The 72089-nt window shown below is 44.7% G+C and overlaps 1 protein-coding gene across 1 annotated transcript; it reads right to left on the bottom strand.

Annotated features, from left to right (window-relative positions):
* Positions 1-11946: 11946 nt before the first annotated feature.
* LOC132836854 (docking protein 2-like) lies at positions 11947-56387 on the bottom strand. Its single transcript, XM_060856391.1, has 5 exons — positions 56259-56387; positions 40536-40835; positions 37968-38085; positions 19356-19528; positions 11947-15817 (listed from the first exon to the last, which is right to left on the bottom strand). Exons 1-5 carry the CDS (start codon positions 56316-56318, stop codon positions 14750-14752), a joined length of 1719 nt encoding a protein of 572 aa, XP_060712374.1. The 5' UTR covers positions 56319-56387; the 3' UTR covers positions 11947-14749.
* Between the last annotated feature and the right edge of the window lie 15702 nt (positions 56388-72089).

A 72089-nucleotide genomic window follows, 5' to 3' on the forward strand; every position in this document is an offset into this window, starting at 1 on the left:
CATTTAAAAGGCATCAGGATGGGTATATGAATAGGAAGGGTTTAGAGGGATATGGGGCCGGGTTATGGCAACTGGGACTAGATTGGGTTGGGATATCTGGTCAGCACGGACAAGTTGGACAGAGGAGTCTGTTTCTGTGCTGTACAACTCAGTGACTTTGTGACTGTATGGTTCTAATGAAGAACTCAGGAGTAACCTTTTTATACAGAGAGCCATGAAGAAGAAATTTGCTCCCAGAAGTGAGTGGGTGAGTTGACTCTATCATCATTTAAGGAGCAGGCAGAAGTAAAAGAGGGATGGAAGGTTACACTGATCTGTGGGATGGAGAGGAGCAGGAGGAAACTCATAGGAAGTGTGGACCTGCAAATGTTTGATATCTGTGTTCCTCACAAGTGGAGCTGATGGAAAGGTATGGCTTTCGGTTTGTGGCTACTTGTTGAGAGCTTTCAAGATGTTCTTCCTGATCTCTTTGTGTTTGGGAAATCATGTCTCACAAACTTGATTGAGTATTTTGAAGAAATAACAAAGAGGATTGATGAGGGCAGAGCGGTAGATGTGATGTATATGGACTTCAGTAAGGCGTTCGACATGGTTCTCTATGGGAGACTGATTAGCAAGGTTAGATCTCATGGAATACAGGGACAACTAGCCATTTGGACACAGAACTGGCTCAAAGGTGGAAGACAGAGGGTGCTGGTGGAGGGTTGTTTTTCAGACAGGAGACCTGTGACCAGTGGAGTGCCACAAGGATCGGTGCTGGGTCCACTACTTTTCCTCATTTATATAAATGATTTGGATGTGAACATAAGAGGTATAGTTAAGTTTACTGAAGACACCAAAATTGGAGATGTCATGGGACAGCAAAGAAGGTTACCTCAGATTATAACAGGATCTTGACCAGATGGGCCAATGGGCTGAGAAGTGGCAGATGGAGTTTAATTTAGATTCAAGTGAGGTGCTACATTTTGGGAAAGCAAATCTTAGCAGGACTTATACACTTAATGGTAAGGTCCTGGGGAGTGTTGCTGAACAAAGAGACCTTGGAGTGCAGGTTCATAGCTCCTTGAAACTGGAGTCGCAGGTAGATAGGATAGTGAAGAAGGTGTTTGGTATGCTTTCCTTTATTGGTCAGAGTATTGAGTACAGGAGTTGGGAGGTCATGTTGTGGCTGGACAGGACATTGGTTAGGCCACTGTTATTGCGTGCAATTCTGGTCTCCTTCCTATCAGAAGGATGTTGTGAAACTTGAAAAGGTTCAGAAAAGATTTTCAAGAATGTTGCCAGGGTTGGAGGATTTAAGATATAGGGAGAGGCTGAACAGGCTGGGGCTGTTTTCCCTGGAGCGTCGGAGGCTGAGGGGTAAGGTTTACAAAGTCATGAGAGGCATGGATAGGGTAAATAGACACAGCCTTTTCCCTGGGGTGGGGGAGCCCAGAACTAGAGGCCATAGGTTTAGGGTGAGAGGGAAAAGATATAAAAGAGACCTAAGAGGCAACATTTTCACGCAGAGGGTGATACGTGTATGGAATGAGCTGCCAGAGGATGTGGTGGAGGCTGGTACAATTACAGCATTTGAAAGGCATCTAATGGGTATAGAATAGGAAGGGTTTGGAGGGATATGGGCCAGGTGCTGGCAGGTGGGACTAGATTGGGTTGGGATGTCTGGTTGGCATGGACGGGTTGGATTGAAGGGTCTGTTTCCGTGCTGTACATCTCTATGACTCTGTGACTCTGTCTTTCAAGTTAACTGAAGGAGATTACCAGAGTGCAGTACAGCTGGCAATGAACTAACAGTCACTGACAAGAAGATGCAGTTAGACTTGAAAGAAAGGATAGCAATATCAAAGAAAGAACTGTGGGTGCTGAAGGTCTGAAAGGAAAACTGGATATTGCTGGAGGAATTCAGCAGGTCTAGCAGCATCTGTGGAGACAGAAGCAGAGTTAATGTTTCGAGTCTTGTGTAGATTCAAAGTATTAACTCTGTTCCTGTCTCTACAGATACTGCCAGACCTGTTGAGTTTCTCTAGCAATTTAAGTTTTTGTTGAAAGAAAGGATGGTCAGGTCACGAAAGCGAAATCTCCACATGTGTAATTGTGAACTGACATGCTGCGACATTCTTAGTGTTACAAAATCAAAGGAAACCAGAGCACTTTGTGATGTGAAGGGAATTAATGCCTATGAGATAGTTTGCAACAGCCTCATAGTCACGTCATTAATCTTCAGTGACTGGATCTTCCTTGCTTATTTCGTAATTGCTTTCTGGAAATAAATTAAACAAGGCCGATATGAAAGTGATTTCAAACTCACTGGCAGCTTTGAGAGTAACTGACAATGATATATTAATTTTTGAGGGCCACGTAGAAAATTCATTACGAGTTGCTACCTCAGCTTGTGGTATTTTCTCTCAGACCCTTGCCATACTTGTGTGAAACTGCTCATTAACCCTTAGCCTCCCTGTGATTGCTCACTTGTCAGTTTACACTTGTGTAAGTTCACCCTTTGACCCTTATCACAGATAACACTGATTCAGATCTCAGCCCAAGTCAAATTCCTCTGATTTCCTTGCACCAGGAGTCAATTCTTTCAGGGAAAAATTCCTTACCCTAACTTCAGCTGAGTTTTGGAAGTGTTTTTGTTCCCTGCAGTCTCACCTTGCTCCATTTCTAAATTCCAACCCCTGACCAGTCCACGCCTCGGCTCCAACTCGCCCTCAATACGTCAGTTCCTCCGAGCTCCCAACAAGCCTGCCTCCCAACAATTCCCAGCCAATGAAATGCTTTTGAAGTGTGGTCAGTTTTATCATGTAGAAAACACGTCCGCTCCCAGAAGCTCCCAGAAACAAGAATGTGACGATAATCAGATCATCCCTCTGAGGGTTATTGATTCAGAGATAATATTGATGAGCAGGATTGATGAAGAATCTGTATCTCCTGTTCCAAAGGTGTCAGGAGATCCTTTACTGCCACCTGAGAGAGCAGGTGACATTTTGGTTCAACAATTCAGTGGAAATATTTCACAAATAAGCCTTCCAGCTGAGTCACCGTGTGAGTATCAGTGAGTGTGTTTGTGACTGTGTGTTATGGACCTCAGAAATGGAATCACTGAAGTATTACAGCACATAAGAATGCCAATCACCTCCTCAAGGGAACTCATGACTGAGTGTCATTCTTTTGCCTTTGCACCATAGTCCAAGGGAATAATGATCAACAATCAGACCCTGAGAAGCACCGAGGATCAGTGGAACCTTGGTGTGCAAGTCCAGCGGCCCCTTAAGGTATCAGGGCAGGCTGATAGGCTGGTTAAGAAGGTACACGGGACACGTACCTTTGTTAGCTGAGGCAGGGAATTTAACAGCAGGGAGGTGATGCTGGAACTATACAAAATATCAATGAGACCTCAGCTGGAGTATTATGTGCCTTTCTGGAATCCACATTGTAATAGGTATGTGATCACACTGGAGAGAATTCCCAGGATATTGCCTGGCCTGGAGAGTTTTAGTTGTGATGAGAGACTGGACAGACTGAAGTTGTTTTCCTGAGAACAGAGGAGACGAAGGGAGGACATGTTTGAGATGTTTAAAACTGAAAGGAGCATAGACAAGGGAGACAGGAAGATAGCTTTCTCTTTGGCAGAGGGATCAGTGACCAAGGGCATAGATTTAAGCGAAGGGGCAGGTGTGTGAGGAAATCTTTTTCACCCAGAGGGCAGTGGGAATCTGGACCTTGCTGTCTGTAAGGGGAGTGGTGGTAGAAATCCTCATCACATTGAAGAGGTGTTTTGAGTTGCACTTGCAATACCAATACATCCAAGGCTCTGGAGTACTGTAGAGCGTTCTCAGGGCCCATACTCAGGGCCCATATGTGAGGACTCCTGGCAGCTTACAGCATTGAAAATGATCTTTCGGCCCAGTCTGCGCTGGTCAGAAACAAACACTTACAAGTCTATTCCCCTTCTCCAGCAGGGGAGAAGGGGAATAGACTTGGAAGGTGCCAGAAGTCCTCATAGATCATCTGGAGTTAAATAATCATCCAATGCCCCCTTGAATATGTGAATTTGAAACTTGTTTCTACTACAAGATAATACATTTCAGACCCCAGTCACTCACTGTATGAAAAATATTTTTCTTCCATCTTATTTTTTTCTTTGGCAAATCTTGTTAAATCTCTTTTTTGATCCTTTTATAAACAAAAATAGTTTCTCTCTCAGTACTCCATCCAGCCCACCCTTGACTCTGAAAGTTTGTCTGAGAATTTCCCTCAACCTTCTCTACCCCAAGGGGAGCGTCCTTCCCTCTCGATCCTCATCACTGGTGTCTCTTATCCTAGAAGCGTTCTTGTAAATCTGGTCTGCACTCCACATTGAGTTATTATCCGTCCCACAGTATGGGCCCTGAGAACACTCTACAGTACTTTAGCTGAAGAAACTGAAGCTCACCTCTGCCATTCAGTGAAATCCTAGCTGATCTTCGACTGACCTCACTTCTTATCGCATTACTTGCTCATAAACTATCCATTGCATTCTTAAAAAGCATTCCAACTCCCCACCACCTTTTCTGGACAAAGTTACCAAAGACTCTCAACCCTTGTGAGAAAATACTTTAAATAATGATCCCCAGTTCTGGATTCTCCCATGAAAGGAAACATCGTTTTCACATCCACCCTGTCTGCTCAGGATGCGACATGTTTCACTCAACTCACCTCTGACTCTTCTCAATCCTGCTGTGAAGGTGCCAGTGTTGGTCTGTTGGACAAAGTCACAAGTCACATGACACCAGATTACAGTCCAAGAAGTTCATTTGGTATCACAAGCTTTCAGTGCACTGCTCCTTCACCTGATGTACTTTAACCTGGTGTCATGTCTTCTGACTTCCAAACTCCAGCAGACACATGCCTTCCTCATATGAGAACCTGCCCATTCCAGGTATTCAACTGGTAAACCTTCTCTCGACTGCTCCCAATGCTTCCTGAAATCAGGTCACCAATACTGGATGCAGGACTCCAGATGTCAACTCATTAGTGCCCAGAATAACTAAAACACTGCCTCTCCACTTTTGTCGTCAGTTCCCCTCACAATAAATGATGATATTCCATTAGCTTTCCTCGTTACTTGGTGTACCTGCATGCTAGCCTTCAGTGATCCATGCACGCAGCTCACCCAGACCTCTCCAACTCAGAGATCTCTTTCATCACTCTTTCATCATTTTGCTCATCTGCTTGTCTTTTGTTCTTCCGAATAAAATGGACAATTTAACATTTTCTTACACTCTCAGGTGGCATGGTGGCTCAATGGTTAACCCTGTTGCTTCACAGCATCAAGGATCCAAATTCACTTCCACCATCAGGTGACTGTCTGTGTAAAATTCTCCCCGTGTCTGTGTGGGTTTCCTTTGGGTGTTCCAGTTTCCTCTCACAGTCCAGAGGCAAGACGCAGAGGCATATTTTAAGGTGAAAGGAGAGAAATTTTAAAAAGACATAAGGGGCAATTTTTTTACACAGAAGGCGGTTTGTGTGTGAAATGAACTTCCTGAGGAAGTGATGGATGCGGGTACTGTTACAACATTTAAAAGCGACTTAGGTAACTGCATGAATAGTAAAGGTTTGCAAGGGTATGGGCCAGGAGCAGGCAGGTGGGACTAGTTTAGTTTGGAATTGTGTTTGGCATGGACTGGGTGGACCTTGGCATCTGTTTCCATGCTGTATGACTCTCTGACTCTGTGCAGTTTGGGTGGAGTGGCCATCCCAACTTGCCATGCAGTGTCCAGCGTGAAACCTGCAAAGTCACATGGAGAACGTGCAAACTCTATACGGTCAGCCAAGGCCGGAATCAAACCCAAGTCCCTGGCCCTGTGAGGTAACAGTGTGATGTTTCTAGCTGGTGACACTCACCCAGCAACCAATTAGGAAGCTGTCACTATGCTGCATCCTCCTGAACACAGGACTGGGTCTGGTTGCAAAATCAATCAGAAGTCATCACTCGGCAAAACGGTGCAGTTCTTAACCTTCGCCCTAACCCCAAGGATTTGAAATGACTCCCCTCCTCCCCCACTGCTTGAATAAGGGAACCTTCAGATACAGTAGTTTTTTTATTAAACATTTCATCTTCATTTTCTTTGGCAGACCCTATGGTTTAAAGAAGAATAGAGCTTTCCACTTTTAAGGCCACAGTCCAAAAAATCCAATTAATCTTTATGATTGTGAATAGGACAGCAAAGAAGGTTACCTCAGATTACAACAGGATCTTGACCAGATGGGCCAATGGGCTGAGAAGTGGCAGATGGAGTTTAATTCAGATAAATGCGAGGTGCTCCATTTTGGGAAAGCAAATCTTAGCAGGACTTATACACTTAATGGTAAGGTCCTGGGGAGTGTTGCTGAACAAAGAAACCTTGGAATGCAGGTTCATAGCTCCTTGAAAGTGGAGTCGTAGGTAGATAGGATTGTGAAGAAGGCGTTTATGCTTTCCTTTATTGGTCAAAGTATTGAGTACAGGAGTTGGGAGGTCATGTTGCGGCTGTACAGGACATTGGTTAGGCCACTGTTGGAATATTGCGTGCAATTCTGGTCTCCTTCCTATTGGAAAGATGTTGTGAAACTTGAAAGCGTTCAGAAAAGATTTACAAGGATGTTGCCAGGGTTGGAGAATTTGAGCTACAGGGAGAGGCCGAACAGGCTGGGGCTGTTTTCCCTGGAGTGTTGGAGGCTGAGGGGTGACCTTATAGAGGTTTACAAAATCATGAGGGACATGGGTAGGATAAATGGACAAGGTATTTTCCCTGGGGTGGGGGAGTCCAAAACTAGAGGGCATAGGTTTAGGGTGAGAGGGGGAAGATATATAAGGGACTTAAGGGGCAACCCTCTTTTTTCACGCAGAGGGTGGTATGTATGGAATGAGCTGCCAGAGGAAGTGGTGGAGGCTGGTACAATTGCAACATTTAAGAGGTATTTGGATGGGTATATGATTAGGAAGAGTTTAGAGGGATATAAGCCGGGTGCTGGCAGGTGGGACTAGATTAGGTTGGGATATCTGGTCAGCACAAACAGGTTGGACCGAAGGGTCTGTTTCCATGTTGTACATCTCTATGACTCTATAATTGGAACCTGATCCTTGTGGTACCCTGCTGATCACACATTTCTTCCCATTCCCCATGTTTTCTGTCCATTACTTAACCAGTGTTCAATTCATGCCTGTATATTAACCCCAATCCCACGTATGCTAACATTGTTTGCTTAAGTCCCCTTCCCAAATGCTTTCTTGAGCATGTATCCCATCGACTGCGCTCCTTATCTGTTCTGCCATTTCATCTTCAAAAAACTTGATCGGGTTTGCCAAACATGATTTCCCTTTCCTAAATCCATCCTGATTCTATCCAGTCTTACCATTATTTCCTCAATATCTTGTTCTCACATCCTCTCACTTTGTACATGTCCATCAGTTGGTCTTTTTCTTCATCTCTTGAAACTTCCCACTGCCAGGGAGTCTGACTTTGTGCAAAAATGCATCCACAGGGTGCAAAATGTTCAAAACATCTCGAGCAACCTGTAACACAAATCTGACCCTGCTTATTAATTGGAATGAGGAAGCGCTCTGTGACATTATTTGAAGCAACCATTTTCCCACATCAGTTTATGTGCTCTCCCTGAAACACCAAATGATCAGTTTCTATCTGTGAAGCTTGACAGCAACATTTTGATTTTCTTCCCGCCCCATTCTAACTCACCTTGAACCTGTTTTCAGAGCTGCAGTTATTTTGACAGGTTATTTGCACATCACCACATTGCAGTTTGTTGGATCTTACTTTGCAGATATTGGCTGCCATGTTTCCTTCTTTCCAGCAGTATTTACACTTCACTTTTTTTCCACTGGTCCGAAAGCACTTTAGGACATTCTGAAGTTGCAAAGGATGCTGTGTAAATGCAGGATAATCTTTATTGAATCCAATTCATTCCAAACCCCTGGTGACACACAATATTTCACAGAGACTTCTAATGCAACCACCAAGATGGCAGACTTTGTTAGCAGGTAGAATTTACAGTGGAAAGATCAAGCAAACAGAGATATCACATTTATATTACCTCCTTTATAATCTTGTGCCCTTTTATTTACGATCAAGTCAATGTGCTGCATGATTTGCACTGCTTACATGAGTTGTCTGAAGTCGCGTTAAAATGATACGAATTGTGAATGTGTCAGACTAGTTTAACCCATCTCCAACTATCAAAATCAAACTTCTTTGTCTAAAACATTGCAGGGAATGAAATTCATCTGCTTTTACATTATTTTCCTTTCCTGTCTCGAGTTCTTATCAAGCACAGTGCAAATCTTGTGGCCTCTAGACTTTAGTTTTATTGTTGATACCATCTCATTCCATTCCCACCAGCCAGTGAATATTGGCCCGAACACTCATACACCAGTCTTGGTGAACGGTGGTCAAACTGTCCGTGAATTGAGTCTGACTCCACTGAGAAATGGACCTTCGTGGTAAGGTCCTGGGGTCCTTGCTGCTCCACCCTCACCTTTCTTAAGCTCATCATTGTTGGTTGCACCTTCAGTTGCCTGGACCCTAAGCTGTGGATATGAGTTCAACTAAAAGCTGATGTCCATAGATTTTTACTCAGCTCGGGCATGAAGGGGTATGAATGCATGAGAGGTTCTTGGGCTGGCATGGCCACACTAAGTGGGAGAACAGATGTGAGGGGCTGAATGGCCATCTCTGTTCCAATAAAAAGATCAGTTGTTCTGGACTGATGAGTTAACATGGCCAGAAATAGCCTTCCTGATCAGTAATTATCTGGGACCTGTGACCTGAACATAGCACTTTACCTCAATCTAGATCGGTTTATGGGACAGGAGTGAAATGGTGATAAGATAACATGCACCATCAAAGGCCACACACAGTGTTTTCAATATCTTTGTTTCTTTAATTTAACTGCACTGTTCAATCCATCCGTGTGAAAATGTGAGTGTACAGGTTGGGGTTAACCAGGGATCTAAAATTAGAGCAGAAAGGAAGCTCAAATCCGGATCAGCTGCTTGGTTTTTCTGTTTTCATTTTCATCTTCCTCTGCCTCATCTCTTGTCTTGCTGCTTTGTGTTTTGCATTCTAATGCAGCAAACCTTGCTGACATTTCACCCAGCAACACCTTTCTGCTGGGTAACTGGAGCCTGCTGAGTCAGCTCCTCACCAGTAGATTGACCCCACCCATCAGATCCCCCACTCCTGCCACACTGCGGCAGCAGTGTGCACGCTCTCCATGATGCACAGCTGGAACTCACCAAGCCTCCTTCAACAGCTCCTTCCATCTGGGAAATAAGGGAGGAGGTGAATGCGAAGACCACAACTTGCAAATTTCCCTCCAAGTCATTATATCCTGAGGGTTAATCCTGAACTCCCTCCCTCATAGCACTGTGCACGCAGTGGGTGATGTCGGTAGGTGACTTAGACCATAAATTGTGGCCTCACCCATCACACCCATCAGAACACATTTTCCATAAGTTTCAGATCCAGCACACACTGATTGCACATCCCCTGCCTTGTGCTTGGATGAATGAGCAACTCTCTGTGGGCCTCAGTCCCCTTCCTTGAGCAGGGTCCAGTATCCAGTGGTGTTGACCCTCAGTGTGCTGAGTCAGACAGAGACCAAACCATGTGCCAGATCCCATGTGATGTTATTTCTCCCATTCTCCAGGCATCCCCATCAGGAAATGGACCTTCCAGAAGTTGGCTTGCAATTGTGCCCTGAGTATTTCTGGTAATCAGTAATTGACAGCTCAAATTCCAGGAGGAACTTGGCTCAATGTTTACAAAGTCCTCGTTGGGTTTCAGCTGAACATGGCAGAGCACACTTTTGAAAAAATGTAGAAATCTTGAGACAGGTGCAGAGATTTATGACAACAATTTCAAAAGTGAGAGACTTGAATTAGGAGAAAATTGCAAAAACAGTTCTGAAGACAAGTCCAATTGGGACTTGAAACATGAATTCTATTCCTCTTCCCACAGATGCTGCCAGACCTGTTGTACATTTTAAACATTTTCACATTTTATTTCAAATTTTCAACATCTGCAGTACTTTGCTGTTATTATGCCAGCGGATCTGATTTTCAGGTTCTCATTGACAACAGAGAAGGTTAGGAGGAGATTTATAACTCCAAAATCATGAGAGGTTTCTTCCAAGAAATGGGCAGAAAGTGTTTTCACTGTCACGTGGGGTGGGTCAGTAACCTCATGAACTGAGATTTCAAATCAGAGAGGAAGAGGAGGATGTGTCCACCAAGTGAGTTATGATGATCTGGAATGCACTGTCTGAATGGCTAGAGGAAGCTGTTCCATAGTAACTTTCTGAAGGGAATTGGATCACTGGAGGAAGACAATGGGGAGCTGATTAAGATGTTTCATTGCATGAAGGGCTACTGTCTGAATGCAAATTGTTTTTTTTTGATTAATTTGGAAACATGGAAGATCGGAGCACAAGTCGACCATTTGGCCCCTCAAACCTGCCTGCTCTCCCAGTCATAATGATCATGGCTGATCATCAAACTCACGACCCTAATCCAGCCACCCTCCCCCGTAGGGTTCCTTCATCCCTTCAGCCACTGAACGATACCTACCTCCTTCTTGAAAACAGACCCTGTTTCAACCTTAACCACTTTCTCTGGTTGTGAATCCCACAGGCTCACCACTCTCTGGGTGCCTCATCTCTGTCGTAAATGGTTTACTTCTGCTCCTTCAACTATGGCTCCTTGTTGTGGCCTCTCCCACCATCCTTCCTCCATCTAACCTGTCCGATCTTCATTCTTCTAAACACCACTGAATACAATCCGAACCCACTCACCGTATGTCAGTCCTGCCATCCCAGGAATCTATTTTGCACTTTCTCTATAGCAAGAATGTCCTTCCTTGAAATAAGGAGACCAGAACTGCACACAGTATTCCACGTGTGGAATCCCACAGCAATGCCCTATAGAATGACAGAAACTCAGTCAATGACAGGCAGCATCAGGATAGCTAAACCTCCATCTGTGTGATACCATCCTGTAATACCAAATCCAATACACAAAGATCATGTGAGGGCTATTGCAGGGCAGTTACTGAGGGGGAGCTGGACTGTCAAAAGTGCAGTTTTTTTTGCTTTCATGTTAATAAAGACTTTGTCTGCCTTCCCATGTCAACATAAAAAATATACATGACTGTGGACCTTTCCCCAGTGTCTTTGCTGGCATTTATTCCCGAATATCAGGAAACACATAAAATCTGGTCATTATCACATGGATAGTTGCATTGCAAAGTAATTCCTTGGCTGTGAAAAGCAGTTGGTGGTGTTCTGAGGCTGAGGAAGGTGCGACAACAATGTAATCCTTTACATTCTACAAAGTTGGCCACAGCTGTTTAACAAGAACGTTGAACAGTTAGCAAAACTATACCTGAGACTTAAAAACTGAAAGAACTGCAGATGCTGTAAATTAGAAACATAAACAGAAATTGCTGCAAAAGCTCGGCAGGTCTGGCAGCAGCTGTGAAGAGAAATCAGAATTAACGTTTTGGGTCCATTCTGAGGAGAGGTCACCGGACCTGAAACGTTAACTCTGATTTCTCTTCACAGCTGCTGCCAGACCTGCCGAGCTTTTGCAGCAACTGCAGTTTGTGTTTCTATCTGAGAATTCCTTTGAGACTGTGTGGCTGTTCCGAAGTACCCAGCGTTTAACAGCAGTGTCCCAAAGACAGCCTGCCTGACCATCAGGTCGTGGAACTGCAAATGGTTGCAAATTCGAAAGGCGAATAGAAAATGTTGGAAAAACACAGCATCTGAAAAGACAGAGTTAACATTTCAGAGCAAAGGTGGTTCGACTGAAAGGTGACAGGCCTGAAATGTCAACTTTCTGTACAGACTCATAGCTTTTGCCCAGAAATAAAATACACGGTCAAGTGGAAATAACAAGTTTATTGGCAGTTAATGAGCTGAGCTGGTTCACAAGGAAGGTTATTACTGCAAGCATAGTTTCTTTTGAGTAATCTGAGACAGGAGGCTTTAGCTGCTGGTTCCCTTTCCCCTGAGCCTCCCCTTGCTGTACTCATCCTTGAACACGTTCACACTGGCCTGCTCACAGCTGTCCACACAGAACTGGCAAAAACCTGAACTGGGCAGGTTGGACTGGACTGAAGGAATCTTGGAGAAACCTGTCAATGAGTAATGGGTTACCTTCAAAGAGGAGATGGTGCTGGTATAGTCAAGTTACATTCCCTCGGAAGGGAAAGCCAGGACAAACAAATCCAGAGCTCCCTGACAATACAAGAGATTCAAGTTAAGATAAAGACAAAAAGAGAGTGCTTGCAGAAGGCAACTGGTAGGAAATACAAGCAGGAGCCAACAGGAATGCACAAGCTTCAGTGAGAGAAGAGACAGCATATTGAAGAAGCAAAGAGGAATGATGGGAAACATCTGACAACCAACAGAAAGGGGAATCCCAAAGTCTTCAACAGGGGTCTGGAATATCTGTTGCCGTGAAACGTGTTGCTTCACATTCACATTGCTGAGGTTGTGAGGAATGAATCTTAACATTTCCCATGTCATTGCATGGTTTTTGACTCACTTTAGCTTAGGATAGAAAACATACAACTTGTAACGCATGTCTGTGCCTCCATCTTAGCACAACTCCCAGAATCCTGTCTGATGCTTCGAATCACATTATGTCATCTCAGTGTTAACATTGTGTTGTACTGTATAGTACATGTTGAGCCCATAGTTTGGTTGCTCAATATGAAACACAACATCCCTTTAAGTCTCTATCCCTACTTTAATCTGTTGCTTTGTGTGGGGGAAGGTGACTTTAACACTTTTACAGTCTCTACTGCCCTGTATTTATATTATTCTTTTGGGCAAAGAGTCCTCAATAGGTGTAAACCCAATGTATATTGAGGACCCCTCAATGTAAATAAATAATGAAAGTGTGATAGAACAAGGAGTAGGGCTCATTAGGAACCAAATAGGAAGGGTTTGGAGGGATATGGGCCGGGTGCTGGCAGGTGGGACTAGATTGGGTCGGGAAATCTGATCGGTATGGACGGGTTGGACCGAAGGGTCTGTTTCCGTGCTGTACATCTCTGTGACTCTAAAAAGGGGTTTGAAGTAATTCTGCCCCAAGTCCCCCTTCACTTACATGTGGGCAGTCCTTGACACTGATCCAGCTCCCTCACAGCCAGCTCCCAGAGTGAGCAGGATCCCTGCCACTCCCATTTTTATCTGTCAGCCATGGTTTCCAGAACCAGATTACCAGCCCCACCCGGGGAACTCAGATTCTGTGAGGTCCATTTGGCTGTCCTTGTTTCAGACAAATGGGGGTCGGGGCATAGCTGAGATAGGAAATGAATATTTAGCATCCGTATTTACCAAGGATGTCGAAGTTACCTAGGGCATGGTGACAAAGGAGGAGACTCCGTTATTGAAATGGTACAAAATTGATGAGGCTGGATAGCCTGTTGGTCCCTAATGTGACAAGGCTCTGTGATTGAATCCAAGGCTATTGAAGGGAATGAGGGTGGAAATTGTCGGGCCACTGGCTGCAATCTCACAGTTTTTCCTGGACTGGAATCATGGTCTTGTTTGTAAGGATAAGCTGAGCAGTTACAGGGCCAGTCAGTTTAACTTCAATGGTGAGGAAACCTCACAAAAGAAGAATTGGTGTAGAATGAAAAAGGACGGTTGTTTGGAAGAGCCAGCCTTCCAAAGGGGAGGTCATGTCAAACCAACTTTATTGAAGTTTTCAGATTTATGAGGAGGTTAACGTGAAGGGTCAATGATGGGAATACTGGTCATGTGCTGCAAATAGATTTTCAGACAATGTTCCAGATACGGTACTACACCAACAGGCTTGTGAAGAAAATAGGGGATACAATTCTAAAAGGGCTGCATTGAGCAGAGGGACCTGAGTGGAAATGTGTATAGATCATTGAAGATGGAAAGAACAATTAATAAAGTGCACAGAGTTTTTGGCCTTATTAATCAGGGCATGGAGGACCACAGCAAGACAATGTTGACCATGTACAAGACCATGATAGACCTCAGCTGGGTCCACCTGTGGGTGTCACCTTACAGGAAGGATGTGAACGTACTGGAGAAGGTGCAGAAGAGATTGACTGGAATGATTCCAAGGTTGAGACCATTCAGTTATGAGGTGAAATTGGAGACGTTGGGACTGTTCTCTGTGGGCAGAAGAGGCCCAAGGGGAGATCTGGTAACTTCCCAAAATCAGAAGCAGGCTGGATAGTTGGATCAGGAGAAACAGTTCTCAGTCAGAAAAAGAGCAAGAATGAGAGGGCACAGATTTTCAGTGATTTGCAAAAGAGGCAAATGTGATGAGAGAAAAAAACACATGCACACGATGAGAGGTTTGTGCCTGGAATATGCTGCCTGGAAATTTGGTGAAGGCAGGTTTCAACTGAGGCATTCAAGAGGGTGTTAGCTGATTATTTCAGTGGCAACAATGTGCAAGGTGCTGGGGAAAAGTCTGGTGAAAGTCACAAAGTTGAGGTGCTGATTTGGAGAGGCCAGTTTGGCCACGGTGAACTGAAAGGCCACTTTCTGTTCTGTTCTGAAACACTGTGATTCTGGAAAGGCTCGTGTTCTGAGAATTGTCTCCTATTTTCATTCACATCACCAGGCAGCGTGCAGCATCTCTGAGTGTCTCCTCCAGCTATTAGCCTTCCTAGCTCACTTTCAAACCAGATGGCTGAGCCCCACCTGGCATTTTGCTTTCTTACTTGGTTCCCTTTTTCTCTGAGATTTTTACCAGTACATTGTCATATTCACTTTCCAACGCTCCAGTGTTGTCCTTTTGATACAGCCTCTCTCTCGATTTCTTTTTGGCGAAGGCTTGTGTTGCTGTTTTTGGCACTGCATAATCATCCATGTTTGGGTTGTATGGGTACTCATGCCCCCGTGTGTCACAGTCCAAGCCCTGCAGCTTCCATGCATGGCCTTTCACCTCTTCTGGGTTATCATAGATGGAAGGAGTGGCCACCCCTTCAGGTTCATCATAGATGTGGTCCTTGGGCAGGTTCATGGATGAAGCTGAGTTTGCTTTTCCTCGGATGTTGGACTCGTCTATGGTATCATAAAGAGGGTCTGCACATTCTTCCAGACTTTGAGGGAAAAATGTTGAGAATGTCTTCTCAGGAGCATTGTTGTCCTGTTGGATGGTAGGCAGTCCACTCAAAGGTGGGAAGCGCAATGTCTTTGCTATAGCGTCAAAGGGTATAGCATAATCAGACTCTGGTGCAGACTGATTCTCTGATTTCTTCCCAGTGTGAGTTTTGGTTGCTTTTGCATTTCCTCGTGAACTGGACTTTGCAACTACGTCCCTGACCTCTGAATAAGTTGACTGGACATCTGGGAGTTGAGCCATACTCCCTGTGGCTCCAGCTGCTGGATAACTGTGGTGACCCTTTACTGCCTGTCTGAATGGCATTGTGGAGGAAGACTTGGTGTCACAGACTGACTCCAGAGACAGAGATCTCAGAGATGGAAGAGTAGCATTTGGAAACTCAGCTTTGACATTGATTGAACTCTGGCCTTGTTCTTCCCCACAGTCTCGTTGCTGTGCCTCCTCTTCCAGCCCATGATCAGGGACTGGGAGGGGCCTGGCACTTAGAGCAGTTTCATTCTCCAAACTGCGAGACAGCTGATGATCCGACTCATTCCTTTGTTTCTGTTCTTGGATGGCAGATGTAATGATGTGGAAAATGTCATTCCCCTGTCTGGTATCAAACTCAAAATTGCCTTCTCCAGACATGCATCGCCTTCCAGCTTCAAAGGAGAATGTGACCTAGAAAAACAACAGGCAAACAACATTTTTAATGAAATTTAATGGCATACAGTAGCAAAGTAGTTCACTTGCTGACTTAGTAATCCTGAGGTCATGAACTAATCATCAATGGAAACGATTTCAAACACTGCTATAGCAACTGGAAATTCAATCTCAATTCATTAAAAAGTCTGGAGTTAAAAATGTGGCTACAGCCATGAAGACAAGACAATGATCAAGTGGTCCTCAAAATAAGCGAATTGTGGACAAGTTCCTTTTTGGAAGGGGACTCTGTCATCCTCACTTTGTTTGTCCATTGTGTTACTCCAGGCTGACCACATTGTGGTAGATCTCTCACTGGCCACTGAAATGGCCGAATAAGACTCTTTGTTGTATTTATGAAGAGCAGCTCACCACCACCTCAACGACAAGAAATGGTGGGTTCACCAGCAACACTCGCATTCTGTGAATGAATCCCTGCACAGTGGTTGCCATTAAATTATAGGAGGATCAACAATTTCTGGAATGAATCAATGATTATTTTACCCTTGTCATGTCTCTATTTGATTCCTATTTTGATAGATTTATTTTCTTCATTCAAACCGTGTGAATGACAAAGCTCAGGTTTGTTGCCCATCCATAATTTCCCATGAGTGGGTAGGGGTTAACGGCCCTGTTGAACTGCTGCACTCCACGTGGAGTAGATACACACTCCCAGTTGTGTTTGGAAGGGAGTTAAAGTTACCGAATCATTGAGGTGTACAGCCCTTTGGCCCTTCGAGTCTGCACTAGTGAAAAACAACCACCAAACTGTTTTAATTCCATTTTTCAGCACTGAGCCCGTCACCTTGTGTGCCTTGGCATTGCAGGTAAAGGTCTAAATACTTCACTGTAAATGAGGGCTTCTGCCTGTCCCTCCTTGACAGGCAATGAGTTCCAAATTCCCACCACCCTCTGGGTGAAAAGGCTTTTTTCCCCAAACCTCCTGCCCCTTACCTTAAATCTCTGCCCCCCCCCCCCCCCCCCACACTGATCCCTCTACTGAAGAGAAAGCTATCTTCTTAGTGTCCATTGTCTACTCCTCTTTTAATTCTATATATCTCAATCATGTCCTCCCTTCTTCTCTGCTGTTCTGGGGAAAACAACTCCAATTTATCCAATCTCTGTTCATAACTAAAACTCTCCAGACCAGGCAATATCCTGGAAAATCTCCTTTACCCCCTTCCTCGTGCTATCAGATAATGTAGATTCCAGAATGGCACACAATTCTCTGACTGTGGTTTTATATACAGTTTCAGGATCATCTCCCTGCTCTTAAACCTGATACCTTAACTAATAAAGGTAAATCTCCCAAATGTCTTCTTCACAACTTTATACACCCTTCTTACTACTGTTACGGACTGATGGACATGCACACCAAGGTCCCTTTGATCCTCATTGCTTCCCAGGTCCTGACTGTTCATCATGTATTGAAAAGGATTTTAACTTGAAATAACAGGGTCGTTTCAATTTCTGGCTGGTGTGTGGCTTGTAACGGATCTTGGACTTACTGTATTTTTTTAATCTAACTGACTCTTTCCTCAAGAAAATGGAAAAAGCAGGTTAACATCGCATTTCGACAGCACCTTTACCATGCTTCAAAAAACCTCTCTATAACGTCAGTGCAATCTCACATGTAGCCAAAAAAACATCAAATTCAGAAGGATTTTTTGGGATGATACATGAAATTTTGGACAGACCTGCCCAACCAGGTGAAGATAAAAACAAATCCCACTGTACTATTTTGAATAAAACCAGAGAAATGCTCCCCCAAAGTCCGATTTACATTTTCTCAAAACCAAATCCAGTGAAAATAAGTCACCTGGACATTTCTAATTGTTTGTGGGAGTTTGCTGTCTGTAAATGGAATCTTGTGGAATCTGTTTTACACTACAACTGCCTTTCATTTGCTGTGAAACACTTCATATATCCTGAGGCTGTGTAAGATATAATGGAAATGAAAGCTTTTTCATTCAAACTCCACACCAATGGTCTTTGATAAATGAATAATCCATTCAAGGATCCTGAGTTTTCCTATGTCCGAGCCTGAGATAGGCTCACTCGCTGCCGACTCACAGCTGAAAACTGTTTTATGATCCATGTTCTATTCACACATCAATCACATTGCAAGTCCACACAAAGAGGACAAATAGCTGAAGAGAACTGAGTGTGACACAGCGGGAGTGTCCCTCTCTCAAATCCAGGTGGTCCAGCTTCCAGTCATACCTTTCCACAAGGTATGCCCTAATCTGTTGGAACAGGTTGATGGAAGTAATTATATTAGGGTTGGCCAGCTGATGTTGTTCTGGGATACCAAAAGTTTGTCAGTTGTTGTTAAAAGGGAATACAAGCAGTGGGATGCTCATTCCTAGTTGTAAAATCCTACACTGTTACTGTCTGTTATTTATATTGTTCAGATACACAGGTAAGAGGCCACAGTCCTGGAACTCCAATGTGAGTGAACCTTCACCACATGGACTGCAAGATCTCACGAAGACAACTCACCATCGCCTTCTCCTGGCCTAGTTTGTGCAAATCTACCCACATTCTCTTCACAAAGAAATAGGATGAAAGTGAGAAAAGGTGATGTCAGGCTGACAGATGATCAAGGTCGTGACAGAAGTTCATCAATCAGCCTCTAGAAATGTGGAACTAAACTGAACTGTCACTGAGGAGCGCTGCAGCAATGATAGATGGAGAAATGTTTCCAGGGGATTAAAGGACAACAATGGGCATGCTCTTGGATAAATGACCAGTGACACAAATGCAGATTCCCCCTGGCAGCTGGGAAGTGAAATAAAACACTTGTCTCTCTGATGAGAGATACAAAAGGACCAGGTTGAAGCTGCTACTCAGAGATGTCCTTCAGGTCAGGAAATCTGTTGCCCTTACCTGATCTAGTCTATGTGTGACTTCAGTGCCACAGTAACATACTACCTTATGCAGGAAACCAACAATGCACTCAGTTGTAGCAAGCTGCTCGAGACAGATTCCCCCACATGGACTGCAGTTGTTTAAGGATGTAGCTCAGTACCACCATCTCAAGGGAAATTAGAGAGGACCAACATGGGCAGGGATAGGTTGCCAACGACATTCATATCCCGTGAAAAAAAAATTTAAAAATACTTTCAAATGTCACAGTGAGCAGCAGCAGCAGCAGCAGCAGCAGTTACAGTGCCTGTATCAGGAGGCTTTACCCAACAGGGGACAATGATTTAATGTCGAGCAAATGTATGAATATTTTAAGATAATTGTTTTGTTTGCACAATGTCAAATGAGCATCGAAGAGTGAGTTAGAACCTGTAATTCAACCAGGAGCTCAGCTGGCATTTATAAAACCCTCAATCTTCTAACATAATTAAAACCATTCAATTGAATTACACCCTCGTAATTCAAGTCATGAAATTTGTTATTCTCGAGATCAGCTGATTAAGACCTGGGATTGTGCCAACACTGCTTTATGATGGATTCCACGTCGGTGACTACACCACAGAAAATGAAAATAAGTTCAAGTGTTTACCTTATCTCGTCCAAAGCGCCTCAAAAATTTGTATGGCCAGGTGTACTGAACATCTCCACTTTTAAGATCCTTGAGCTCTAATCCATCTTTCTCCATTGTGAGAAGGAATGTTCCTTGAAGGTTACATCTGTCTGCAGCTTCTGTTTTCCTCACTGTGACCCTGAAGTCTTTCACTGTAACATAAAGAAATGTAAATTATTTCAGCTGGAGACCAGGAAAAACATGTTGCTACTTTGTTCACGAGGCAGTGTTCCAGGTTGGTGGGTAGAACACACTGTGATTTATCTCATGTTTAGAATGAAGGGAGGGCTATACCATGCCATTCAAGCTGCTGTCCTTTGGAGAAGGTATCAAAACCAAAGCTCTGTTTCACTGTTCTGCTGATGTAACACCTTATGTAGTTATTCTGAAGTGTGACTGTGGTTATCAAGTCTTCCATCACGTCACTGGACTAAAATCAAATTGGTCTGTCACTTCTGGATTATTGTTCAAATCTTGTTGCACCTCATCCAGTTGGAATTCTCAGTGCAGTGCAGAGGAAATGCTATTCTGTCAATTATCAATACTGTCTGTGTCGCAGTTGAGAGGTGACAGTGAAATGGCCCAGTCAAACCCATCAATTAGGCATTTTAACCAAGAGCTGGGGACTATCCCTGTGCCCTGGTGAATATTGTCCCTCAAGCAACACTTAAACAGCAGTGAAACAAGTGACTTGTTTTGTGGCAATTTGATGTGCTGTGTTTGCCATCTTATAACAGTAGCTACAGTTTAAAATTACTTCACCTTCTGGAAAGAATCTGCCCAGTCCAGAGGTTGTGAAAGGTGCTATAGAAATGCAACTTTTCTTTTTAATTCAAAGTACATGCATGTGTCTTGAGTAATGCAGAAATATCAATGTCTGTTTTTCTTTCCTGAGAAGCCACTTACAGTGAAGTCAGTAAAAACTAAACCTTTCACAGCAAGGTGACTATCATGGTGGAGCTTTCACAGGTTCTGATACCAGACAGAAAATCCCAAAAAGGAAATCAGTTAAGATGAAAAAAACATCAGGTGGAAAGAACCTGAAATAACCAAAGGAATAGACTTTCAAAATAAAAATGGAAAATGTAAGAAATGCTCGGCAGTTTTGGCAATTAATGTAGAGTATGTAAGTGAGTTCATGTTTTGGATCAGTGACCCTTCATTTCAACGGTTGAGCTTCTTCTTTCAGTGTATAATTTATTGCTCCTTCTCCAGGAATGTTTACCTGGAAGAGGTTCTGCTCTGCTCCAACAGGATCTCTGTTGGTCTCTTGTACAGTACCTCATTCACCGTCATTGTCTTCTCATTCCATGTTTGCATACCCAAGCTCATGGATGTGAAACACAAATTCGGTTTCCTTCTTCAGAAGTGCTACCAGAAAGGCCAAGCATTTCCAGTACTTTCTACTTTTTAATGCACAGTGTACTGTAGTCAGCTTTCACAATAAACCTTTGACCCAGGCTCACAGTCTGTATGGAGATTCAGTGAGTAAAATGCATGTTTCAAGCTAAGTTTCTTGGGCAGCCCATTGAGGGAGTGGGCTGGAATTGATAATGGGAAAACCGAAGACAATCTTGACAATGAAAACCAAATGGAAATGGGAAAATGTTGGTCCCAGGCTGAAGGGGAAATGTATTAAAATGAAAAGAGAGAAAAAAATCCTCTCTCGCTGTTAGAAACTCTGTTCCTTGTGGTTACAGCTGTTGTTGGGAGTGTGGAGTTACTGAATCTCAAATGAAATGGCAATGCGATGACTTCATGTCAGCAATTGTTGCCAAACCTTACCTGCCCTTGAACTGAAGGGCTTCTGAAAGCATTTCACAGACCAGTGAAGATTCAACCACATGACTGTGGTCCGGAGTTGCAGTAAGGCCAGACCAGCTGGAGTGAGCAGATTTCCAGTTGGAAATGAGTTGACTGTGTTTTCATTCCCAGTCAGTAATGTACTGTCACTTATCATGCCAACACTTTCTTTTGCTGCCTGGCAGTTGGCTTGTGGGTGACTGCTGTCTCCTGTCTGACTTTTAACAATGCAGAACAAGGTAGTTACAATTCAGACAGCAAAAAATAACAGAAAGCAGGTGAATAATTTTCTGACACTTCTAAGATAGAAATACAACACATTTTTCTCGAGGTGTGACTGCATTCTACCAGAAAACTGCAACAAAGTGGTTTTCTTACAATTGCCGATTTTCCATTCACAACATCAATTATAACTTGCTATAACCTCAGCTTATTTTGGTTGTGAAAATGAATGGTGTTGAGAGTGTATACAGCTCTATGGAGGAAGGGAAACTGGTGCACCTACTTCACTCCCATGTCCAGAAAGCAGCTCGTGAGGTGCCACATCAAAAGTTATTGTGGAAAATAGATGGTCATGGTGTAGTGGGTAACATTGCTATTGAGAGAAGATTAGCAACAAGAGAAATGGGTCATCTTCAGGATGGCAAAGAGACACAGGGATCACTGCTGAAACCTCCATTTTTATACACATACACAAGGGACCCAGTGTATGTTTGCTAACTTTGTTGCAGACACAAGACAAGTGAAAGTTAAGTAGTGCTCCTCCTGTCCCTACCCTTTCTATGGAGAGATCAAAAGGAAACCACAAAGGGTGATGGATAGATTAACTGATTGGCTAAAGCTATGGAAAATGGAGTATCATATCAGAAGATGTGAAATTGTCCATTTTTGTTTGAAGAAAAAGAGGCATATTATCAAATGGTGAGAGATTGCAAAGCCCTGATGGGTGTCCTAGTGCATGAACTGCAAAAGCTTTGTATGCAGGTACAGCAAGCAATGAAAACAAGTTCATGGAATCGAGGTGGAGTCATAGAGCATGGAAACAGACCCTTCAGTCCAACCTGTCCGCACCAACCATGTTCCCAACCCAATCTAGTTCCACATGTCTACATTTGGCCCATGTCCCTTCAAACCTTTTCTGTTCATGTCCTGATCCAAATGTCTTTTAAACATACATCTCTTCCTCTGGCAGTTCATTCCACACACAAACCACTCTCTGTGTAAAAAAGTTCTTTTTGATTCTTTCTTTATGCACCTTAAAAAATTGCCTCCAAGTTTTGAATTCCCTGCACCCCCCTCCCCTCCACCTTAAGGAAAAGACCTTTGTGATTCACCTTCTCTCTGTCCCTCATGACTTTATAAAACTCTTGAAGATCACCCTTACCGCTCTGGTGAAAAACATTCCACCCTGTCCTGCCCATTTTTATGGCTCAAGCTTTCCATTCCCAGCAAAATCTTGGTTAATCTTTTCTGAAACTTCTCCAGTTTAATAATATCTTTCCGATAACAGAACGGCACACAGTATTGCAGAAGTGGCCTCACCAATGATCTGCATAGCCTCAACTTTCATTGTTTATTATCAAACTAAAGGAACAAAGTTATTGTTCAGTAACACAGAGAATTGGCTAGACTGCATCTAACATACTTTATATATGGTCACACTCTACTTCAGAACAGGCGAAAAATACATTGCTGCTCAGAGACATCTGATGAAACTGTCACAAGCTTGAACTGGATTGCAGAGAGTGAAGGAAGAGGGACAGGGAATGCGCCATTCCAATATCATGGGATTGGAACACAACAGAATTGTAGGCTTCCTGTGAGCAGGAATTGCAGCCCATTCAGAGAATGATCTGGGATAGTGGGGCTCATACATGGCAGTAGGGGGGTAACTGTGCTGAATGTGACCTGACCGTGCATGCTGTTGACATTAGGCAACATCAACTTCACAATCATGAGAAGTTGGACAGAGCAGGTAAGTAGAAACTGTTAGCAGTGGTGGAGCAGCCAGAACATGAGGTCACAAATTTCAGATAATTCCTGAAAGAAACAAGGCTGACCTGAGGAAAACCTCTTTTCATGCAGCAAGTCATAAAGGTTGGAAAGACATTATCTAAGAGTGTGCAAGAGACAGGTCCAGTTCAGGCATTGAAAAAGGTGTTGGATTATTACCTGACAATAGAGAATGTGCTGGGCTCTGGGGAGAAGGCAGGGCAATGTCATTACACAATCAGAGAGTTAGAACAGGCACAAAAGGCCTCTTTTCTGTGCTGTGATCTATTAGTGATTTTTTTAGTTACTGGAATGTCGAGTATGGCTGTGTCTGCCAACCATTTCTGAAACATACTTTCCCAACATTGCACACTGCAGTGGTACTTTGGACACACACTGGTCTGTGATTCCCAAGTTATCCAACCTCATTGTTCATGATTTCTGTCAATGCATGTGTGATGAAGGTTCGCAATAAACTATTATTGTTTGAGAGTTTGGGTTCTGAGGTGCAGGAACAATGTCTGTCTTTCTAGTCATTTGTCTTTATTAAATGTGTTAAGAAGTGAAAGCTCATGGTACTTAGTTTCATTTTTGATTTGCTCTGAGTAGTACCAGAGTTTCTGTAGGCTTTGTTCAGGTGCATTTCAACATATATTTAAAGCATTTGAGGTGAACAGTGCACCAGTAAATAGGGTAACTCAGAAAGGAAATTAGATTAGATTAGATTACTTACAGTGTGGAAACAGGCCCTTCAGCCCAAAAAGTCCACACCGACCCGCCGAAGCATAACCCACCCATACCCCTATATTTACCCCCTACCTAACACTACGGACAATTTAGCATGGCCAATTCACCTGAAATGTTGTTGTGAAGTCAAGGGATCCAGAATACAAAGTAAAGATCATTGTGAAGCAGTCAGACAGTGTACAGGCTCATTCGGAGGGAACAAGGTTGGAATAGCAGAAGTGCTGTTAGCTCAACACTCTCCAAAACAGTCAAGGCAGAATGGATGTAAAGTCCATGTCAAATAATAAGTTGAATAGTATTAAGAGTTTGTTTGAGGGTTGCTGGAGGAGACATGAACTGAAGAAAAAAGCATCAAGTGACTGAAGCAACTCAGCGGAAAGAAAAACCCAATAACAGGCATGTCACTGAATGAGGAACATTTAAGTGGAGACGTCACTGAAATGCAAGTTGTTGTCAGGGGGTTGTTACTGATGGTGAAAGGGATGAGTCTGCATTTCTGATATTTATTTGTCTGTTTTTGTTTCAAACAGTTTTCATCTAATGTTGGATATTTTGTCTTTTTCATTTTGAATCATAAATGTGTTGTTTTGTTAAAACTAAACAAAAAGCTAAGTTAAATTTATAGTGTATCACTTCTGGTCTCACTGTAAAATCTGGCCTGTGCAGTAAAAACATTGCCTGAGATCGAGTGCATGTCAGATACATGGTTACATACAATGAGAGTCAATAAAAATGAGATGATGTGGAGATGTCAGTGTTGGACTGGGGTGTACAAAGTTAAAAATCACACAACACCAGGTTATAGTCCAACAGGTTTAATTGGAAGCACTAGCTTTCGGAGCGACGCTCCTTCATCAGGTGAAAACCTGTTGGACTATAACCTGGTGTTGTGTGATTTTTAACAACATAAATGAGGTCTTTCATGGTGGGTTGGGGATCTGGAATGTTTTCACTGTTCTCCAGATATAACTCTGATTATCAAGGGCTGTGTCTGTCACACACTCCTCACTAAACTCAAATTTGCCTTGTTTTACTCAGCCTTTGACATGACACCAAATTCTGGAGAGTTCTGTCACTGGATTTTTGTTAGGATTGTATGGTTGTCTGAAAGTTAAATATTCTGGTGATCCCTGGAACGCACTAACACAGCAGTTATTCAGAATCACTATCACGTGGAGTGGGGTTCAAATGGTCTGCAGAGGAAATTCAAAGGGATTTCTTTTCAAACAAAGTGGCTTCAGAGTGTACTTCCGAGTGAGCCAGACAAAGTTAGACTGGAGTCACATGTGGATCCACTTGGACTGGGGCAACAGATCCTCTTTCCTGAAGGGTAGTGTGAATCTGGTTACTTCCCTTGTCTGTTTCTGACAATGCTATCATCACAGGGTGAGTGAAAATAACTGCCAAGGGTCTGGTTTTATTGCTGGCTGCTTGTCATCCTGAACCCTCCTTCTGAAGATGAATTGACCAATCAGGAGATCAGAAAACACTGTTACAACTGTACCCCACTCTATCGCCCTTATATTCCATCTTGACTATTTTATCCTGTCTCCCTCAAATGGAGGCTTGAAAGGCCAGTTCCTTGCAATGGTGGATCTGTAAATCCTCCATGAGAAGCCAAAATCTGTTGTTAAGAGCAACACGGACAGTCAGTAAATTTATAGTGGGTTCATGTGAGTAGCCCTGGAAAGCATCACCTCAGAAAGCTTGGAAGCAGTGACATTGCAGCATTGAATGTCAGACTGGAAAATGAATCTGCAAGATGTGGACCTGGCACTATTCCACAAGACCTGGGTTAGGACTGGCTATTTGTGCTACATGTATTGTGTCAGACACAGTTCATACCTCCTTCCCTAACTTGCCTATGCCACCCATTTTGCTGGCTGAGAAGAAAGGGGATGGATGTGGGTATGGGATGGAGTGGAAGGGGCAGCTGAGCTGTTGGTGAGGCGCTTGTAACCACTACAGTAATGAATGAACTTGCACATGCATTCAGGGATGATGGAGTAGGCTAGATGGGCTGATTGGCTCATTCCTTCTCTCATTTCACACACAGCAGGATCCCACAAATATCAACTTTATAAGAAACATTGCTTTCTTGACAGTGCCTTGGAGATGCAACTGTGTCACAGGGTCTGTGCTGAAGTACATTGTCAAGTGTGGCAGGGGAGAGAGACACAAAGCGAGTGAGAGAGAGAGAGGAACTTAGACCCTGTGCGCTTTCATGACTGACTGGTCTTTTAATGCCGAGCAAGTGGAGACCTTTGGGAAACACCCCACCAGGAAGGGGATTGGTGTCCTATTGAAGATTTGTGCTCCTCCAGTGCCTTTTCCAGTGTTCCAAAACCCTTTCTCGCTCATGTTGGGTTGTGAGGCTCTGCTGCGATAGCAGAAACATAGCTGACAGTTTGTTGATCACACCACAATAATGACTGCATCATCTGCTTATGTGAGGTTGGTTAAGAAATAAATGTTACTCAGGACACTGGGACTGAATCCCCCTGCTGTGAATACTGACCTGGCTTCCTCCTTCAATGAAAAACAAATAATGTTTTTGCTCAGGATTCATGCTTCAAACGTTCTAACTGTATTTGCACATTTTTGAAGGCACAATGTTGCGAGCTGCCTGATCTTATCATTGTCTGACGTTGCAGTGCCTTATTATGTTGTTGATAAGATCTTAGGTGTTTCCTTTTTTGAAAAAAAGACATTATGTCTTTCCTGTGTTTTCAGCGCCAGGCATATCAAATGTAAAGATGTAGAAAAAGCACTTCCTTATGAGGTTTGCATTTAGAACAATACTTCAGTGCCTTCTGGCAAGAAAGCAAACAGCTTCAGTCCCTGCCTTGCACAACATACCACTGCCTCGTCACAACTGATGGTGATCAACGTCCTGCTGAGGCTTGTGTCAGGAGGCTGTGTGTCCAAGTTCCATGTTGCAGAAATGAGCAGATAATCTGGGCTGGCATGCCCACCATCTTGCTGAGGACACACTGGGAGTACCATCCTTCAGATGGGACATTAAATTGAGCTGAGACAGACCTCAAAGATTGCTTTGAACAGTCTCGGGGTTTGTTGAAGCACAGCTCCATTGTAATCCAAAAATCACACCAAGCATCAGCACTGGAAAAAAAATGGATAAGTAACATGTCCTTGTGATTTTTGTCTTATTTAATCACTCAAAGGACATGGGTATCGCTGACTTGCCCCGAGTGAAGATGGGGGTGAGCTGCCTTCTTGAACCGCTGCAGTCTATGTGCTGTAGGTTGACCCACAATGCCCTCAAGGAGGGAAGGGCTGAAAATGTGTTGCTGGTTAAAGCGCAGCAGGTCAGGCAGCATACTGTTCCTTGGATGCTGCCTAACCTGCTGTGCTTTAACCAGCAACATATTTTCAGCTCTGATCTCCAGCATCTGCAGACCTCACTTTTTACCTCAAGGAGGGAATTCCAAGATTTTGACCCAGTGACAGTGAAGGATTAGCAATATATTTCCAAATATGGATGGGAGGGGAACTTGCAGGTGGTGGTGTCCCCATGTATCTGCTGGCCTTGTCCTTCTGGATGGAAGTGATCGCGAATTTGGAAGGTGCTACTCAAGGATTGTTGATGAATTGCTGCAGTGTGTCTTGGAGGTGGTACACACTGCTGCTACTGAGCGTCAGTGCTGGAGGGAGGGCATATTTGTGGATGTGGTGCCAATCAAGTGGCTGCTTTGTCCTGGATGGTGTCAAGCTTCCTGAGTGTTGTTGCAGCTGCCCCCACCCAGGCAAGTGGGGAGTATTCCATTACAGTCTGGCCTTGTGCCTTGGAGCTAGTGGGACAGGCTTTGGGGAGTAGGGGCTGAGTTACTTATTGCAGTTTCAGAGACTCCCTGCAGTGTGGAAGCAGGCCGTTAGGCCCATTGAGTCCACTCTAACCCTCTGAAGAGTAACCCACCCGGATACACCACCCCACCCTATCCCTGTAACCCTGCATTTCCCATCACTAATCCATTTAACCTGCACATCCCGGGATACTATGGCCAATTTCCCAAAGCCAATCCACCTAACCTGCACATCCTTGGACTGTGTGAGGAAACCCATGGGGACATGGGGGGAATGTGCAAACTCCACACAGACAGTCGCCCGAGGCTGGAATCGAACCCAGGTCACTGATGCTAACCACTGAGTCACCGTACCGACCAAGCGTCTGACCTGCTGTTGTCGCCACGGCATTGATGTGGTTAGTCCATTTGACTTTCTGGTCAATGGTAACCCCAAGGATGTTGAGAGTGGGGGACTCAGTGATAGTAACCCAGTTGATTGTGAGTGCAGTGGTTAGATTGTCTTTGATTGAAGATGGCCATAGCCGAGCATTTGTGTGACATGTATGTTCCTTGTCAGTTGTTATCCAAAGTCTGGATATGGTCCAGAGCTTGTTGCATTTAAACATGGACTGTTTTCAGTGTCCGAAAAGTTGTAGACAGTGGCCCTGGCAGAATCTAAACAGGACATTAGTGAGCAAGTTATTATTGGTCAGGTGCTGCTTAATAGTACTGTTGATGGCACCATCTATCACCTTGCAGATGGGGCAGTAATTGGCCAGAGTTGATTTGTCCTGCTTTACAGACGTTTATAAAATCATGAGGGACATGGATAGGATAAATAGACAAAGTCTTTTCCCTAGGGTGGGGGAGTCCAGAACTAGAGGGCAAAGGTTTAGAGTGAGAGGGGAAAAATATAAAAGAGACCTAAGGGGCAACTTTTTCACGCAGAGGGTGGTATGTGTATGGAATGAGCTGCCAGAGGATGTGGTGCAGGCTGGTACAATTGCAACATTTAAGAGGCATTTGGATGGGTATATGAATAGGAAGGGTTTGGAGGGATATGGGCCGGGTGCTGGCAGGTGGGACTAGATTGGGTTGGGATATCTGGTCGACATGGACAGGTTGGACCAAAGGGTCTGTTTCTGTGCTGTATATCTCTGTGACTCTCTATGGTAAACCTGTAACTCCCATTAATTGTGACCAGCTATCAAAATAAATGCAAATAGCAAGGGATATTTTTTTCAGATTTCCTTTGACTGACTGCAAAGTTCTCCTCACTCTCTCTTTGTCCTCAGTCTAGAGAGAAACATGTAGAAGAGAAACATTGCAACTTCTGAAAGGAAACTTTTGCTTCTGCTGTACTTAGCATCGATCTGAGATGCAAGTGTAGATTTTCCCCTTTGATGTGTGGTCAGTTTTGACATTGGCTGGTCAGCCAAGGTTCAACTGCAGTCCAGCTGTGCCCTGCATGATTTGAAACTCCTGAGCATACGAGTGAGGCACCGAGCAGGAAACCAACAAAGCCACTTCACCAAAAGCCTTTCCATGACGTATGTATGTGTGTCTCAAATGTTTGCAAAAATTCACTCGTCTCCAACTCTGACTGCAAGCTAATGCAGCACTGCTTGTTCCAATTCCTCACAGCCCCCTGAAAGTGTCTGTGCCTCCAACTACCCCAACACCCCTTTCACCTGGGCTCACACAGTCGGACAGCACAGAAACAGACCCTTCGGTTCATCCACTCCATGCCGAACATAATCCCAATCTAAACCAGTCCCACCTGACTGCGCTCGGCAATATCCCTCCAAACCTTTCTTATGCATGGACTGATCCAAATGGCTTTTAAGCATTCTGATTATACCTGTATCCATCACTTCCTCTGGAAGTTCATTCCACATACAAAGCATACTCAGTGCAAAAATACAAAATGGTGCCTCGTGTCCTTTTAAAATCTCTCTTCTTTTATCTTAAAAGTAAGCCCCCTGCTCTTGAACTCATCGAGAAGCAGGAGAGTCGATGTTTTGGTTGAAAGCCCTTCTGCTCCTTAGATGCTGCCTGACCTGCTATGCTTTTTCAGCACCACTCTAATCTTGACTCTTACCTCAACATTACACCCCAACTCCTATTGTCAAAGGTTGGAGCAATGAAGACAAGTGTGCGAAAGGCTTTCTTAATCATCCTATCAATCTGACAATCACTTCTCCTCAGTTGGAAAATTAAAGGATTGAATGGAGCTGAGGCATGAGTTTTGGGTTCTTTACTCCTAAAGTCAGCTTCCTGCGCACAGCAGCCAATCAGTTCACAACAAACTCACACAACTATCAATGTGACAAGGACCAGATTGTATGGTCTCTGCAATGTGACCCGGAGACCTGGGAAAGCTGCCGTGCTCTTCTGGGAGTGTGGATGGTCACAGTAAGGTTGACGGGCAGCTTCCCTTTGTTGTGCTCAGACTCTGATGTGAAGTAGGTCTTGGGAAGCAGAACTGTTCACTGAAGTGAGCTTAGTCAATACGGAGCAGGGAGAGACTGCTCCAACACTACCATGGAGACAGTGCTTCACCACATAAGGTGTGACCTGAGCTGACCTGAAGTGATGGATGCTACCCAAGTCTCCATCCTTCCCCAAACTAATGTTGAACCAGTTCCCTTATTCCAACCAGATCCTTGCTCCTGAAACAGGTGGCATGGTGACTCAGTGGTTAGCACTGTTTCCTCCCAGCATTAAGGACCCGGGTTTGATTCCAGCCTCGGGTGACTGTCTGTGTGGAGTTTGCACATTCTCCCCATGTCTGTGCAGGTTTGCTCCGGTTTCCTCCCACAGTCCAAAGATGTGCAGGTTCGGTGAATTGGCCATCCTAAATTGCCCATAAGTCAGTGGGCAATGGGTCTGGTTAGGTTACTCTTTGGAGGGTTGGTGTGGACATGTTGGGCCAAAGGGCCTGTCCCTACATTAGGAATCTAATCTAAATCAATCAGCAGACTTGGGACTGTTTTCCCACATTTCTGTTTTGGTGAAAGATCTTCTCAGTCACGAATGCAGGTAAATGGAAATGAGTTAAACTGTCTCAAGGGGCTAAATTCTGACCTTTGATTCAACAACACGTTTCACTTGTATGGCACTTTGAATAGAATGAGATGTCCCAAGGCAGTTCCTGGAAGCTTTCGGAGGAAAAGAACAAGACCAAACCACAGAAGAAGAAATTCAGTCAGATGCTACTGGCTTTGGTCTGAAGGAGTGTCTTGAAGGTTGGAAGTGAGGAAGAGAGAGAAAGCGAGGTGAAGGGACATGATCTCTACACAACTAAAATCTGGTCCAGTAGTTGAAGTGTGTCAGTGATAAGCTGATGCCAGGAACACAGCATCTACCTTGTGGAGTTGTGAGCCTGGAATGGATCACAGAGATAGGGAAAGGCAAGGCCTTGGAGGGATTCAGAAAGAGGGTGAGAATTTCAAAATCAAGATGTTGTTGAATGTGAGCCAGTGTGTGCCATCGGGCACAGCAATGATCAGGAATCCCTTGACTAAGTCAAATTATTTGCTTCCCACAGAATCTGCGTATATTTGCTCTTGTAATTCCATCACTCGCACAAACGTACATTAGTCGCATTCACGAAAACATCCTTGTGAACAGTCACACTTAATTCCACCTTAAAAAGGAACAGAAAATAACCTATGTAAACTGTGGCAAAGGAAACAAATTCAAGATTGTGATTGATCAAAAGAGGAAGCTTATAGAACGTCGTTAGCCTGAGGACTAGAAATATTTTAACATTCAGCAAAGGAGGATCGAGAATCTCATCAACAAAGAGAGAACAGAAGGGGAGTGTAAATGCAGAAAAAACAAAACCAGATTGCAAAACCTTTCACAGGTCTAGAAGAAGGAGAAGATTAAGAAAAACAAATGACAATCATGTCAAACACAATCAAGAGAATTTAGAAATGGATATAAGGAAATGAGACAGCTAAAAATCATGATTGATAATCTGGAAATGTTTGAGAGTGTGACTTGTCGAGTTGATGTGGGACAACAGTGGATGTGGTTTATTTGGACTTTCAGAATCCATTTGACAAAGTGCCACAGAAGAGATGAATGTGTAAAATTAAAGCAATGAATTGGGGGTAGTTGAGTGAGCTGAACAGGAAACTGGTCAACAGACAGAAAACAACATGTCGGAATAAATGCGTCTTTTTCTGAATGGCGGGCAGAGAATATCGGAGTAGTGAAGGGCTCTGTATTCGGACCCCAGCAATTCACAATATGTACAAATGGTTTCAATGAGGGGATGAAATGTAAGCTCTTCAGATTTGCGGACCACACAAATGTGGGTGAGTTGTGAGCAAGGAGGATGCAGAGATGCTGCAGTGTGATTTGGGCGAGCTGAAGGAGAGGGCAAATGCATGGCAGGTGCAGTGGCATATGGACAAATGTGGAGTTACCCACTTTGGTCGCAAGAACAGGAAGGTAGATTGTGATCTGAATGGTGAAACTTTGAGAGCAAGAAAGGTGCAAGAAGACTTGAGTGGCCCGTGTACCAGTTCCTGAAGGTAAGCATGTAGGTACTGCAGGGAGTTAAGAAGGCAAATGGGATGTTGAGAGGATTCAAGTTCAGGAACAAGGATGTCATGCTGCAATGATACAGTGCCCTGGTGAGATCACGCCCAGAATATTGTCTGCAGCTTTGGTCTCCTTAGCTGAGAAATTTGTGTTATCAAGGGACTGTAGTGAAAGTTTACCAGATTGATTCCTAGGATGGCAGGGCTGGTATATGAGGAGAGATTGAGTCCGTTCAGATTATATTCGCTGGCATTCACACAAGGGAAGTGGAGGGATCCCAGAGAGCTGCGTAATGTTTTAACAGGATGTGACAGTTTGGATGTAGGAAGGATGTTGGAGAAGTCCAGAACCAGGAGTCACAGTCTAAGCAGACAGGGTAAATGATTTAAGACAGAGATGAAGGGAGATGTCTTCATCCAGAGAGTGGTGAACCTGTGTTGAGGATGAAACATTGTGTGTTTTTAAGAAGGAGTTGGATGTATCACTTGGGGGAGAATAGCTACAAGCTGTCATTGGATGATCAGCTGTGATCATCATGGATGGCTCAGCAGGATTGATGGACTGAATGGCCTCGTCTTACTCCTGTTTTCTATGTGTCTTGGAATCTGTCTATAACATCCAGACATTCAGCACAACAATCACACATTGTAGCCTTGGGAAAGTCATCATGAGGCTCCAGGGTAGCTGGCAAGGTGAGTGAGTGTGTCACCACCAACCTCTTGCCCAGGGATTGAGGACAACGGTGTCCAGTAAAATTCAGCCCATTGCCTTTGCAGGAAGCACATCACTTTGTGGAGCTGACAGGGTGGGCAGAGATGAAGCAAGTGGCTTGCCATTTGCACCCTGGCCCTTTGCTACAGCCATATGCCAACAATGAGGACGAAGAGCTGTTAAACAGGGGACCAGTACATCTCAGTGGCAGCACTATCCCCTTGAGTTACCACCCCCTCACTCATGTGCTTCATGCTCTTCACACGTCTCCCTCAGTGAATATTGGTCAGTGGATATTGAACATGGGCACAATACGCCCTTGCACAGTTTCCATGTCTTACACATTCTTGCTCGATCACTCAGCGCTGTCACTCTCACCATCTCAGAAAAAACGGCACAGAAAAGAGATGCCAAAATTGTCAGACAGAAAACAAAACAGATGCCTATCTCTCCCCCACTCTCTCTTTCACCACCTCTCTCTCTCCCCCCACCCTCTCTCTGTCTCTCTCTCTCTGCTTCTCTCCCTCTCTCTACGCCTCTCTCTCTCTCTCTCCACCTTTCTCTCTCTCTGCCTGTATCTGTCTCTCTCTCTCCGTCTGTCTCTCTCTCTCTCTCTCTGCCTCTCTCTCTATCTCTCACTCTCTCCTATCCATCTCTGAATAAGCTGTCTCTCCAGTTGGAGTGAAGTGATGTGTTTTTTGGGGGTAGCTGCAGATCCCAAGTGGGAGCAGCAGGCAGGAGAGACACCTGTCCGCAAGGGTTTACCTCCGACTTGTTCTTTGTGGTCAGTGCTGGGGTTTGCTTCCACTCTCAGCTTTCTGTGAATGAGAGGAAGGGAAAGCTGCCAATGAGGCACCTTGGTTGAATCATACTCAGGATTGCGGCATAATGAGCAAGACCATAATTTATGACCCATCCTGGGCCAGTGGGTCATTCCTTTCCTTTTCCCCTTTTGTGGAGCATGGGTGTAACTGATAGGACCATCAACAGTCATTCCCTCAACCCGAGTGGTTTGTTCAGTTCTTTCAGAGGGTAGTAAAAGAGTTAACCATATTTCTGTGGGTCTGGAGTCAAGTGTCGTCCAAACCAGGTCAGGACAACAGACTTATTTAGTGGATATCAATGAAGTCATGGTTGTTGAGCTGAGTTAGCTATGGCTGGTTTACAATGCTGGGTAACAGCAATAGCGCAGCTTAACCTCCTAGACTGGCAGTGGTCATGACAAACGTCATGTCTTCCCAAACTCAAAAGTATGGTGACCCTCAGACTAAATGATCAGTGGGTCATCCCTGTGTAACAGGAAAGCAGCCCTGTCGTCCTCTGGGGTCATGACAACTTCTCATGAAGTACAGAGGTTCTTAAGACCAACAATGGTCGTTTCAATTTCACAATTGCTAGGAATAGATTTCTGTTCCAAATGGTATGAGTGGAGTTTAAATTCCTCCAGAAGCGAACCCAGAGGGAAAGGACAGTGGAACTGGAAAATAATCATACCAGGGCTGCATTGTGAACTCTACAAGACAGGTCAGACCAATACGTGCCATTTAGGAGAAAGTGAGGACTGCAGATGCTGGAGATCAGAGCTGAAAAATGTCTTGCTGAAAAAGTGCAGCAGGTCAAACAGCATCAAAGGAGCAGGAGAATCGACGTTTCGGGCATAAGCCCTTCTTCAGGAATGTGCCATTTGCCAGTTTTACTGGCTTTTCCTTCTGGAAGAGTGGGATGTGAATTAGCTTGTGGTTAACAAGGCCAGTGACATTGTCACAACTCCACACTCTCCCCATTGTTGACACCACAGAAAGAGACCTTTCACCCACAGTGTGGTGGACTTCCATCCAAATCCCAGCATCACCAGCCACATGGCACTGTGGTTAAACCAAGCACAGTGCTGTCAGCTTGGAGTCACACCTCAGCTCAAACCAGGCATGCTTAGTAGGTTTTCACGGACTCTCCAGTCGGAATTCTGCTCCCATTGATGCAGAAAAAGACCTCCTCGTGGTCATTTTGATGCCTGGGTGACACATAATAGCAGCCGTGCTTCCTGCAGGAAGCAACACAGGTCTCTCACTGGTTGTCCAGCCAACAGGCCACATTCCTATTGCCTTTGTAAAACACAGCCCACCAGTGTCCCCTGCTCAACGGTGCACAGGGTGAAATTGACAGTGCACCATCAGGTGTCTGAGGGGAGAACACAACCCAGAGCACAACAAAGATCTCACAGAGTAGAGCTCCCAGTGTTACAATGGTTGCAGTTCACATGCAAAGGATCAATCATTTCTGGAGGCTGATCAAGAAAGAATGAGCTCTCCACTGCAGCTACAATGACAGAGCTGGGTCAGAGACACTGACGATGAGAGCTGCAGGTTTGTTATTCTGCTGTTGTTTTTACAGCAACACTTCAGGGAAGATACGTGCAGACAGCAGATTTCACAAGGAACAATCTCCAAGGTACAGGCAGGGTGGGGAAGTACAATGGGCCAAACTGTGCTTGCAGAAAGCTGAGAGCAGCTCAACAGGTTAGCTGGTCTTGTGTGCTGTAACTTCCTCCCATTCAGTTCAACTGCTGCCCATGTTCCAGCAACACTGAACAAAGCAGAGTGTGCAGTGAGAAAGAGTTTCCACCCCACAATGAGTCAGTTCCTCTGTTAACTCATGAAACCGTGGGGCCAGTGAGACAGTCACATGATCTTCGTGGGAGCATCTTTTTCACTACCACTTCAAGAAACCACTTTGTAGCAAGTGGATTCAAAAAAAAAGGACAGTTTGAAAGAGCTCCCTTTCTCCAACCTCAGGACATCACGACATGTTTTCCAGCCAGTGTTGTCTGTTTGAAATGTTGAATGGAGGAGATTGTGTCACCCAGTTGCACACACCAGTTCTCCATGGGGTATACCAGGCCAGACCCTTTCTTTTGTTGCAGTCAGTAAAGGAAAGAAACATTGGCCAGAGAGTTTCCCTTTCATCTTTCTGTTATGGCCTCAGGATCCTTCCACCTGAGACAGTGACAATCCTCTCATCCAAAATGTCATCCCTCCAAGAGGGCAGCACTCCTTCAGTTCTTTACTCCGGGAACTAGACTGGGCCCGGTGCCTCACCCTCTGAAGGACGGTTTGAGTCCCTGTCCTTTGGATCACGAGGTAAGAATCCTACCTTGTGACTACCCACTCAATCCCATAATTCTTTATTCTGCCTCTCCCAGAGAGAGAGAGAGAGAGAGAGAGAGACACAAAATAAATACAAATGCTCCCGCTCTCAGCCAGACTGAGGTCAAATTGCTCACAGTAGGAGAAAGAAACTCATAAACTTTACTCAATATCTTGGTGACAGAATAAAGGGACAAAGGTAGAAACTGGATAAAAGGGCATGTTCACAGTACATCTGTTCATTTAGCCATGTTGGAACTCCAACCTTTCATTCCCTTGCCTTGTTAAAATCTATCCATCTGAGCCTGGGCCTTTCCATTTGCCCATCAGTAGCTTTGTGAAAGCAGGGAGTTCGAGGAGAGACACTAGCCTTCAGTTTCCTGACATCACCCCAGAATGGCCTGCCTGACTCTCATTTGAACACTATATTCTGACAGTTCAGAGCTGTTGCTCCTCTCTTTGTTGTGATTCGATGCAAAGATTCACCACAAACTAATTTTAAAAATCTATCAATCATGGCAGCTAGCACCAAGACCTTCCACAGGCAAAAACCTTGTTTCACTTCCTCTATTACTCAACCAATAATTTTTGCTGCCTCCATTTCCTTTAAGGTTCTCAGCCCCTGCCCTGTTTTCAGGTTGTGCCCTTCCCATTCGCGTCAGTTCTGGTCCTATTTGAATATGTGAAAGTGAAGTAGGAGGAGGCCATTCAGCCCATTGAATGTACTCCACAAAGCTACCTTCCTGTCAGATCACCCCCTGCCAATAACCCTTAGCTCCCTTGTCCATCAAATATCTCTCCACCTCAGCCTTGACTATATTCAGTGATTCAATGACCCCAGCCACAATGCTGTTTGGGATGGAGAATTTCAAAAGATCAAGACTCTCTGAGAGAAGGAATTCTCACATAATTCCATTTGAAGTAGGACACTCTCATCTCACAGTAGGACTCTGCTGATGCCTGTCTACTCTTCTTTCAGCAGGAACATGGTCACAGCACTGGCCCCTGTGAAGTCCATGCATTGCTGGAGGGTGGCTATAAATGAGAGAAGGACATGTGCAGTGAGATCTGGTGTCCTTATATACCAGTCACCGAGGATGGTGAAGAAGAGCGAGAGAATTCAAGTCCAAGAGCAGGGCTGTCTTACCTTGATGAGTGCACACCTAAGTATTGTATGCAGGTTTGTTCTCCTTCGCTGAGGAACGTTGATCTGACTGTTGAGGGAGTGCAGTCACGGTTTATCGGATTGGTTCCTGGAATGCCAGGACTGATGTATGAGGAGAGGATGAATTGGTTGGGATTCTATTTACTGGAGTTCATAGGAATGGGGGAGGAAGGGGATCTCACAGAAACCAATAAAACTCTTAACAGGAGGACACAGGACAGATGCAGGAAAGCTGTTCCCTCTGCCCGGAATCTGGAGAAACAGTCTCAGGATACAAGGTAAACCATTTAGTATTGAGGTGAGGAGAAATGTCTTCACCCAGAGATAGATGAGAGTGGAATTCACTTCCACAGAAAGCAGTTCAGGCCAAAACACTGTCTGATTTCAATGAGTTGGATCCAGTATTTGAGGCTAAAAGAATCAAAGGACATGGGTGAGTGGCAGGAATAGGCTGTTTGCTTGCATGACCAGGCAGGATCACAGTGAGCAGAGGAGCAGGCTGAAGGGGCTGAATGGCCTCTTACTGCCCCTGTTTCCTCTGTCTGCACAGGAAGCTCCTCCTATTGAAGGGCAGAAACCCCACTGTCAGCCTTTTCCACCTGCCAGCAGCATTCTGACAAAAGGACCATGCCTCTTTCGGCTTTGACAGCTGTATTGTGGGATTTACCTGCTGCTCGGGTGCCGTACAGTGTATTCTCCTCCATTGTCATCAGATTGCTTTTCCCCTTCTTTGAGGCCTGCTTCCCATTGTTTTTGTTCATTGTAGGCCAGTCACTCCAATTCATCTGGGAAAAGAATGAATATTGGTGAAACACTTCCACTGAGGAAAACACTGAATCACATCTTTCCTGTTCTGCTCCACTCTGTCCCCAGCTCCCCTGGCCCTCTGTCTCTTTCAGCCTGTCCTCTGGCACAGGAAAACAGGTTCCTTTTATGCAGTGAACTGCTGAGTTGGCACAATCTGAAAACCACCACTCAATAGGTGTGTCAGCCTGATTACAACAGCCTGATCTCACGGCTTTATAACTTGACTTGGTTCTTTTCTTCCTGATGAAGGGCTTTTGCCCGAAACATCAATTCTCCTGCTCCTCGGATGCTGCCTGACCTGCTGTGCTTTTCCAGCACCACACTCTCGACTCTGACCTCCAGCATCTGCAGTCCTCACTTTCTCCCTTAGTTGTTTTCTTGTTTCCTTGTGGTAACATTTCTCCTTTTAGTTGGAATTGAAGTGCTGTGCTATTTGCAGGTGTAACTCCCTGACATCCCAGGACACTGCTCACTAGAAGTTGTGACAGCTGCAGCCGCTGGCCTGTCCCTTTAAGGACACACATTCGCAATTCAAAGCCGATCAAAATCAGCAAAACGAGATCATGATAAGCTTGTGAAGAGCTGAGGTCAGAAGCCAGTTCGATCTCTCTGTCCACCTTGAGCACCAGATGAAAAGAGCCCAATGTGAACTGACTGACTTTTTTCACTTTTGTTGTTTATTGTGTGAGATGTGGAGATTTGACATTTACATGGCACAGACAAGTGCTCCACGTGAAAACTTCCATGAACTATCTTTGCACATCTTTTGCAAGAGAATGTGCAAAGGTTTGCATTTTCCTGCCATCTTGTCAGACCTGTGCTCTTGCTACTGTAAAAGTTCACACATCAACTGAATCTACAGCACGACTGGTTATTTTCAGCCACAGATTCAACAGTGGAAAATTCAGCAGAGGCCTGGGGTACCTCAGAAAAACAGACATTGGAAAGAATTTCGAACACTGCATTTTTCTTACCTAGAAAGAGTCATTATTTTTTGACACTTTTGACTGAAAGGTGGCAGAAACAGAATACTGTCGCCTCATTGTGCTCCTGACTGCCTCCTGTGAGAGAATCCAACAAGCAAGAATACCTCGACCTGAATATTCTCTTGCTTGTTTCCAAGGCCTGTGCCCGTACTTGTTTCTGTGACCTCCTTTCACCCCATAACCCTCGCAGATCTCTGCAGTCTCCAGTTCTGGCTTGTCAGGCGGGTGTGTGCCCCAGATTTCATCGCTCTGTCATTGGGGACTATGCCTGTAACTGCCTGGATCCTAAACTCAGGAATCCCCTCTCTAGACCTCTCTGCTTCTCACCGTAACCTCCATCACTGACCAAGGAACCTGGCAGACCATTGAGGTGTGTCTTTGGAGATGGAGCGGTATGATTGAACTGACGATAGTGTTTAGCAGAATGAGAATTGGCAAGTTGGTGAGGGATAGGTTCTTGGCTCTTGGTGCCGACTGCAATTTTAGGGGCCAATATTTGAGCAAAGTGAATCAGCCGAGCGAAAGGTTTTGTGTCCCAAGGCTTGGAGCAGTTGGAATGTGTTGTGTGCTGAATGCAGAATGTGAATGAGTCGAGGTGTGAAGCAGAAAGCAGTTTTAACTTGGAAGAGCAGAAGATGGCAGTTGAACAAAACAAATTTCAGGGAGAGCTGAAAGGCTACTGTTGACAGTTCACTGCTATCAGGTTCCAGAGCCAACTTAGCACACATGTGGAAACTCTCTAAACCTGACAGCAATTTAGCTCACTGGCTTTAGCATGTTGTATCATGGCACTCAGCAGGCTAACAATGAGGGTAATAATAAGCAGCAACTCAGACGTTTGTCCTAATCACACACTCAGGGTTATTCTGCCAGTAATAGCTACTTTCTCATCAACCTTTTTTGGATCTATTGTGAGATACCAGCTGGAGCAATGGGAACCAGGGCCTCCTGCCTCAGAGATAGGGACACTCACAGGGCACCAGAAGGTTCTTATTTTACCAGAGATATCCTTGGCCCACGCTTTATTATATCCTCACTTGAATGGAAAACAAATAAAGATCCGTCCAATAATTCCATTAATAACAACTTCAATTCCATGGAACCTTTGCTATGCTCAAATGTCCCGATGTGTTATCAATCAAGCTATATGTTCTGGCACCTTCCATGTGGTGCATACTCACCACTGTATTTTTAATGCAGTAACGAGTTAAAATGCAAGTCCCTGAACTGCAGTGTGAACTTTTTAAGCTGTTCGAATTGCTTTCTGAATGACCACTTCAGTTGACAGCCAATTTCAGTGATCTGGCATTTGATTTGATGGGACAGGCTAGCAGTAAAACATCAAAACCAAGTTACAGAACCCAGACAGGCTGCGGCCAAGCCATCTCACAAGCGCTTCTTGTTTTTCAAACTTTGCAGGTATGAGCATCTGCAAATCTTACCGGAAAGGCGAGTTCACACAGACTCTGGTTCCAGTCCTCATAATCTGACGACTCAACGGCGAAGAAAAACTGTTTGTCAATAGTTTCCAAACAAAATGAGCGGCATTCACTGGGGCAGCTCTCGGTCAGGGCCTCAACAATGCGAATGCAGTCGCTGAGTTTGATGACCTTCTTGTTCTCCGTTTTCCTGGCTCCTTGCCGTTCTGTCATGCTCATGGCCTCCTTGAACTCGTAATATTCCAGACGGGCCACAGAACATGTACTCTCGCCAAACAGCAAAACCCAAACCTTTCTCCATTTCTGCCAAGGAAGAGAGAGACATGTTCAGTCACACCAAGCTCATTGCTGAAAAACATAAACTGACTTGGCATGCCCAGTGAAGACCGTGCCAATTAATGAGGGAAGGCTGAGGCACTTGGGGCTGTTCTCATTGGAGAAAAGAAGGTTTAGGGGTGACTTGATAGAGATGTACAAGATGATTAGGGGTTCAGATAGGGTTGACCATGAGAACCTTTTTCCACGTATGGAGTCAGCTATTACGAGGGGGCATAGCTTTAAATTAAGGGGTGGTAGGTATAGGACAGATGTTAGGGGTAGATTCTTTACTCAGCGGGTTGTGAGTTCATGGAATGCCCTGCCAGTAGCAGTGGTGGACTCTCCCTCTTTATGGGCATTTAAACGGGCATTGGATAGACATATGGAGGATGGTGGGCTAGTGTAGGTTAGATGGGCTTGGATTGGTGCAACATCGAGGGCCAAAGGGCCTGTAGTGCGCTGTATTTTTCTATGTTCTATGTTCTAAATTGCTAACTGTGAAGTGATAGGCTTTGTACAATGTGGTGACTTTGGAATTAACTCTGGCTTTTCGAAGGGAACCAGGTGCTGCTGCCAAGATGGCAGCTAAAGGTCAGGTGACCTTTTATGGTGTCTGTGAGATAAATAATAAACCCACGTCTCTGCAAAGTCACTGAAATGTAAAAGAAGGTGAGTCATTGCAAGGCTACCCCTTGGGAAGGACAAAATTCCAAACGCCAGGCCACTTGTAGGATTTATAGCTCCTGCTGTCAAAGTGTTTATCAAAATTTAAATTCACCAGTAATTCCACACTCATTCTTGATGAATTTAAAAGTTAACAAAGTGGGTTGGGGACACACCAGTTTATTTCAGGCAGATGTGAGTGGTAATCATTCATTCCCCACCCCCCCCCCAACCCACCATTGTGCACCATCGATTGTAATCGCAAATCGTAGGTGGAGATTGTAGAGGTGTTAATCCATGTGGTTGCAGAATCAAAACTGACTTCAGTTAACATCGACTTTTGTTCCAAGAAGCTGCCAAGCGATAGTCAATCCTGAAAGTGGCATGAATGTTTGATGGGTACAGAGTCGGGGGAGCCTTATTTTCAGTTTAAAGAGTACAAAGTAACAGGGGACGAGGGCTATTATAGTTCAATAAGAGGGAAGGTACCCTTGCTGATACACCTCGTCAACCCAGCCTGGGTGACAGAGAGGAGGGAAATTGTTATCACCGATAAAGATTCAACACTTCTACAAGCAAAAGAGCTAAAACAGAACCCCATCAGGCTTGTATCTCCAAGGACTCATTAAAACACACAATTTCCTTGCTTCATCTCCAGAATTTATCTTTATTTGTCTGTATATATGTGTGTCCATGTGTTTTCTCACTGTGTTGACATTGCAGGCTGGATTGTTCATCAGTGTTTGATGTCTCTTTTGATTGAACCTTACCAGAGAGCTTGTTTCACGTCAGTTCCTTCATGTGGTGATACACAAAAAGGATGGAAACACATTGCTTCGAAATATATCTGTTTTGTTGTGAAGATCGTTACAGTGTCGAAGGAGATCCTTTATAAGACCGTAAAATGTTGGAACAGAAATAGGCCATTCAGCCCATCGAGTCCTCTCGGCTATTCAAGCATGGCTGATAAATGTCTCATCCCATTTGTCCTGCTTTGTCCCCATAACCTGTGAGCCCCTTGATACTCAAGAACCTATCTATCTCCATCTCAAATATATTCAATGACCTGGCCTCCACAGCCTTCCATGGCAGTGAATTCCATAGATTCCCTACTCTCCTGCTGAAGAAGTTTCTCCTTATCTCCATTCTAAAAATTAAAAATCACACACCAGGTTGTAGTCCAACAGGTTTATTTGGAAGCACTAGCTTTCGGAGCGACGCTCCTTCAGCAGGTGGTTGTGGAGCGGGATCATAAGACACAGAATTTATAGCAAATGACCTCATTGTAATGCAACGGAAATGATAAATTGAACAAACCTAGATTTCTGTTCAGTCTTTCATTTTTTAGAATGGGTTGCAGGTTTCGGTTCATTAAGATGTAAATCCCAGAGCTTCTTTCCAGTCACATTCTCAAAATAACTTAAGGTTTTATCAAAGTGACATCTCAGCTCAGGCAATACGATAAAGGCATGGCATTAGAGTCTGTCTGTATCCCAGCCTTGAGCTCGAGTGGTTTTATTTCCAAAGTAGGAACTTATCAAATGTTACATTCTAAAGATGTTCCCTTTAGTCTCAGGCTGTGCCCTCGGGGCCTAGTCTCTCCTACTAATAGAAACATCTTCCCTACATCTGCTCTGTCCAGGCCATTCAGGATTCTCTAAGTTTCAATCAGATCCCCTCTCATCCTTCTAAACTCCATCGAGTCTTCAAACATTCCTCACACGTTCAACTTTTCATTCCTGGGACCATTGTGGGCAGCACGGTGGCACAGTGATTAGCACTGCTGCCTCACAGCGCCTGAGACCCGGGTTCAATTCCTGCCTCAGGCAACTGACTATGTGGAGTTTGCACGTTCTCCCCGTGTCTGCGTGGGTTTCCTCTGAGTGCTCCAGTTTCCTCCCACAGTCCAAAGATGTGCGGGTCAGGTGAATTGGCAATGCTAAATTGCCCGTAGTGTTAGGTAAGGGGTAAATGTAGGGGTAGGGGTATGGGTGGGTTGCGCTTCGGCAGGTCGGTGTGGACTTGTTGGGCCGAAGGGCCTGTTTCCACACTGTAAGTAATCTAATCTAATCTAATCAATCTCGTGAACCTCCCCTGAACACACTCCAGAGCCAGTACATCCTTCCTGAGATATGGCGCCTAAAACTGCATGCGATATTCCAAATGTGGTCTGACCAGAACCTGACAGAGCCTCAGAAATACATCCCTGCTTTTATATTCAAGTCCTCTCAAACTAAATGCCAGCATTACATTTGCCTTCATAATTACTGACTCAACCTGCAAGTTTCCCTTGAGAGAATCCTGGGCTGGAACTCCCAAGTCTCTTTGCACCTCAGACTTCTGCATTTTCTTCCCATTTAGAGAATAGTCCAGGCCTCTATCCTTGCTACCAAAGTGCATGACCTCACACTTACTCACGTTGTACTCCATCTGCCACTTCTTTGCCCACACTCCTAACCTATCCACATCCTTCTGCAGCCTCCCCGCCTCTTGTCCCTCTACCTATCTTGGTGTTCCCTGCAAATTTAGCCAGAATGCTCTCAGATGATCTAATTGGGGTCCATCAAACTCACATCATGGAATTTGATATTTCTGCACAACGCCTCATTTGGCTATCAATTATCCTGGTCAGTCTGTCAGGTTCTCTCTTTCTCACTCTCTGTCCATCTCTATATTTATCCAGGCTGCCTCTACCTGCATAACTAGCAACTTGACCAAATTCCCACAAATCAAGTTCCCTATCCCTTACAGTTCCTGTCCTTCACTATCCCTCCCTCCCTCTCTGCCTGTCCCTCACATTTGGAATATCACATCTTGATGCCCAATGCTGTGCTGTATGGAATTAAAAGAAGCTACTGAGAAATGAAGGCAGTGATTTTCCATGAACAGCTGACACCAAAGCATAATTTTTGCAGGTTTATCAACTCCTTCCATCCCACCAATGCAAGGAACAGAAATTAACCCAAACTGAGCTGGTGAAGCAGAAAACAATATCAGGCTGTGGCTGGATAATAGATGTTTGATTCAGCACCTGATAGTTATCTTTCTGAACAGGAGATGTGTTTGCCAGCACACTTCACCAATACACTCAAACTTTGTTTTAAATTCAGAATGATCTCTCCGAATAATGAACAGAGAAGGGAAGCAATCCTGGGCTCTTTGACCATAAGAACATGAAAGATCAGAACAGGAGGAGGCCCTTTGGTTCTCCCCCAGCCTGCTCTGCCGCTCAATAGGATCACTCCTCACATCTACTTTCCTGCCCTTTCCCTGGAACCCATGAATCTCCAACGGGTCATGAATTGATCTATCTCAGCCTCAAATGTACTTGAGGTTACTTTCCCCCACAACTCTCTGTGACAAAGAGTACCAAAGACTCATAACCCACTGAGAGAAGAACTCCCTCCTCATCTCAGTCTGAAATTGGTGCCCCTTTATTCTGAGAGTGCGCCGTCCGGTCCTCGACTCTCTCAAGGGGAAAATTCCTCTCAGCATTTACTCTGTCGTGCCCCTGGAAGAAACTGAACTGTTATGAAGCCTGGAGCAGACAAGTGATTTCCTGAGCTGAATAATTTGCAAGCTGTTGACAGTCACTTGATTGCAAAAGGGAATATCTGAGCATGACTTTTAGCATTGGGTTAGCAGCAAAGCAACACAATTCCTGTCCATTTTCAATTAATGCCACTGGAATTCTGCTGCTGCAGTAAAGATTCGGCATTGCAGAATGATCACACTATCATCGGTGTGCTGGTCCGAGTGAGTGCTTGTTAACCAGAGCCCCCCCTGTACAGTTCTCACCAATTCTCAGTTGTCTCTCTCCCTCCAATCCTGGATTTTTTTCTTAACAGGCATTAGTTGATAAATGGGACAGTCTAATTTCCCCGAACAATTAATCAGCTTGAATTCCATCCACTTTACTGACAGTACATTTCCCAATAGCTCGGCTCATTAGGAAGCTGGCATGGGCAACTGAAGAGAGGGACTTCTTTAACCAGTGATAGGATCTCACCATTAACAAGGCTACGGACGAACCCTGGTAAGGAGTAAAGCTCCCTCAGTAGTGTCATCAATCTCAATAATGCTTTCACGCATGGACCCATGACAGCTATTGCTTGGGACCTGATAAAATCTTCTGTTCAGAGAATTCCAAATGTTTGCACAAGATGAGAAATTAGAAAAGGCAATGTGAAATCTTCCAAATACACCACATTTTTACCCTCAGATTCAGAATGATTTCAGAAGCTGGGCTTATTGATCCCACCGCATGAACTCCATGATGATCACTGACTTGAGAGCAGTCCGAACGACCAGCTCGACTGTTTTGATCCAGTGTCACTTTGGCCTCAGCTCCGAGTTTATTTCATACAGACTGAACGTGTTATAGGTGCTGTGGAGGATCACAGATCAGCTAGCTCCTTTCAAAGCTGAGTTCCTCCAATTGTTCCTTGTAAGTCAGACACCTTGGAGTCACCTGTCAGGGCAGTCTGTCTGGGCAGTCTGTCAGGGCAGTCTGTCTGGGCAGTCTGTCAGGGCAGTCTGTCAGGGCAGTCTGTCTGGGCAGTCTCCTGAATCTACATATCTCCCCTTTGTCTCAGCAATTGGAACTGGATCCAGTGTTCAAGATGTAGACTGACCGGAACTGGGTACAACTTGCAGACTGACTACCACTGAATTGCATATTAAAAGTGATGTTCTGGGTTGACATGGTGGCTCAGTGGTTAGCGCTGCTGCCTCACAGCACCAGGGTCCCAGGTTCGATTCCAGCCTAGGGTGACTGTCTGCATGGAGTTTGTACATTCTCCCCGTGTCTGCGTGGGTTTAGTCTGGTTTGCTCCCAAAGGATTGCAGATTCAGTGGAATAGCCAAGGAAGATACAGGGATAGGTTAGGGTCAAGGGTGGATCTGAGTGGGATACCCTCTGAAGGTTCAGTATTGGCTGAATGGCCTGCTTTCACACTGTCAGGATTCTCTAAGGACTGGAGCTGATATTGACAACAAAGTTTGACCACGGCTTTGTGGTATTTGAACATGTAACTTTCTCCTGATGTGGGGATTACTGCTCTACATAATTTGAACACTTAGCCTTGCCAAGATGCATTGAAGGAACTCACGAAGACTCCTCTGGCCGTGCCTTCCAAACCTGTGACCTCTCCAACTAAGAAGGATCCATGGGAACACCAACAGGGTGGCCCCACACCATCCTGACTTGGAAATATATCACCTCCCCTTCAGTGTCACTGGGTGAAAATCCCGGAATTCCTTCCCAAATGGCATTGTGGGTCTGCCTACATTCCAAGAAGGCAGCTGACTATCAGCTTTTCGAGGGTTAATAGGGACACCTCATGAAATGTACCATTTCTGATGAAAATATTTGGGTTGCCCTGCACTCACAGGATTGGTCTTCCAAAGACCAAGTACAGGGGAAATTGACAGGATGGTCTCTTGCTGTTCTCGGTCAGTCTTTGCACATTTTTAACCCTGAACACTGACAATGTAGCGCAGTACTAACAGCCTCAACTTTGATGCCATTCTGCAGCAGACAGTTACCATCTGCAGCCCAGATGGGAAAGGTCTCCCATAAGCACCATCACCAACTGTGACATGTAGCTGGTCCTGAACAAGTCACACGGTGTGAGTGACAGCTCCAGGCATGAGGCAGTATACAGAGACACACCTCATTCATCTCTGAGGCACAGTGGCTCAGTGGTTAGCACTGCTGCCTCACAGCACCAGGGACCTGAGTTCGATTCGACCCTCGGGAGACTGTCTGTGTGGAGTTTGTACATTCTCCCCGTGTCTGCGTGGATTTATTCCGGGTGCTCCGGTTTCCTCCCACAGTCCAAAGCTGTGCAAGTTAGATGAATTGGCCATGCTAAATTGCCCATCGTGTTAGGTGCGTTAGTCAGAGGGAAATGGATCTGGGTGGGTTAATCTTCAGAGGGTCAGTGTGGATAGTTGGGCTGAAGGGCCTGTTTTCACATTGTAGGGAATCTAATCTAAAGCACAGGTCTTACAGCATAACACTCTCCAGTTTCCTGGATGAGCACATATCCAACAAAACTCAAGACCATCGAGGACAGTGATTGGCACAACCTCCCTAACTCTGAACATTCATATTTTCCATTACTGGTGCGGAGTGACAACACCGTGTACCATCTGCAAGAACTCACCAAGGTTCCTTTGACAGCACCTTCCAAACATATGACATTGAGTGCTAGACAACAGGTATATGGGAACACCACAAATTCCCCTCCAAAACACTCACCATCCTGACTTGGAAATATATCGTCAATTCTTCAGTGTTGCTGGGTCAAAATTTCAGAATTCCAGGGCATTGTGCATCTACCTATGGCACATGGACTACAGTGGTTCAAGATGACAGCTCACCCTCACCTTCTCAAGGGGCAATGAGGAATGTGTGTTAAATGCTGGTCTAGCCAGTGACACGCATGTCCCACAAATAAACAGACAAAACAGAGAGTGTACAGAAAGTGATTTATCAGTAGGTTCCCAGGATGAGAGACTGGAGAAGTTCAGAGCATTCCCTTTGAGCAGAAAAGGTTAACTTCAGGTTTAGGAGCAAAATCACGAATGTTTCAGAGAGAATGTGCTTCCACAAGCAAAAGGGTTAGTTCACAGATGACATACACAGGTTAAAGGAGTTTGTCAGAAGAACCAGGGGCAATACGAGGAGACTGTTTTCAACCTGTCATGACCTGAAACGTGAAATCTACACTGACAATGGGAGCAGATTCAATATTTAACATTCATGAAGGCAACTGGAAAGATGGGTGGAAACAAAGTCTTCTGAAAGAGCCGGGGTTTGGGATCAATTTGAAATCTCTTTGAAAGAGCTGGCTGTGGGATGATGGCTGAATCCACTCCAGTTTCCTTTCATTCTGTAAGGTTTGTGTGAACATGCTGTGCAGAAATTGGCTTCCCAGGACAAACAGTGGTTCCTCTGATACTGACCATGGAGCTTTCTCGGAGTTAGGAAAGATGGCACCTCTCAGATTGGCACCTTCCCTGAGATCTGCACCCAGTGTGTCCACTTGGGCCTAGGCTTCTGGATTGAGGCCTGAAGCTCCGAGAGGGCAGCCCACTGCGAGACAATTAGCGTGTTACATTCTGCAGTCTGTTATTTGAGTGAGGTTTGAAGAAATCAATTTGTATTTGTTTCCTGTTCTGCTCATTTGGTTTGTAAATGGGTTACAGAGTCAGGCTACCTGAGATGCGAGACTGCAGTTGGCGAGGGTAGTTGTGTGCATCAGTCAGTGGGCAGGGCCATCTCTGCAGTTCACCATGAGCAAGGCCAGGCTCAGGAGAAGAAAATAAGAGGCCAAGTGTACTGACACAGACAGAGAATTGTTGGTGGTCAGGAAACACACAGCCTTTTTTCTAAGCAACAGCAATGACTAGGGCTACCAGAGAGATCAGTGCTTTGATCCCAGCTACAAAATATATATGAATGAGTTGCATGCGGAACAATATTTCTAAGCTTCCCTGTTCAAGGGGACTTAAGCCTCCCTGTAAAATATAGAACCTTTTCCACATCAATTGCCATCGCATGCTCCTGGCTGTAACTCTTAACTTTGACCTTCCCAAATGATAGTTCTCAAACATTTGATCATGTTCTTGATTTACCAGCTTTCGATCTAAAAATACACGTTAAATGTACTGTCACTGTCAATATTTCCAAGTGCTGATACAACTCTTACAGAAACACTCATTGGCCAGCCAATTTCCAAAGTTCCACAAACAACCAGCAAATGACAGATCAGCTTCTGACGGTTTCTTTTTAGGTGTTGCTGGTTTCCATGGCTGGGACTCCAGCGGAGCTCGGCTTTCCATGGGGTTCAATCTCACCTCCAGCAGATCAGCTGTCTGAAAGCCAAGGACACCTCCCTATCAATGGGCACTCCCAGAGTGTGGGCCTGGCTCTCTGCTTAAGGCTCCGGAATAGGGTGTGAGCACAGGAAGTCACTGATGGAACTCAACAACTGAACCAGGAGTGACACGAAGGCCAGTTCCCCTGAGAGGTGCAAGCTGCTGAAGGTCATATCTTGTTTTTTTGTTTCATGAACATACTAACAGGAACAAACAAGGTGTGTCTGACGTATTTCATTTGTTACTCCAAGTCAGCGGGAGAGGTACTTTCAAAACCAATTCATTCCCACTTCTGTTTTGCACAGCAGACATTGGAACCAGATTTTAATGTCATGATGACACATATCGTGTTGAGCTGACCACTTTTTCTGTTCCCACTGGACTTGTGATGGAAGTGTAAACTTCTCAGGGAAGAGAAAGTGAGGACTGCCGATGCTGGGGAGTCAGAGTCGATAGTGTGGTGCTGAAAAAGACAGCAGGTCAGGCAGCATCCAAGGAGCAGGAGAAATGACTTTTCAGGCATTCCTGATGAAGGGCTTATGCCTGAAACGTTGATTCTCCTGCTCCGTGGATGCTGCTTGACCTGCTGTGCTTTTCCAGCACCAAACACTCAGAAAAATTCTCATCCGTATTATCAAATCCCCCCTCCCTACCTCTTCCAGCTCTACAAGTCTCAATGATCTCTATCCCTCCTATACTGGCTCCTTGAATATCCCTGAATTCAATCCCTCTATCGTTGGTGGATTCACCTTCACCTTCCTTGTCCTGGCCTCTGGAATTCCTCTCCATCTCCCTGTTTTCCATTAACATGGTCCTTCCAAAAACAATACAGCTTGTTTAACAACATTTTGATCACCTGTCAGAATATTTCATTTCTTGGGTCAGGATCTGATTGTAATGGACCCCAGCTATTTACAATTGACGTGAACGACTTGGATACAGGGATAGAAGGCTCAAGAGCCAAATTTGCGGATGACACAAAAATAGGCAAGATGGTAAATTGCAATGAGAAAATAAACTCCTTACAAATGGATTTGAATCGGTTAGGAGTGTGGCAGATGGAGTTTAACGTGGATAAGCGAGAGGTCATGCATTTTGGTTGAAAAGATGGGAATGTGACCTATTGTCTTAATGGGGAGAGACTTTGGGGTGTTCCAGTGCAGAGGGATCTAGGTGTACTCATTCAATAATCACAGAAAACTAGCATGCAGGTAGAGCAGATAATAAAGAAAGGGAATGGAAAGTTGGCTTTTATAGTTTAGGAGATAGCAGATAATGGTAAGGAAGTATTGTTGCCACTGAACACGGTATTGGTGAGCTCGCACCTGGATGTATTGTGCACAGTTTTGGTCCCGTTATTTGAGGAAAGATGTAGGGGTAATAGATGCAGTTCAGAGGAGGTTCACGAGATTGATCCCAGTCATGAGGGGTTTAGTATCTGAAGAGAGATTGAACAGTTTCGGCCTATACTCTCTGGAATGAAGGAGAATGAGGGGAGATTGAGGGATTAAAGACGATAACATAGACATGGAGTGGGTGCTTCCTCTTGTGGGGAATTCTCGGATGAGAGGTTATAGTTTTAACAAAAGGCGGAACAAACCAAAACTGAGTTGAGAAACTGCTTCTCCGAAAGGGTTGTGAATCTATGGAATTTGCTATCCCAAAGCGCAGTGGATGCTGGGACAGGGAGTAAATTTATGGAGGAGTTAGACAAATTTTTAAATTGGTAATGGGCTGAAAGGACATGGAGAGAAGGTGGGAAAGTGGGGGTGAGGAGCATATCAGCCATGAAGGAATGGTGGAGCACATTCGATGGGCCGAAGGGCCTAATTGTTGTATCTTATGTATTGATAAGTGCCTTGGCAAGTCTGATTTCGCTGAATGCACTCAGTAAATGTATTCTGTGTGTTAGAAGCGGTTATTTTCTGTTGCACTGTGTATCATTGCTCCTGCTTGGTGTCTGTTTACTGTGGCAATGCATCTGTCCAAGGAATACTGAGTTATACCTTACGTAGAATCTATGGTACAGAAATCCAACACACATCCACGCTGGAATTTACACTCCACACAAACCTCCTCCCATCTCACCTCACCTCACCCCTGCAACAGATCCTTCCATTCCTTTCTCCTGCCAGTTTTCATCCAACTTTCCTTCCTGGCAAATACTTGGAGAGACATTTGAGTGATGTGACTGCATTGCCATGTCAATGCAAGCCTTTGTTCTGCTTATCAAGGATGCAAAGTTGTGGAATATTCATCCCGAAGCACATCCCTCTCACTGCTCTATCATTTGAAAACCAAATTTAATTCTATTCAGTTGTGTGCCTCTTGCCAATTTGAACCTCTTCACACAATGATGAAAAATACATTTTCAAATCTTGTTTACTTTGATGAAGAATCAGTCATCAGATAATAAGTTTTCTGGGATGATAATAAACCTGCTCATGTAGCACCAATCACTTCAAATAGCTCACACACTGAATTACTCAAAAAATGCATTGATTATTTCACAAAATCCTCTGGAGCCGTTGTAACAGCAATAAACTACCGTACAAAACAGAAATTGATGGAAAAACTCAGCAGGTCTGGCAGCGTCTGTGGAAAGAAATCAGAGTTAAAATTTTCAGGTCCCTCCATCAGCACAGTTCTTCAGATGCTGCCAAACCTGCTCAGTCTTTCCAGAAATTTCTGTTTTCGTTTCTGGTCTCCAGCATATGCAAATCTTTAGTTTTTTCTTTCATAAAATACAGATCCTCTGTTTCCAGCAGTAATTGTTTGAAAGAAAAACAAGTCATAACTCTGACATCTCAAAATGCCTTCCAATCAAGGAAATATTTCTGAAGTATAATCTTGGCTGTAATGCAAGAAATGGAGTGAACAATTTGTGCACAGCAACTTTCCACATGCCCCAGTTAATAGTAACCTGAATGTGAAGGGTTTGATCAGGCAGTTCAGCCCTCCCTTTCATGGTTCAGAGAAGGCAGTGTCGCACTCCCTCTGTACTGCAGTGGACTGTCAGCCACATTGTGCACGGGAGGAGTGGTTAACCAACAGCTGTCTGACCCAGAGGGAAGAATACAATGAACCGGGTCAAAGCTGATCCTTTTCAAGAGCTTTTCACCCTCTGATGATATCTGGTTCTGGTATCTTTTTTTGGAGCAAGAAAATTATGCACTTGGAATTTATAAGATTTCAATTGACATTTATAAACAGAACCCCACTTGTATGAGATATTTGATTAATTGTTTGTGTGTGTATGTGTGTGAGTGTCATAGAGATGTACAGCATGGAAACAGACCCTTCGGTCCAACCTATCCATGCCAACCAGATATCCCAACCCAATCTAGTCCCACCTGTCAGCACCCAGCCCATATCCCTCCAAACCCTTCCTATTCATATACCCATCCAAATGCCTCTTAAATGTTGCAATTGTACCAGCCTCCGCCACATCCTCTGGCAGCTCATTCCATACACGTACCACCCTCTGTGTGAAAACGTTGCCCCCTAAGGTCTCTTTTATATCCTTCCCCTCTCACCCTAAACCTATGGCCTCTAGTTCTGGACTCCCCCACCACAGGGAAAAGACTTTGCCTATTTACCCTATCCATGTCCCTCATAATTTTGTAAACCTCTATATGGTCACCCCTCAGACTCTGATGCTCCAGGGAAAACAGCCCCAGCCTGTTCAGCCTCTCCCTGTAGCTCAGATCCTCCAACCCTGGCAACATCCTTGTAAATCTTTTCTGAACCCTTTCAAGTTTCACAACATCTTTACGATAGGAAGGAGACCAGAATTGCACGCAATACTCCAACAGTGGTTTAACCAATGTCCTGTGCAGCCGCAACATGACCTCCCAACTCCTGTACTCAATACTCTGACCAATAAAGGAAAGCATACCAAATGCCTTCTTCACTATCCTAACTACCTGTGACTCCAGTTTCAAGGAGCTATGAACCTGCACTCCAAGGTCTCTTTGTTCAGCAACACTCCCTAGGACCTTCCTATTAAGTGTATAATCCCTGCTCTCATTTGCTTTCCCAAAATGCAGCACCTCGCATTTATCTGAATTAAACTCCATCTGCCACTTCTCAGCCCATTGGCCCATCTGGTGCAGATCCTGTTGTAATCTGAGGTAACCTTCTTTGCTGTCCACTACACCTCCAATTTTGGTGTCATCTGCAAACTTACTAACTATACCTCCTATGTTTACATCCAAATCATTTATGTAAATTACAAAAAGTAGAGGACCCAGCACCGATCCTTGTGGCACTCCACTGGTCACAGGTCTCCAGTCTGAAAAACAACCCTCCACCATCCTCTGTCTTCTACCTTTGAGCCAGTTCTGTATCCAAATGGCTAGTTCTCCCTTTATTCCGTGAGATCTAACCTTGCTCATCAGTCTCCCATGAGGAACCTTGTCGAACGCCTTACTGAAGTCCATATAGATCACATCTACCGCTCTGCCCTCATCAATCTTCTTTGTTACTTCTTCAAAAAACTCAATCAAGTTTGTGAGACATGATTTCCCACACACAAAGCCATGTTGACTATCCCTAATCTGTCCTTGCCTTTCCAAAAACATGTACATCCTGTCCCTCAGGATTCCTTCCAACAACTTGCCCACCACTGAGGTCAGGCTCACCGGTCTATAATTCCCTGGCTTGTCTTTACCGCCCTTCTTAAACAGTGGCACCACATTTGCCACCCTCCAGTCTTCCGGCACCTCACTTGTGACTATCGATGATGCAAATATCTCAGCAAGTGGCCCAGCAATCACTTCTCTAGCTTCCCACAGAGTTCTCGGGTACACCTCATCAGGTCCTGGGGATTTATCCACTTTTAACCATTTCAAGACATCCAGCACTTCGTCCTCTGTAATCTGGACATTTTTCAAGATGTCACCATCTATTTCCCTACAGTCTATATCTTCCATATCCTTTTCCACAGTAAATACTGATGCAAAATATTCATTTAGTATCTCCCCCATTTTCTGTGGCTCCACACAAAGGCCACCTTGCTGATCTTTGAGGGGCCCTGTTTTCTCCCTTGTTACCCTTTTGTCCTTTATGTATTTGTAAAAACTCTTTGGATTCTGCTTAATTCTATTTGCTGAAGCGATCTCATGTCCCCTTTTTGCCCTCCTGATTTCCCTCTTAAGTATACTCCTACCTCCTTTATACTCTTCTAAGGATTCACTCTGATCTATCCTGTCCATCCCTTATATATACTTCCTGCTTTTTCTTAACCAAACCCTCAATTTCTTTAGTCATCCAGCATTCTCTATATCTACCAGCTTTCCCTTTCACCCTGACAGGAATATACTTTCTCTGGATTCTTGTTCTCTCATTCCTGAAGGCTTCCCATTTTCTAGCCGTCCCTTTACCTGTGAACATCTGCCCCCAATCAGCTTTTGAAAGTTTTTGCCTAATACCATCAAAATTGGCCTTTCTCCAATTTAGAACTTCAACTTTTAAGTCTAATCTATCCTTTCCCATCATAATTTTAAATCTAATGGAATTATAGTCGCTGGCCCCAAAGTGCTCCCCCACTGACACCTCAGTCACCTGCCCTGCCTTATTTCCCAAGAGTAGGTCAAGTTTTGCACCTTCTCTTGTAGGTACATCCACAGAGAGAGTGTGTGCACATGTGTGTGCATATGTGAGTGTGTGTGTGTGTGTGTGTGTGTGTGTGTGTGTGTGTGTATTAAAGCCGAAAAATAATGCTGAGGACAGATGCGGTTAGAGAGAAGCTTGGACACTTCGGGTGAAGCAATGGGGAAAAGCCTGATTTTGAACATACTGCTTCACTGCCTGTACAAAAGTTGGAACCTTGCTGTGCACACAGGAAACAGGCTGGGAGATGGCAAATCCCATCCTTTTATTTCACCAGATAGGAGTTCCATTGACATTTGCAACATACGCCACGACACAAATCCGTCTTCACTGTGCTGTGTTTTTCATACCATCCTGTCCATTCAGGAGATTTGGACAGAGCGGGTGTTCTGCACTCACTTAAAAGTCTTTGGTTTTTGTGAATCACTTTTGTGGCAAAACTCAGCAGAAGGCACCACAGCATTCCATTCACCAGGCAAGGGAGACAGTGAGTACAACGACCTTGGAGTGGCATGTTCCAGATCCTCAGGAAACTTCAGTCTCACATGCACTTACACACTGCTCTTCACATCAAGGCCAAGATATGTTGACATCAAGATGAGAAAGTAGTTGCCATGAACCTGGCAGTTTTGAAAAGCATTTTGAGGGTACAAATGCCTCTTCAGAGACCAGAAGCAGGTGGAACACTCACTGCAAGACTGAGGGAGCGCAGCAGTGTCGGAGGCTCACTGGTGAAGTGGTTTCTTGGAGATTAGAAATGAAACTGAGGCCTTGTCTGCCTCGCATGATGGATGTTAAAATCCGCATTAGTAAGAGTAAGTAAATAAGTTGTCAGTTTTGGAAGCTTGCTCTTTGTAAATGAGCACCGGTTTTTCCCTCTGGTGTAATATTGTCAAAGTCCTTTTGTGACTGTGTCACAGGTTGAGACTCGACAGATGCTTGGGCAGGACAAGTTCCCTGTTTCTTTAAGTCAGGAGCCATGCACTGCTGTCCCTGAATCATATTGGTATGCCTCATTTCAGTGAACCGAAGCCACAGAGGTTTAGACAGAGAGAGTTGCAGCTTGCAGGTGCTAAATGAGGAAGCTGGGTTTAATAACTCAGGGCAGCTCTCTCCTAGTGCCAAGTAAAACCAGACTCCCCCACTCGCCCCACTTCACCCAACACCCCAAATACCAGCCCGCACGGCCCCCCCCCCACCCCCACCAAAAAAATACAAGAAGGCATTTTCAAAGGTGTCTTTTACCTTGCCAAATTTCTGCTGCAGTTGCACGTGAAGGACTCCCTGTTTTATGGCCTCTTCCATTTTGTAAAGTTCATTGTTCTCTGCCAGACTGTGATCAGTTCAGAGATGTCAGAGAGTCTGAGCTCAGGGATTGTGGTTTCACTGCACTGAGCACTGTCAGCTGCCTGCCTCTCACAGGAGGCGGGAGTTAGAGAAAGCACCCTCCCCTCACTCCCAGTTCACACACGTCCCAAAACCAAACTTGTAGCACCTCTGAGACACAATGAGTGCAGGTGGAGTACACTCTCCGCCACAGTCAAAGAGAAACTTGTGCACTGTCATACCCAGACAGTGGGGAGAATATGGAACTCACTCTCACAGGGTCTGGTTGACACAAAGACTGTTGGTGGATTGAGAACAATTTGCATGACAATTAACCTTTGTCACATTCTCTCTCCTGCCCTCCAACTTCCCCATTGCTTGCTTCCTCTCGTTCTTCTCTTAATTACCTTGAATTTATGACAGTTCTGACTTTGCTCAGCTTTGATGAGGCGTCTTCGTCAGGTTTCTCTCTCCAAACAAACTGCCTGAGTAGCTGAATTTTTCACTCCCACCTCCCAGAATGTGTGGTCTTTTGCTTTTGTGTGTTGAAGTGAAAGCTGAATAAACAGGTGAGGGAGAAAGGAACTGGAACACCCAGGACAGGTGGAGGGACAGGTCATGGTGAGGAAGCAGGGAGGTTACAGAAGGATCTGGACAGGTCAGGGGTGTGGGAAAAGAAGTGGCAGATGTCAGACACTGGAAAAGTAGGAGGTTACACACTCTTACAGGAAGAACAAAGGCTTCGGCTCTTTCTTAAATGAGAAAAGCTTTGGAAATCTCCAACACAAAGGGACTCAGGCGTCCCAGTTCAATATACTAGCTTCTCCTCCAGCTGGAACACTAACACTGACCTGCTGGGCTGAATGGTCTCTGTCATTCCTTTGACGGTTGGGTTGATGTTGCTGAGAGCAACATCTACTGATCAAGATGTGTGCTTCGGACATTGCTGGATTTGAACTGGGACTTTTCTAGCTAGGTTAAGAGCTGCCTCCATCTGGCAGCACACAGTAATGTGCAACTTATACTTGTTACCAGTCAGATCATTTCAATTCAATATTCTTCACATCTCACCTTTCGACATCACCTCAAACTGAATGGAAAAGTGACAACAGTTTGAAATTATTGCGTAAGTTGCAAATGTCTGGAGGACATGGAAATTGCTTGCCATTGAGTCCACCTCAGCTGTGAAGGTGTTGAAATTGTTTGCTCAACCATTCCTTAGCTCAGGTCAAAACAATGGCTGCAGACGCTGGAAACCAGATTCTGGATTCGTGGTGCTGGAAGAGCACAGCAGTTCAGGCAGCATCCATTCCTTAGCTCAGGTCAAAGCAATGGCTGCAGACGCTGGAGACCAGATTCTGGATTCGTGGTGCTGGAAGAGCACAGCAGTTCAGGCAGCATCCATTCCTTAGCTCAGTCCCGCTACTTGAGCTTTATCCTCCTTCCCATTCTCACAAACTTATCTCATTTCCTTTGCAAATCATAGAATCATAGATTCCCTCCAGTGTGGAAACAGGCTCTTCGGCCCAGTAAGTCCACCCCAACCCTCCGAAGAGGAACCCACCCAGACCCATTCCTCTATCCTGTTCCTCTACATTTCTCTGGATTAGTCCACCTAGCCTATCCATCCCTGAACACAATGACCAATCCAGCCTAGTGTACACATCTTTGGACTGTGTCTCAGTTATTTGTTTCAGCTATCCCCTGTGAGAGATGTGATCTAAGTGCAAGTGCTTTTGAAAGCGAAGCTCCATGTCTTTGAGGTGCCCACTTGTTTGTTTTCAGGAGTCAGTGATGGGTGAAACAAAACAAAGCTTGTTGTCTGTGAGCTGTTGTCAGGGCCCAAAACATTGAGTGCCCACAGTCAGACCAAACTTGAGAAGGCACTGAATGGAGGAACTGAGTATGTCTACAAAGTGGAGAGCATTAGCAGAGCTTCAGACATCAGTGTCCACTCTGGGCACTATGATGGACCAGAAGTTGTCCCATTGAAGTCTGCCTGAACATTGCAATGGGGTGTTTCACAGGAAGTCTCAAGCCAACCTTAACATATTGACCACATATTCCTCCCCAAGTAGATCCTGTTCTGCTGCAATACTTTGGGAAGTCCAGTGAGAATCTTTCATCCAACAGGCTCTCTCAACATACCCCTGATGTGATTTACAGAAACACAGCATTGTTTGGAGCAGTTGATGAACTTTTAACAATATGACTTCTACCCAGGTGAAGATTTGAAAGTTAGGTGAGGCTGACCAGACACGAAAGATCTGCTGCCCAAGATCCTACCTTCAGCAAACGTGTCAGCAACTTGAAACCCTGTCCACACAAACCAGCATAAACAGAATAAACCAAAGAACTGCAGATGCTGGAAATCAGAAACAAAAATAGCCACTGTCAGGAACCATCAGCAGATCCTGTAGCATCTGTGGAGAGAAAGCAGAGTCAACGATTCCGATCTAGTGTGTGTGTGTGTGTGTGTGTGTGTGTGTGTGTGTGTAAAGTGGAGAAGGAGCCTAGGGAAGAGAACAAGTGGGCAGACAAAGGATTGGGTCAAGATCAGGCTGGGGTCATCATTTGCCCCTGATGGGGACGATGACAGGCTAACAATGGGTTGTTTGTGGCAGCAACACAACTGTCTTTAAGGCTTGATCTGTGCAACATGGAAGAAAGCATTCAAGCCTGAAAATGATCCAACTCAATGTTGACTGAAGAGCCATTGATTCCCACAGGTTAACCTGTACCCATTCGTTTGTCTGGCATAGTGCTGTTCTCTCTCTCTCTCTCTCTCTCTCTCTGTCTCTATGTCTCTGGGCTCCATCTCCACCTATCATTTACTTCTTCCCTCTCCCTCTATATATCCTAATTGTTTCCTGGCTACCATTGGTTCTGAAGAAGGGGAACTGAAGTTGAGATGTTCATTCTGTTTTCTCTCTGCAGATGGTGCCCGGACCTGCTGAGTTTTCCCAACAATTTCTGCTTTCGTTGAGGTAACATGTTAGAACACAGAACAGAGAACGTTACAACACAGTACAGGCCATTCGGCCATCGATGTTGCACCGACCTGTGAAATTAATCTGATCTAACTACACCGTTCCATTATTATCCATATGTATGTCCAATGCACATTTAAATGCCCTTAACATCAGCGAGTCTACAACTGTTGTAGCCAAGCCATTCCATGCCCCTAATATTCTATGAGTGAAGAAACTACCCCGATATCTGTCCTACCCCTCAATTTAAAGCTATGTCCCCCAGTGCTAGCCTTCATCATCCGAGGAAAACGGCTCTCACTGTCCATCCTATCCAACCCTCTGATTATCTTATACATCTCAATTAAGTCACCTCTCAACCTTCTTCTCTCCAACAAAAACAGCATCAGTTCCCTTAGCCTTTCATCATAAGACCTTCCTTCCATACTAGGTAACATCCTAGTAAATCTCCTCTGAATCCTTTCCAAAGCTTCCATATCCTTCCTATAATGCGGTGACCAGAACTATACACAATACTCCAGGTATCACCTTACCAGTATCTTGTACAGCTGAAGCATGACCTCATGACTCCAAACCTCAATCTTCCTGCCAATAAATGCCAACACACCACCTGCCTTCTTAACAACCCGATCAACCTGGGTGACAACGTTCAGGGATTTATGCACCTGGACACTAAGCTCTCTCTGTTCATCTACACTGCCAAGAATTTTACCATTAGCCCAGTACTGTTCCTTCTTCCAAAGTGAACTACGTCACACTTTTCCACATTAAATTCCACTTGCCACTTCTCAGCCCAGCCCTGCACCTTATCTATGTCCCTCTGTAACTCATAGGCACTATCCACAACTCTGCCTTTGTGTCATCCACACGTTTACTCACCCATCCTTCTCCACCCACATCCAGATCATTTATAAAAATGGCAAGCAGCAGTGGCCCCAAAACAGATCCTTGTGGTACCCCACTGGTAACAGCTCCAGGATGAACATTTCCCAACAACCATCACTCTCGATCTTCTTTCAGCCAGCCAATTTCTAATCCAAACCACTAAATCACCTTTAATCCCAAAACTCCGTACTTTGTATAATAGCCAACCATGTGGAGCCTTATCAAAAGCCTTACTGAAGTCCCTATACACCACATCAACTACTTTACCTTCATCCACCTGCTTTGTCACCTTCTCAAAGCACTCAGTAAGGTTTGTGAGGCACAACCTACCCTTCACAAAGCCATGTTGACTATCCTGAATCAACTTATTCCTTTCCACATGATTCTAAATCCAATCTCTTCTGACCTTTTCCAACACCTTACCATGACCGAAGTAAGGCTCCCTGGCCTATAATTACCAGGATTATTACAACTCCCCTTCTTAAACAAGGGAACAACATTTGCTATCCTCCAATCTTCTGGCACTACTCCTGTCAACAATGATGACATAAAGATCAATGCCAATAGCTCTGCAATTACTGCCCTGGCTTCCAAGAGAATCCAAGGATAAATCCCATCCTGCCCAGATGTCTTATCTATTTTCAGATCTTCCAAAATTGCTAAAACTCCCTTTTTGCTGAAGAAGGGCTCATGCCCGAAATGTCGATTCTCCTGCTCCTTGGATGCTGCCTGACCTGCTGCGCTTTTCCAGCAATACATTTTCAGCTCTGATCTCCAGCATCTGCAGTCCCCACTTTCTCTTTGTCAAAACCCCCTCTTTGTCAACCTCAATCCCATCTAACCTTGTAGCCTGGGTGTCCGTATTCTCAATAACATTGCCCTTTTCCAGTGTGAATACTGACAAAAAGTATTCATTACGCACTTCCCCTCTGTCCTCTGATTCCACACACAACTTCCCACTCCTGTCTTTGATTGGCCCAAATCTTACTCGAGTCACTCTTTAATTCCTGAGATACTGAGAGAAGAATGACTAGATGTTGATGGGAAATGGGAACCCATCTGCTTGTGACTGTGATAACCCAGAATGGACCATGGAACATGTTGGCATCAATAGCCAGTACAACAATAGAATTATCATTGATCGTATATACCCTACAGTGTGGAAGCAGGCCATTCGGTCCATCAAGTCCACAATAACCAACTGAAGACCCTCTGACTCAGAGCCACCCCCTCTACTCTATCACTGTAATTCTGCATTTGCTATGGCCAATCCACCTAACCTGCGCATCTTTCGAGTTTGATTTCTGCGGAGGATACCCATGGCAGGCACGGGGATAATGTGCAAATTCCACCCTGACAAATACAAAGGATGCAATACTCTGCCAGTCCTGAGACAAATATCTGATTGAAACACCAACATTATTGTTAGTGCTGTATAACAACTCCAGCCAGAGGCCCAAGATTGACTCTTGGGATGATAGAGTTGGCTGGTGAGGAGAGGCTGAATCAAACTTGATCTGAAATGCCATCATGATCTGTCACAGATGCAACAATAGGCATTTTGCCTTCACGAGGGGGTTTGTACCTGATAAGGCAATGCTTCTCTTAGTTCCGTAACATGACAAACAGATGTGGGTAAGGTTATACTAAAGGATTCGATCAATGTTTATTCCATTCCCTGGAATCTACATATATTCCAGTCATGGGTGAGATTACTCCATGAAGGCTGGTAACCTGTCACTAAGTCACCCTTTATTTACGCTTGTATAATACAAGACACAGACCCAGCTAGCTCAGATTGAACAGAACCCGCTGTTTTTATCTGTCAGCCAGGAGTCCCTGATGGAAACAGGTTAACAGTCTCAAATGGGGAACTCAGATTCTATGAGGTGCATGTGGCTACCATTGCTCCAATCACTAGCGCTGCCATTTCTGAGCAATGTGGCATTGCTTCTCTCAGTGTATCATGCTGCAAGTTGGAGACTGAGACCTGTACAACCTCAGGTCCCATGCCGTGAGACAGCGATGATCTGCAAGTTGGAGACTGAGACCTGTACAACCTCAGGTCCCATGCCGTGAGACAGCGATGATCTGCAAGTTGGAGACTGAGACCTGTACAACCTCAGGTCCCATGCCGTGAGACAGCGATGATCTTGTGAGCATGTCCCTGAATGTTACACACTTGCTGTGAGGCTGAACAAACCACAACAGGGCAGTACACCCTGAGGTTTAGATTCATGACAGGTGATCCCTTAGAAATATTGACTAGACTCAGAGGGTTTGACAGGGTCACCACTGAGATATTGCTTCTCACTGGCTGCAGGGGCCAGTACATAAGGACACAGACTCCAGATTAGTGCCTGACCTGAGGAGAAACAGTGGGCTCTGAGTCTCTGGCATTCTCCAGTGGAGACCGACGGATGCTCACTCATTCTGTTTCGTGAAGATGATACTTTTAGTCTGTAATGGAATTGCAAATATGGGGATTCAGTAGGGAGGTGGTAGGACAGAAAACCAGCCATGGTTTCAGCCAATAGGAAAGCAGTCTCGAGGGGCTGAATGGATGACGTCTGCCTAAAACACAGTAAGTGCAGAGATTGATTTATTTATAAAACTGGGGACTCTGGACAAAGCAATGTTTCTTCTTCATCTTTGTTCAATCATTGAGCAAACTGACATTAGAATATCGGCTTCAGGGCTTTCCTGTACCTCTGTGAGCAACACCACAGGAGATCCACTACGCAGTGTTTTCACACATAAGCACTGGAATTGCAGTTTAGACTATTTATTCAAGAGACGTATTTTCCCTTGGCCGAGCAAGGCACTAGGAGGACAGCGAATCCTCAAGAAAACTCCATGAAATCTCCTGTCCATCTGAGCTCCTCGACTTTGGTGTTTCACAACCTGCCTTACACTGCCACCCAGAGGGCAGGTTCTGTAATTACACCAATCAGGACCTTGGTGGCTTTTTGAAGATTGGCTAGCCCTGGTTTGCAGTGTCATTTCTGTTCAAGGGGGACTGCAGGAAACCTGGTAGACAACTTGTACACAGCAAACTCCCACAAAACAAACAGCAACGTGAGTACAGGAGTTTGGAGGTGTTGTTGTGGCTGTACAGGACGTTGGTTAGGCCACTTTGGAAATACTGTGTGCAATTCTGATCTCCTTCCTATCGGAAAGATGTCATGAAACTTGGACCATAAGACCATAAGACATAGGAGTGGAAGTAAGGCCATTCGGCCCATCGAGTCCACTCCGTCATTCAATCATGGCTGATGGGCATTTCAACTCCACTTACTCGCATTCTCCCCGTAACCCTTAATTCCTCAAGACATCAAGAATCTATCAATGTCTGCCTTGAAGACATTTAGCGTCCCGGCCTCCACTGCACTCTGCGGCAATGAATTCCACAGGCCCACCACTCTCTGGCTGAAGAAATGTCTCCGCATTTCTGTTCTGAATTGACTCCCTCTAATTCTAAGGCTGTGTCCACAGGTCCTAGTCTCCTCACCTAACTGAAACAATTTCCTGGTGTCCACTCTTTCCAAGCCATGTATTACCTTGTAAGTCTCCCCTTAATCTTCTAAACTCCAACGAATACAATCCCAGGATCCTCAGCCATTCCTCATATGTTAGACCAACCATTCCAGGGATCATCCGTGTGAATCTCCGTTGGACACGTTCCAGTGCCACTATGTCCTTCCTGAGGTGTGGGGACCAAAACTGGACACAGTACTCCAAATGGGGCCTAACCAGAGCTTTATAAAGTCTCAGTAGCACAATGGTGCTTTTATATTCCAACCCTCTTGAGATAAGTGACTACATTGCATTCGCTTTCTTAATCACGGACTCAACCTGCATGTTTACCTTTAGAGAATCCTCGACTAGCACTCCCAGATCCCTTTGTACTTTGGCTTTACGAATTACTTGAAAGGGTTCAGAAAAGATTTACAAGGATGTTGCCAGGGTTGGAGGGTTTGAGCTACAGGGAGAGGCTGAATAGGCTGGGGCTGTTTTCCCTGGAGTGTCAGAGGCTGAGGGGTGACCTTAGAGAGGATTACAAAATCATGAGGGGCATGAATAGATCTTTTCCCTGTGGTGGGAAAGTACAGAACTAGGTTTAGGATGAGAGGGGAAAGATGTAAAAGAGACCTAAGGGGCAACTTTTTCACCCAGAGGGTGGTGCGTGTCAGGAATGAGCTGCCAGAGGATGTGGTGGAGGCTGGTACAATTACAACATTTAAGAGGCATCTAGATGGGTATATGAATAGGAAGGGTTTGGAGGGATATGGGCCGGGTACTGGCAGGTGGGACTAGATTGGGTTGGGATATCTGGTCAGCATGGACGGGTTGGACCGAAGGGTCTGTTTCTGTGCTGTACATCTTTATGACTCTCTGACCAGATTGCCTGCTTCAGTCATATTAGTTGACTGATAAATATTTCTTTAATATAGCAGCAAAACATATCCTTTCCATTGACCTGAGGGTGCACACAGTGCCTTTGGTTAACTTGCTGTTCTGAAAGACAGCAGCTGGGATAGTGCAGTCCTCCCTTTGGGTAGCATTGTGAGTGTTCCCACTGAATGGGGATCTCCCAAGAATCATAAAGGTGTACAGTGTGAAAACAGATCCCTTGGTCCAACTCGTCCATGCCGACCAGATATCCCCACCCAATCTAGTCCAATTTGCCAGCATCCGGCCCATATCCCTCCAAACCCTTCCTATTCATATACCCATCCAAACGCCTCTTAAATGTTGTAATTGTACCAGCCTCCACCACTTCCTCTGGCAGCTCATTTCATACACGTACCACCCTCTGTGTTAAAAAATTGCCCCTTAGGTCTCTTTTACATCTTTCCCCTCTCACTCAAAACCTAGTTCTGGACTCATTCGCTGTTGGTGCTCCGAGTGTCTGGGATGTGAATTGTTGTGGGCTTTGGGCACTCGATCTGATGGTTTGGCTTCGGCTTTCCGTGCTCCTGACACGGTTTCCCGATGTGCCATCGAATGAATCTTCTGCCAACCCTTCAATGGGCAGAAGCCAGAGACTCCCACACGAGGCAGAGGAGATGATGGCCTGTTCAGGAAGGATTTAGGACATTCCTGAGGTGTTTTCTCTGTCATCTTGGGAATCTCTTGGCATGGCGGTTTTCCAGATGGAGTAGTTGCTTCGGGAGTCTGGTGTAAGGCACATGAGGAACACATCCCAGTCTGTGGAGCTGGTATGCAGTGAGGAGCACCTAGGCATGACTGGATTTGATTTATTGTTCTCATACGCACCTTGATTCAGTGAAAAGTTTTCTTTTATGTGCAGTCCAGGCACACCTTATTCTACCATTCAAAGTGTATGAGAGTAATAGAACAGAGCCAAGAATACAATGTGATGGCTGGGGAGAAGGTGTGCAAACAACAAGATCAACATTAAACTGAGAGTTTGAGAGGTCCATTCTAATAACAACGGGGAAGAAGCTGCTCTTGAATCTGTCAGTATGTGCGTTTAAGCTGTTGTATCTTCTGTCTGACAGAAGAGGTTGGAAGAGATGATAACTGGGATAGAAGGGGTCCTTGATGATATTGGCTGCCTTTCCAAGGATGAAAGGTTGGCTTGCCTGATGGTCTGACACGCTCTCTGCCCTTTCTTCTGGTCTGAGGTAAAGCAGTTACCATACCAAGTCATGATCTAACCTTACCAACCAGTCTACCATGCCGAACCCTGTCGAACACCTTGCTAAAGTCCATGTGGACAGCTCTGCCCGCACCGATGTTCTTGGTCACTTTGTTGTGGAACATGGTTTCCCAACACCCAACCCCATGCCAACTATTCTGACTCAGTCCTTACGTTTCGAAATGTATGTCAAACCTGTCCCTCAGAATCCTCTCCAACAACTTACCCACTGCTGAAGTTATCTTTATCTGAGACAGATTTGCCATCTTTGTGGTTCAGCGGGTTATTTTGATGTTCGTGACAGCTTGTGGAATAGTTGGGCTTGACTTGCTCATTTCCCCCTCAGGCTGTGACAATACTCAGGTGCTGGGGTCTGATCAGGGATGCTGGCTTTTCCACTCACTGCTCTATCTCCCACAGTCCCTCCAGATGTCGCCTGGATCTTGTTAACCAAACACAATTCCCCATCAAGTCCCTGCCACTACCTCCCTCATGGTGTTTTCTGAGTTGCTTGAGACAAAGTATTTGGAGTTGAGAGTGTGGTGCTGGAAAAGCACAGCTGGTCAGGCAGCATTGAGGAACAGGAGAATCGATGTTTCGGGCATAAGCCCTTCATCAGGAATGAGGCTTGTTGGCTAGGGGGCTGAGAGATAAATGGGAGGGGGGCGGTAGGGTTGGGGGAAGGTAGCTGAAAACGCAATTGGTAGATGAAGGTGAGGGAGAGCAAGGTTTGTGAAGGTTTGTAGCTCAGTTTGAGGTTTAGGGTGTAGGTTTGATATCCAGACGTTTCAGAAAACGAACAGGAAATGACATCACCACAAACCCCAGGAACCCCATCCAGGAGAAAGATACAAATAGAAAGCAGGAGACAACAGCTTCGCTTTACTTGGAGGTCCCCACTGATGAGGTGAGGGAGAGGTCGTAGGTTGGAGAGGAGGGTGGAGTGGATAGATGGGAAAGGTGATTGACAGGTCAGGAGGGCGGTGCTGAGTTGGAGGTTTGGGCCTGCGATAGGGAGAGGTGTTGGGGCTGGAGGAGGGGACAGTGATAAGGAGGGTTTCAGGGCTGGACAATGTAACAGATTGCGAGGGGTGCAGTGCATGTACACCACTTTTGCCTGTATCATTTCCCATCTCTCCCCAAACCATTTCCCTGAGCTGATGCCATCACTCGTTGTTGTGTTGATACCATTAACTAATTGAACCATCCCTTCACAACGAGTCAGTTGCCTGTCATTCCTACCTATCCTCTACCCTTCATGGTTCATGTCCCAATCCATGCCACCCTGTAGCCATGGCTCTGTATCAGATACCAGACCAGTTCTCTCAGTTCATCTGTTATGTTCAAAAACTGTTGAATCCAGATTTTGTGTCTTTTATCCTTTTATTCTTCTTCTAACTTTGCATCTGTTGGTTTCCTTGTAGATTCCCACTGTCTTTCTCCCTTCCTATCACAGTCCATTAATCAATTGCCACATTGTTAGCATTCTGTCTGGTGTTGGTTCTCCTCTCTGATTTGCCACATCTTCCCCAATTGGATCCCACTGTTCTTCCACTATTTTATTTGACAAAGGGAGGTGAAGGATGGTGATATGAAGGTGCAGGCTCAAGCAGGAGGCTGATTCACACTTCCCTTGGCATGAAAGAAGTCAGGTATTTCAAAACGCTGCTGCCAAGGTCTCAGAGCTTCCTTCTATGCCCATGGAATAGAGTTCCCTCCACAAACCTCAACCACCTGCCTCTCATGCTTCCGACCTCCCTCTTTGAGAAGCTTTTGGTTTGTTGATAATTTATTTGGTGTCAGTTTTTGTCTGAGAAGACTCACCTGAAGGGCTTTGGGACAGTGGAGAGTGTGGTATTTCTGGGCTCTGTCCACAATGATGTCTGGAAGGTGAAAGAAGGTGCTGGCTCCCTCTCTGGCCCAAGCTGTTCACATCCTCCAGTTGTCTTCCTGGCATGGTGCCCAGGTCTGTTTTGTTCTTTCATGGGATGTTATCATCACTGGTCAGGCCAGCATTTATCACACACCCCTGGCTGGCCTAGACAATGTGATGGTGAGTTGCCTTTTTGAACTGTTGCAGTGTTAGGGTGTAGATACACAAACAGTTCTGATCGGGATGAAACTCCAATGACAATGACATTGAAGGAACAATGAGATTTTTCCGAGTCAGGATGGTGTGTGGTTTGGTGGGGAGTTCACTGATTCTTACCAGGTTTTCCCAATGTTTTAGAGATCACCTTTTTCCTCATCCTTTCCAAATCTGCATCAGTTTGAACCTCTGAAAACTCATCTGAAAGTAGATGGCATGGGCTGAATGGCTTGTTGCTATCCTGTAAGTTCCTGAATGGCTTGTTGCTATCCTGTAAGTTCCTGAATGGCTTGTTTCTATCCTGTAAGTTCCTGTGACTTGATGAAAGCCAAACAGGTCAATAAAAAAAAACTGAATGAATCTCAATGACTTGAGATCCAGTAAGAAGAAAATTATTTTTAAGAATGTGCTTTATAGTGAGTGATGCACCTTCATAACAACTTGGAGAAATTTCAGGAAAATATGTGACTCTGGTGAAAAAGCTGGAATACATAGCTGCTGCATCTTGGCATCTCTTCTTTGTGATACAGAACATAATTGGGATCTCAGGAAATTAATCTAACCCTTCATTCAGCTGTAGCCAGTGGATATCATTCAGTGATACCAGACAACGTGAGGCCCCCAGCTGTTTGATGCTGTGGATAGAACACTCTCTGACATTGCTGGACACAAAGGTTTGTGTCAGCAGCACCAGAGGTCACATGTTTCCACAAGGCCATGTGGTACGTGCCCTCCACCACAACACTAGACTGACACGGGGCTGTTGACCTGTTGCTTTCTTCATCCATATTCAAGGTTGAAGGTAGAGCCATATCAGACTTGAAACAGGCACTGCCTTTCTCTCACAACAACGCTGTCAGACCTGCTGACCTTTTCCAGCCTGCTTTGAATCTACAAGAAGAAAGCAACACGTCGACAGCATGTTATTTTGGATCTTCAGCATCCGCAACGCTGGTGTCTGCTCTGCTTTGCTATCCTTCACTTCGGCATCTCCTTACCTCCCTTTTCATGCACCCACAGCTGGACATCTATTCTCTCTCATCAAAACAGGAATTTCCTGTTGTCTGTTCCTGAATTTGCAATTGAAAACGAGCATAACTTGCTGGACATCCCAAGGAAATTAACAGCAGATTAGGAACAGTGACTGAATAAAAATAATCTCAGTAAAACAGCAGTCATGAGGTAATAATGGAACTTAAGAGTGACAAATCCCCAGGACATGACTGTTTCCATCCCAGTGTGTTAAAGGAAGTAGGGGGGCACACTGCAGATGTCCAACTATCATCTCTCAGAGTTCCCCAGATGCAGTAGTCATCCCTATGGATGGGAAAATTGCACGTCATTCTCCTTTTTAAAAGAATGAAATCTTGGAAAACCAGGGAATAACAGACCAGTTCATCTAACATGTGTGGTGAGGAAATAGTTGGAATCTTTCATCAATGAAGGAGAACTACAAAAATGTTCAGTTTATTAGGAAGAGTCAGTGTAGATTCATGACAGCTCGGTGATGCTAGACAAACCTCAGGGAATTTGTAGAAGATGTGACAAAGATCATGGGCAGGAGAATGTTTGTGAATGTTGGTTAGATGGACTCCAAAATTAAAACATAATGTTTAAAATGCACAGGACATCAGTATGACACTGAATTACAACTGGGGTGTTCCCCCCCACATTCTTATTTCAAATGAGCCTCTTTACAATTTTCCTCTAACCTGCAGGCATGCACTGACTACTTTCAGATTGAATCTGTGACAACTGTCCATTTATCACTCTAATTGCAAAGATCTATCCTCATTTTAAACAGTGCTGTTGTCGTGTGCTTGACCACTTCCGAGCTTTTCAGAAGCCACACGATTCGTTACTATTACTGATAATCTCAAGACAGGCAACTTCACAACAACTGATCGGGTGTTCGCTATTGTTTGACCGGATCAGGCAAAAAGTTAACCATTTGGTGACGACATTATTCCCAGTTCACCTTGCGTCATGCAACACTGCATGAAATTAACACATTCCCCTGCTGGAAGGTATTATTGTCCAAGTAGCAAACTTTGGAAATCTCTTTATACAGATCTCCATCTCTCTCCACTCTCTCTTCCTTGAAGATGCTGCATTAAAATGAAATCTAATCAAGAATTCAATCACCAGTCCTAATATTGTTACACACTCTGCGGGGTAGCCATTAACCAAGATAACAAAATATATTCAATGATATTCAAATTCAGAAATTACCAACAAGCCTCCACTCCTTGCAGCCTTCATTTTGACACAAGTGAAAATCAGCACAGATTACACATGAATTAAGAGGCTAATGATCCTTCAAATAAGAAGATAAATTTCACTTTCAGTAAAACGAAGATTTTTTTTCACAACTACAAATGTTCCCCCCTCAGCATTCATGGCATACACAGCCACACAATTCCTCAATCTTCTCTCATCCATGCAGGGTGGGGGGGGGAGTTCAAAACTCAGGGGCATACTTTTAAGGTGAGAGCAGAAAGATTTAAAAGGGACCTTTGTTTTTCACACAGAGGATGCTTCATGTGTGAAATGGACTGCCAGAGGAAGTGGTAGAGACAAAAAACCTGCAGATGCTGGAATCCAAGGTAGACAAGCAGGAGACTGGAAGAACACAGCAAGCCAGGCAGCATCAGGAGGGACAGGCAGGAGACTGGAAGAACACAGCAAGCCAGGCAGCATCAGGAGGCGGAGAAATCAATGTTTTGGGTGTAACCCTTCTTCAGGATTACCGTGGTGGATGCAGGTACAGTTAAAGCATTCACAAGACATTTGGACAAGTATTTGAAAAGGAAATATTTCGAGGGACTCAGGCCAAAACAGGGAAATGGGACGAGTTTAGTTGGGAAGCCTGGTCAGCATGGACGAGTTGGACCGAAGGGTCCATTTCTGCGCTGTATGACTTTCTGACTTCCAGAAAAATCTCACATAAGATAATGTTAACTCAAGCCATGGAACTGCAGTGTATTGCTGAAATAGCTGAGAAATAAGTTGAGTGGCAGGGATAATGGGGAGGTACTTAAAGTGGCAGGATGTAACTAGTGGTGTCCCACAGAGATCTGCATGAGGGCCTCAATTATTCACATAACAGGGGAGCCCTGATTTACAATGTCTCACTGACAAACACATATGCTTACAAACATGATCCCATGCAGGGGTGTAATTTTAAAGATATGGGATCTGAACATTTTTGAATGGTTACTTTATACTCACCTGCATTGTGTTCTGACTCATGTACAAATGGACTTGGAAACAGACTTGTTCACAACCCATGGATGGCTTGTATTTATTCATGACTTGTCTAGAAAGTTATTTCACCAAATTTCCTGATGACACAAAGGTTTACAAGATTGAAAGCTGGACTTTGGGGGAGACTTTGTGAGGCAGGATTATATAAGTTAGGTATTTTTCTCTCAAATGTGGAAGGTTGGGGTTTATCTGATCAAAGTCTCCACTTTTACAAAAAAAGGCAGGGAAAACAAAGATAAACTTTTCCAAAGGTTATTGATTCTTGAACTTAGGGCATAGTCTGAGAACCTGGGTCAGACCGTTCAGGAGAGACAAAAACAGATGTTGCTGGAAAAGCTCAGCAGGTCTGGCAGCATCTGTGAAGAGATCTCAGAGTGAACTTTCCAGCCCGGGGCCCCTTCCTCAGAACAGAAGAAGTTCTGAGGAAAAGTCAGTGGACCCGAAACGTTAACTCTGAGATCTCTTCACAGATGCTGCCAGACCTGCTGAGCTTTTCCAGCAACATCTGTTTTTGTTCCTGATTTACAGCATCCACAGTTCTTTCAGTTTTCATTCAGGAGAGATGTTCAGAAGCATTTCTGCACAGAAAGGGTCAGAAAGGTTGAGAGCTATTTTCCACAAATTGCAGTTGATGCTGGATCAGTTCATATTAAATCCAAGGTGGTTTTATTTTTGTTTAGCAAAGGTATTAATGAATGCAGATTTGGTGTTCAGCCACAGATCAGATATGATCCCATTGAATGGTGGAACAGGCTTGAGGGGCTGAATGGCCTACTCCTCCTTCTTTGTTCTGAGGATGAAGCTCCTTCCATTGCTGTCTGCACTGGAGACACTCGCTCAGATTTCTGCCATAT

This window comes from Hemiscyllium ocellatum, chromosome 48 (genome assembly GCF_020745735.1).
Source record: "Hemiscyllium ocellatum isolate sHemOce1 chromosome 48, sHemOce1.pat.X.cur, whole genome shotgun sequence".
In the NCBI taxonomy this organism is placed as follows: domain Eukaryota; kingdom Metazoa; phylum Chordata; class Chondrichthyes; order Orectolobiformes; family Hemiscylliidae; genus Hemiscyllium; species Hemiscyllium ocellatum.

Coding starts and splice junctions, on each gene's coding strand:
- LOC132836854 (XM_060856391.1), bottom strand. CDS start 56,318: ATGGAAGAGGCCATAAAACAGGGAGTCCTTCACGTGCAACTGCAGCAG. Junction 40,836..56,258: donor TGCAGCAGAAATTTGGCAAG/GTAAAAGACACC, acceptor CTTCCTTGGCAG/AAATGGAGAAAGGTTTGGGT. Junction 38,086..40,535: donor TGTGTGAACTCGCCTTTCCG/GTAAGATTTGCA, acceptor TTCTTTTCCCAG/ATGAATTGGAGTGACTGGCC.